This window comes from Elaeis guineensis, chromosome 1 (assembly GCF_000442705.2).
Source record: "Elaeis guineensis isolate ETL-2024a chromosome 1, EG11, whole genome shotgun sequence".
Lineage (NCBI taxonomy): Eukaryota > Viridiplantae > Streptophyta > Magnoliopsida > Arecales > Arecaceae > Elaeis > Elaeis guineensis.
In genome coordinates, this window is record NC_025993.2 from 63,767,536 (window position 1) to 63,839,624 (window position 72,089).

Genomic DNA, 72,089 nt, shown 5'->3' on the forward strand with positions numbered 1-72,089 from the left:
AATTTGAATGGCCAACCAATCATCCTTATCCATTCATATGGCACATTAAAGTGGGGCGTGGAGAGGGCTTGGTGTGAGAAAAAAATTCATGAGAAGTTCCTTCTCATGAATTCAAATGGGTGCAATAGAAGTGAGGTGGCGCATGGAGATTGGGTCAAGGTGGTTTAATTATTTAAACCAACCTAATTGAACCAAATAAGTTAGGTCCAATTAGACTAATTTAAACCCAACTTAATTTGACTTAATTAGGCTCAATAAAATCCTAATCAAATCAGGAATTGACTAAGCCCAACCCCTGATCAAATCAGGGACCAAACCATCTTGACGATTAGGTCAACTCTTAACCTAATCGGGTCAAACCCAACTGAATCCAATTCAATTGGACTTGATCCAAAAATAATTACTCAATCAAATTGAGTTAATTAACGATCAAATCACTAATTAAATCTCTCATAAATACTGAGTCCAAATCCGATGGGCAATCAGGAATCAGAATTCATCGATATGTAACCCTGATCGAAAAGTCCCAACCAGTGGGACTCTGGACCCCAGTATCCATAATGTGTGGAACTCATGATTAGAGAATCTTGATTCTCGATCACTGTGTCCCAAACATATAGGATTCTACATCAGCCATCAAATCAGATAGGAATCTCTAATGTGTGTGACCCCGCAAGTTTGAACCTAAGCCGGTAGCATAGAACCAATTCTTGTACTAATCGAAGTGACCATCTAGCAATGGTACCCGACATCCAGATAGGTCGAAGAGTCACAATCACAACACTCAAAACCTACATGAATATGGTTACTGTATAATTCATCCTTTTGACCCCTGTGTTTAGGATGAGTCAGGGTTAAACTGTCAACCCTGATCAGATCATCCGAATTATGCTCAACTCAAACAGTCCTGTGACTCCTCACAAGGACTACCCTGGCCAAGGTTTTGCTAAATTGAAACACGACTGTACACAGCTCCTAAACTGGAGTGGTCAATCCCATCTTGACACACGCATCGACAAGTCAAGTACTTGACTACACCCAGCAACCTTCCGTTACTGAATTAAAAATTCAGATAGTCTAGTGCCTAAGTGTAGTGAGTTGCTTGCAAGTCACCGTGGCGGTCTCAGGTCGGAGGGATATTTATATCCATATTCCATCAGAGCAAATCTTGACAGCAGAAATAGCTCCAGAGTCAGTCACGTTCAGTGCAGATGTACCCTTACATCTCACCTGTATGCCATACCAGTATCTCCACACTCATTGGTTAAGAGAACAACCAACCTATATGGTACACAACAACCTATGCTTGATAAATGTTGTTGTCCTTGGTAACAACGTATCATTTGGTCGCGAACAGATTTAAGGACTAAACGATAAATCCTCCTTTGTCGAGTCTAAATAGTCCTAAGGACTTCACCACAACATAGGAGTTCATTAGAAGATGAAATATTTTGTGATGAAAAATATCAAAATAATTTTTATTAATTCATAATTCATGTACAAATACAAAAATGAGCACAACCATCAACAGACTGACGATTGACTTTGGGATACTATTCCCAACATATACACCTCAAGATTTCGAATGGCTAGGAGATCGAGTTATGGTGTAGTCAAACTATAACACACTCAAGGTAAACTGTCGATGCACCTCAGGTCAAAGAACTAGACGCACAGCTGCAGCATCGAGCTAGTCATCGACGAGAAGATAGACTTTCTTATGACTGCTCGAGGTGGTCACGCTCAATACTCTCATTCTCAACGAATACCTGTACTCTCACTCTGGTGTCTCCACACCGTAGACTCAAGACTTATCTATCCTAAGGAAGCGATCGTACACCAACCTTTCGGATCGATCACCATCCTCGTGATGATTCTATGGTCAGAAGCTGTTTATGAGTTAATTATGTAAATTCATGCCTTAAATTTTCAACTCTTGAAAATATGAATTAACATTCCTACTAACTCAAAGGATGTATCACAGACATAATGTACACAGTGTGATAGTAGAATAACTTTTTTATTCATTTATAGTCAAAATTATAAATTTGTCCTTACATTTGTACAGAAATGTGTCAGCCAATCTGGCATCTAGGGCACACATCTAACAAACTCCCACTTGACCTAATGCCAATTGGCTACATATCTAAGTCCCATCTTCTCAAGGTGGGCTTCAATCTTCTACTGGCCTAATGGCTTTGTCAGTGGATCTGCCACATTATCTGTGGAGTCGACTCTCTTAACCTCGACATAATTTTTTTCGAGGTAATCACAGATAAGATGGAATCGTTGCTCGATATGCTTGGACTTCTGGTGAGACTTTGGCTCCTTAGCTAAGGCTATGGCGTCATTATTATCGCAGTAAAGAGGGATGGCATTCGATGACATCACTCCAAGCTCTGTGGCAAACTTTTTGTACCAAAATATCTTCTTCGCAGCTTTCGATGCAGCAATATACTCTGCCTCCATGGTAGAATCAGCAATCACCGTCTGCTTAGAACTCTTCCAGCTAACTACACCACCATTGCAAATGAACAGACTCCTAGATGTCGACTTTCGATCATCTATATCAGACATAAAGTCTGAGTCTGTAAATCCCTGAACCTGGAGTTTTCCATTCCCAAAGACTAGAAACATATCTTTAGTCCTTCTCAAGTACTTAAGGATACATTTCACAGAAGTCCAATGCTCTTCGTCTGGATTTGATTGATATCTGCTTGTGACACTCACAGCATAGGCTATATCAGGTCGTGTACATAGCATGACATACATGAGGCTTCCTATTACCGAAACATAAGAGATCTTGCTCATGCATTCAATCTCCTCAGGTGTGCTAGGGCACATCTTCTTGGAGAGATGAATGCCATGTCTAAAAGGTACTAAACCTCTTTTGGAGTTTCTCATGCTAAATCTTTTTAGCACCTCCTCTATGTACATCTTCTGTGAAAGTTCCAGCATCCTATTTGGTCTATCTCTATAGACCTTAATACCTAGTATAAAGGATGTCTCTCCTAGATCTTTCATAGAGAACTCTTTAGACAACCATATTTTGACTGAGGTCAACATGAAAATATCATTTTCAATTAAGAGGATGTCATCAACATACAGTATAAAGAAGACAACTGTGCTCCTACTGACCTTCTTGAATACACATGGTTCCTCCTCATTCTTGATGAAACCAAACATTTTGATCACATCATTGAAACGAGTATTCCAGCTCTGAGATGCTTGCTTAAGTCCATAAATGGACCTTTACAGCTTGCAGATCTTGTGATCATCATCACTAGATGTGAAACCAAGCGGTTGTTCCATATAGATATCTTCCTCAAGATATCCATTTAAGAAGCCGTTTTTACGTCCATCTGCCATATTTTATAATCGAAATAGGCTGCAACAGCAAGCAATGTGTGGATGAATTTTAGCATGGCTACGGATGAGAAGGTATCCTGATAGTCAATATCTTTGCGCTGACTATAACCTTTCGCTACGAGCCTAGCCTTGAATGTCTCCACATTTTCATCTGCACCTATCTTTTTCTTGAAGATCCATTTATACCTAATAGGTACAATACCTTCAGGTGAATCTACCAAGGTCCAGACTTGATTTGAGTGCATCGAGTCAATTTCTGATCTCATTGCCTCTAACCATTTCTCAGAGTCGATATCTGATATCACCTCGTCATAGATCTTGGGATCATCACCATGAGTCTCATTTTTCGTGAGAAATATTTTCTCTACTTCCTCTTGTATAGTACCTAAGTACCTTTCAGGAGGACGAAAAATCCTAGTCGATCTACGAGGTGGAAGAGATTGTGTTAGGACTGGTTTTAATTGATTTGATTCCTCAGGTTCCTTAGCTCGTTGCTCTTGGGAGACATTCTCCTTGAGTTTAATTATTCTTCCGATGCCACTATCTTGAATAAACTATTTTTCAAAAAAAATAGCATGTCGATTCATAATCACATTGTGATCTTCCGAAATATAGAAATAGTATCCTAATGACTCTTTAGGATATCCTATGAACCGAGCTCTAAAAGACCTGAACTCTAACTTGTCCGCCTGCTATCTCTTGACATGAGCCGAACAATCTCAAATTCTGAGATGACTCAGACTTGGCTTCTTACCATGCCATATCTCATACGGTGTGGTAGGAACGGTTTTAGAGAGAATCCTATTCAATACATATATTGCTGTCATGAGACAATGTCCCCAAAGAAACTCAGAAAGGTCCGTGAAGCTCATCATGGAACGGACCATATCTAATAGGGTCCGATTCCTCCATTTTGAAACTCCACTGAGTTGTAGCGTTCCAAGTGGAGTCCATTAAGAGACTATGCCATTGTCCTTAAGATAGTCTAGGAACTTTCGACTAAGGTATTCACCTCCTCGATCTGATCGAAGAATCTTAATGGGCTTTCCTGTTTGTTTTTCTACCTCATGTCTGAATTCTTTGAACTTTTCAAAGACTTCAGACTTGTGTTTCATTAGAAATACATATCCGTACATAGACATATCATCGGTAAAGGTAATGAAGTAGACATAGTTGCCTCTAGCCGGTACATCAAATGGACCGCACACATCCGTATGTACTAGGACAAGTATGTCTGTGGTCCTTTGCCCATGTCCCACAAAAGAGAGCTTGGTCATTTTGCCTTGAAGGCATGATTCACAAACTAGATATGACTCGAAAGTCAACGGACTCAATAGCCCAGATTTCTCCAATTTGTTAACCCTGTCTTCCGTTATATGACTTAGCCTTAGATGCCACAGATATCTATCATTTAGACTATCTCTAGGCCTTTTAATTTCTATAGCATTCATATTTTTCTCGATATTAAATACAGATACATCAATATGTAGCTGATAGAGATCATTAATAAAAAAATTATTTGTAACTTTATTATTTTCATAAAATATGTTACAATGGTCCTTATGAAAGCTAATCACATAGCCTTCTTGTGCTAAACATGAAACAAAAATCAAATTCCTGCTTGCTGTAGGCACATAATAATAGTCTCTAAGAACTAAATCTAATCCTAATGATAATCACAGAGGATAGGTTTCCATGACCACAGCAGTAACTCTTGCTTCGTTCCTGACGCATAGGATCATATCCCCATCCCTCAGCCTCCTACTCTCCTCAAGATCCTGCATAGAAGTGTACAAATGAGTACTAGAACCAGAGTCAAGTACCCAACTGGATGTAGAGGAAATCGTAAGATTAGAAGGACCATCCTTCTTGTTCTTCAGGGTGGCTAGGTACTGAGGACAGTTTCGTTTCCAATGACCGTCTGAATTACAGTGAAAATATTTTTCCTTTTCAGCAGTCTTCTTCTTCGGTTCCGTCTTCTTTCTTTTTCCATCCACTTTCTGCTTCTTCATAGATTTTTTCTTCTTTCCAAAAGACTTTCTCTTGGAAGAAGTCTGCTCCACAGTAAGGACTGAGCCTTTTGAACTCTTTAAAGAAAGCTCAGTCGTAACCAACATGTTCATTAACTCAGCCAAGGTACACTACATCTTATGCATATGGAAGTTCATGATGAACTTATCATATGCATCAGATAAGAATTGAAGGATTACATCAATCTGAAAATCTTTGTCTAAGATGATACCGAGCTTCTCAAGCTCCTCAAGGTCCTTGATCATTGTCAAACAATGATCTTGGACTGACTACCCATCACGCATTTTAGCCTTAAAAAGTCTTTGACAGACTTGATACTTGGCTGTGCGACTTTGTTCACCAAACAACTCTTGTAGGTGAGCCAACATTTGACGGGTAGTCATAATATTCTCATGCTGGCGCTACAAGTCATCAGACATTGCACCCAACATGTAGTATCTGGCTTTGTTATCTTCATCCGTCTACTTTTTCAGAGACGCTCTCTGTTCAGCAGTCGGACGTGCTGGCATGGCAGGTGGATCCTGGTCCAAGACATGAGTCAGTTTCTCGAAACCCAGAATAATTCTGTAGTTCCTCAACCAATCCTTGAAATTGAATCCAGTCAATCTGTGGGTGTCTGTATTTTGTTCAGGAGGTTGGATGCAGACATGTTTCTTGTAGAGAGTCAAAAGTTTCTAGTTACATTTTGTAATCAGACTTAACCAATTTGTTTAGGAGTTTTATTTTTAAACAAATTAGGCTCTCACTATTTTCTTAGATCCCTACACTCTCTAGGTAGAGATGTGAAAATCTTCGTGATTAGTGATTTCTAGTGGATGATGCGATCTCATCGACTAGCTCATCACCTCACCTAACAGTTATTGGTGATGGGTCAACCGATGAGTGAACAACTCTTATCCAATGATTCTCTAATCATGGTGCATCTAAAACTTGATCTCTAATTCATGAAGCTCACCGTGCCCGAAATATTGCTCCAATCCTTAGTTAAGTCAGACCCACCATTTGTACGAACTAGATTCCTGATTGAATCCCTCACCGTATCTAAAATATGGAGCACAACCCATCCTCTAATCCGTAGCATCCAATGCCTAATGGACATGGTTGCATCTTCTCGGTGCAATTGAACCACTGTAACCAGTCGAGAACAATCAACCCCAGGAAGGACCCGCACATCCACAATGGTGGAAGACCTTAGACTTAATATTTTCTTAGAAAAATTTAATTTAGGTCTCATTAAACTTGACTTGACATGTCATAACAATTATGACTAACCTAGTGGCATGGGTTAGCTCGAATTGTTAGTCACCTCAAATCAAAACTGGATCGACACATATGGCCAGGTAAGTGAGATCGGTGGAAGGGATATGCCATTAACTCGACAAGAATGCATTCGAATCGAGTAGCTCCCAATTAAAAACCATTCGGTCATATCTGCCCAACTTACCTTAGACATCAAATTATCAAACCAGAACCAATTGGGTTAGCCTACAATCCAGGCTCTAACCACTGAGCCAAATTAGGTCTTAACTTGATCGAGTCATATATGAATGTGATTCAACCTTGACCTAGACTTAATCTTATTAGGCTGGTCAATTATTAGCTTTCATGATCCCACCTAACCAACTTTTGATTCAATTTGATCAACCGCTAGACCTAATTGAGCTACCCAAGTCTGAACCCAATTTTATGAAAATGACTTAGATCTGAAATTCTCAATTTTAGATCTAATTTAATTTCATAAGCTTAATTCATTAATTAAGTCTTGAGTTCATAAACAAAATATGTAAAATAAATCTTAGAATTTCAAGATCTAGGATTTTGCAGAAAAGTAAGTTTGATTTCTGATTAAGATGAACGTGTAGCACCCCTACATGCCATAAGAATACCCCATTGAATGGAAAGAGAGGGTCTTAAACCCTACTTTGTTCTTATGACCGAACGATCATGAGGAACACCTTAATCAGAAATATTGATTTAACTACAAAACTAGTTAGATCTAAGTTACATATCACATATATAATTTCAGATCTAACTTATACATGCTTTGCATACATCTCATGTATTAAAATCTGATCTAATTAGCATGCTTTCAGATCTGATATATCACATGTAACATCTGAAAAATAAGATTTAAATTAAACTATTCAATATAAAATCTATTCTAGACAGTTACTAGAACAATTCTACAACTAGTCTAGGTATGCAGCAGATCAATCTTATGAATTAATTAAATTTTATTTTTTATTTTTTGATCTGAATATAACATTTATAACCTCAAAAAATTAGAGAATAAATTAGATCTAATTTATATTTTAATCATATTAAAACATAAAACTTCAAAACTATTCATAGTTTAAACTATTCCTAGTCTAGTCATGCATCTCATACATGTTAGATCTACTTAGATTTAATTTTAAATTTTTTGATTTTAGATCTAATCATATCTGATGTGATATATAAAATTTATTAATATCAGATAAATAAAAATAAAAATTAGATCTAAATTAGATCTGAAATAGAGCCATCAATCTGCCTCTGATACCAGTTAAAGGAAAAACCATATTTTTTCTTGTAGGATCTTCCAGATCTAATGAGATCTGGGGTGAAATATTTAAAAAAAAATTATGCTATGATATTTCAAATCTAAAATCTATTAGATCTGATTCTTATTATCTGATATTTAATCTAAAATTAAATCTAAAATTTGAGGATTAGAGGAATACCTCTAAGGTAACTAGATTATCCTATAGATGATCGCAGCAACGCCCGAGGTTCTAAAATAGCCACACAATCGTCTGGCCTCTATCGATATCCACTCAAGCAAGATCTGGATCATCTTCTCCTCATGAATCTTTGCTCCAAAAATCAAATCTGGATCTGATCTGAAAGATCTTCAAAAGATCTTCTGAAGCTGGAGCAGCAGCTTCTCGATAAATCTCTGTAGCCTTCTGATCAGGGAGCCACCACACCTTGGACAAGCACCAGATGGATGCCCAACTTCTTGGATGTGAAGAGGGGAGAGAGAGGACCAGAGGGGGTATAGAGAAGTGGAGGGATATCAGGTTTTTGCTAGGGATTGAGTAGATTCTCCAAACCCTAGGCGCAGATAGGATTTAAATAGACCCTGTTGTGCCATGCAGTGCCACATCATTCGACCAATCAAAAAATTTTAATTAATTCTGAAAAAATTTTGATTGATGGGATGATATCATCTAATCATATCAGATAAAAATCCCACCAAATTCTCCTACTGTTAATGCCAACACTGGATAAACACAGTGAGATTGGTGCCCAACAGTTTGAGTCGATCAAGGCATAGAGTCCTCATCTCATGGGACTCTATCCTTATCCACTTGGGGCACATGCCCAATCTGATTTTGGCACCCACTTTGAGGCTTAATTTAGCAGGTGGATACTCCACAAAAGCTCTCCAATGACCTCTTGCCAAGTGGCCTTCAGTTCAAGATCCATAAGTCAATATTTGACCGATGTCCTAAAACGGAAATGGCAGGTGACAAGAATTAGCAGATGCTGTCTTAAATTCATCTCATGAATTAAGATAAAATTTTTTTGAGCTAGACTGACTCTAGTCAGATTGAGATAAACCTTCTCAAGGTTCTCTGGGTGAGTCAAATCACATTTGGCTCAATCGAGAAAGAAAAGATTACACGAGAAGAAAGTTAGGCTCAATCGTGTGCTAGTATGATTTTCTTGAACCTAATTGGATCTAATCCAAATCAATCAAACTGGACTAGCTCAATTGATGACATCCAGACCCTAACTCTTATTTGTGTGATCCAGTTAGGTTCATTTCCATATGGTAATGAGACATATCGTGATCTCATCATCGACATCATCGAAACTCCTTTCGATGGATCAAAACTCTTCTGATTCAGATAATTTAGAATGATCAATCATCAATATCATTCTAATTGCTCCCAAAATCCATCAGTGATACCTAGCAGTATATGGTGGCAACCCATCAGAAATGAAGACGAACCTCTTGGTGCACTATCTATGTGATTGAGTTCTTCTATCATGAGTCCCGACTGAATTAGGGTTAAGGTGAATTCGTCAAACCCAACATCAGTCATATGAATCAATCAATCGATCTGAGTCCGATGTGAAATCCCAATAAAAAACTCTTTTCTATTATTTCACTCTGCCATGGCCATGGGTTTAAGGACTCGATCTTTCGATCATCATAGGACTACTCCTCTCATCTATCGAGGTTGATAGATCCCATCTTGGTGCAATCTGGTTCCTACAATGAATATGCTACAACCAACATACACCTCAGAGTTTTGAATGGCTAGAAGATCGAGTTATGGTGTAGTCAAACTATAACACACTCAAGGTAAATTGTCGATGCACCTCAGGTCAAAGAACTAGACACACAGCTGCAGCATCGAGCTAGTCATCGATGAGAAGGTAGACTTCCTTATGACTGCTCGAGGTGATCACGCTCAGTACTCTCATTCTCAACGAATACCTGTACTCTTACTCCGGTGTCTCCACACCGTAGACTCAAGACTCATCTATCCTAAGGAAGCGATCGTACACCAACCTTCTGGATCGATCATCATCCTCGTGATAATCCTATGGCCGGAGCTGTTTATGAATTAGTTATGTAAATTCATACCTTAAATTTTTAACCCTTGAAAATATGAATTAACATTCCTACTAACTCAAAGGATGTATCACAGACATAATGTACACAGTGTGATAGTAGAATAATCATTTTATTCATTTATAGTCAAAATTATAAATTTGCCCTTATATTTGTACAGGAATATGTCAGCCAATCTGGTATCTAAGACACACATCTAACAACTGCACCACCTTAGTGCTAGACTGATCCAAAGCCCCCTTTGGGCTCTCTTCCTCTCCTATAAGAAGTAGATACACACTTATTAATTATGGTACCACATGATACATGAGGATGAAGATACATACTTTGCTTTTTTGCTTAGTTTATAGCCTTTTCCATCTTTCACTTTACTTCTATGCTATTTACTTTACCTAGAGTTAGCTGATTTTCAATATAACTTGAGAATTCCAACAATTCAATCCATATCTCCCTTCCATGACTCCTTTTATATTCAGTCAATTCTAACTTAAACCTCTTTTTCTGAAATAATTCAGATAAATTTCAAGGAAACTAGTAATAGCTTTTACTTCTTAATTTTTAATCCAGAAATCTCATAATTTAAATCATCTAAACCTTATATCAGTTAGAAATCATTAAAGGTCTAGTGTAAACTCAGTTTAGGAAATCAAAATCCTCACCTCAGATGACCAAATCCCTGCTACTATCCACACAGATTTCTTCTTTTTCTCCCAACAGCAAATTTTTCTCTTTCGAACCAGTTTTCAATAAAACCTTCATTTCTATCTGAATTTCCTTCAAATTTTGCTTGAGAATTTCCTCCTCTTCCGGCTCCCTTCCCACACTAATATTTTTATTTTAGCTAGGAGACAAATTCAGCAACAAAAGAATTGATGACTAAGCTTTAGGATGAGAATAAACTAAAGTTTAGTTTGCTAGGTGTCAACCCTAGGAAAAGCCACTCAATTATAGACTTATTGATGTGGTGCTAAGGAAATTTTTAGTCCTTTATTTATGGAATGAAGCCGGTCAGTCATTTTCCCATAGTTTGGTTTTTAATTTGGAACCTAAAATATCTAGAATTTTAACCTCGTCTGACTATTTTCCGACCGTCGAGTGGACTCCACTGAAATCTGAGTCGACTCGAACCCCTATTTCAGCCAAAAGTATTGATTTAACTCCTTAATCTTTTCTCGATCATTCCTCGATCATGTTCTTCTTAATTAATGACTAAATCTAGGCTTTGTTACTACTAATTAGCTATTAGCTAAAATATAAATACTCAAGCATATCATGAATGACATGCTATGCCACATACCAAGATGAATGCTAGTGTACATACAAGTTCCTAACTACCATAGTCTCGACTCGGGGTGTTACAATTTCCATCTTTGAAAAAGTATCATAAAATAAGACATAGGTAGAGCTTTCATTGTCGATTAGGATGCAACATACATCATAGTTTGTAATATTTAATATTACAACAACCACGTCATTGTGCGACAACTGGATTCCTTGGGTATCCTCTTAGGTGAAGGCTATCAGCTCTCCAGTTCTTTGCCTCTTCATTACCTCCTCATCTCTGCCAAGTCCTCCAGCTCCATGCCCCCTAGTAATAGTGTTGATCACATCGGCTGGGGTTGATCTTCCTGCAGCCCTACTTTGTCATGGCTGCTCTACTGGCTAAGGAGATCTCCGCCGCCTTCTTTCGAGCCGCTCCAACTCCCAACTTTGGAGGATAAATAGATCAAGATGGCCATGCCTGATGAACTCCTCGATCTCATCCTGGAGCTGGATGCACTCCTCTATATCATGACCGTAGTCACGGTGATACAAATAGTACTTATATGGGTTCTTTCTATTTGAAAATATCCGAAGCTTCCTCAGCTCTGGGAGTTGTCCCTTTATTTCCACTAGCACCTAAGTCCTCGATGCATTCAACGGAGTATAGTTTGTAAATCTCCTTAGTGGTGAGGTTCGTCGATCCCTTCTCTGAGGGCTTTGAGGTCGGCGATTTCGAGGAGGGGTCCCATTCCTCTACTTTTGAAATGGAGATCTGGAGTGCTGATAGATTCTTTCCTTCTACCTTAGAGAGCGCTCCTTATATTGCCCCTTGCCATAACAAAATCGATAGGGGTACTGTCTTCGACGAAGACCTTCTTGGTGCGAGCATACTTCTCCGCCCAGTCTTTATTAATGACTTCTTAAGGTCGTTCTTTAGAAGTTCACTCATCATCGTGAACATCACGATCAACTGATCTAGGTCGCGGACCTCCAAGGTTACCGCATTGAAACGACTAACAAAGGCTCGGATCGACTCCCCTTCTCTTTGCTTAATGGTATGAAGGTAGTCGGATCGCTTCTGTTATCGCTGGCTATTGATGAAGTGGCCGATGAAGGACGGGCTTAGCTCTTCGAAAGAATGGATCGAGATTGGTTTCAGGTTGGAATATCAGTGCCGAACTACCCCTTTTAAAGTAGTGGGGAAAGCTTGACAAAGGATGGCGTTAGTTGCTCCATGGAGGAGCATCACCGTCCTAAAAATCTCGAGATGATCGATGGGGTCGGTAGTCCCGTCATAGGTCTCGAACTGCAGAGCCTTGAAATGTCGAGGAAGCGATTCTTACAAAATCCTCAGAGCGAAGGGTGGTTCACTGTTGAACCCGTTATAGGGAACTGAGGGGGTATTTTGGATCGCATCGATCCACTTATTGATCTCTCGGAACCGCCTCTTAATAGCAAAGTCTCGAATGGTGCAGGCCTTAGAATATTGAAGAGAATCGGGAATAGGGGTCGAATCGTGCCTTGATCAAGGACTCGAAGATCGCCGCTTTCCTGGCTCCTGAGTCTTGAACCTGCTAGAAGAGCAGGTTTAATTGATTCATCGTGACCAATGCTAGCTGAGCTAGCGGAGGAGTTTTTGTCACCGATGGCTGCACCTGGTTGTTAGCTTGACTCTTTGCCAGTCGAGAGGCAGTGACGTTGGTGTGACGGGATGAGACTCTCTTTGATGGCATGATGATTTCTGCTCTCGATCTGCGCTCCTCCCAATGGGTCAAAAAAAGTTCTTCCTTTAGCGCCAATCTGTTGGTGCGAGAATTCACTCGATGTCGAGATACTGGAGTCAGCGACAAAGTGGACCTCCCAGGAGGTATGATTTGCAAAAAAGTTCCTAATCGGAGATGGCTCCGACGAAGACCCTTCGATACTTAGGTCAGAACTCTCGTTCAACTGAAAGAGGAGCATATGAGATAGAGTAATGGCATATCTTTTTTGGGGATCCTCTTTGAGTTTTTCTTATAGTGAAGAGATATAACTTCAGTTGGCAAGTAGTTGGTGCGATCTTGTATGTTTAGGATGTAATTCGTGGGGCATAAGATTGTCGCTCGAGATATTCGAGATGCGGTGATTGTGGCTACTTTATCAGTTCAGTGACAGTTGTTGCCTGATGGGTTTTATATTTCGAATAAAATTATCAATCGAGCATCGTCGGGATAAGGATTGATCGGTAACGACTAGGGGTCGATCGCCTCAAGGTGTCACCAGATAGTGATATATCGGACCAAGATCTGCCTATTGGTGCGAGGCTGGTCAGCCAAATATGATCGACCCAAGAGGATATGTCGGTAATAGCACACTACCGAACTATGGTCGGCTGTGATCTATCTGTTTAGAATGTGAGACATCAATCAATTGGTTGTAGAGTCGTGACTGATCATGAGTCGACAGTGGACTTTGATAGGCGGATCTATTGTGCTTAGTCACCTTGGGCTCTAGGTCTTTTAATGTAATCAGTCTGTACAAAATTCCTCCCAACATTAAGCATTTAAGAAAACCTACAATACTCTCAAATACATCAATAATAAATATAATTTTATACTTAAATTTTTTTGATATTATTAAAATTAATTTTAGGATTAATACCTTAATTCATGTCCCATTGCAAACTTGGAAAAAACTCCAAAAGATATTTAGGTGAATAACTGTAATGCTTAGTGAATTGTTTTTTGAGTAAATAAATATTGGGTTATAACTCATGGTCATGGTGGGGAAAAAAATTCTGAATAAAATAATTTTATACTTCCTTATCGTTACGTTGCTACCCTCTTCCACAACAAAAGATGTGCATCACGAGACGGGATTAATCATTACTTTTGAAATTCCAACCCCCACCCCAAGCCACCAACCCCAACCAAACCCAACCAGCCACCAACCCCAACCAAACCCAACCTTTCTAGGGTTAATCACGTCAACCCACAAATAAAACCCTCAAAAGAAAAATCTTCTTTTTGTACCCAAAAAAAAAAAAGAAAAATCTTCTTTCACATTATCTTCCTCCCTCATTCTGGTTGTGGTTCTCCATCGTCCTCCCATCCCGCCCCATCTCCCCTATCCCATCGTGCACAGGATCAATGTACATACATCCATACCAGTAGAAACCAAGCGGATAAAGAGCACGGGAAACAAATAGAAACCCCACGTCTCCAGTCTCCACCCAATCCTAACACCGCCCACCTTATCTCCCCACTGTTTCATTACGGCTGGGGCATGTGCCTTTCTCCTTTGGCCCTAGAGATTCGAATCCCTTTACGCCATGGACTCCAAGGCCCCTGTCCCCATTTCCGCGGCACTTGGAACCCCCTCCCCTTCTCCCTCGGCGCCGATATCTCTCTTGGGCTCCCTTCCTCCCATCCGCGCCCCGCTCTCCTCCGAAGAGAACGACACAGACTCCTCCCTCTCCTCCGACGCCGCCGAGGACGACGAATACGCCACCGCCTCCGATCCCGACGAGGGGGCCGCCGATCCCACCGCCGCACCGGCTGCAGCCGTGTATAAAGGCGCCACCTTGACGAGGACGGCGTCGATGCCGGTCGCTCAGCTCACCGCCGATGATGACGCCGAGGAGGAGGTGTTCGAGGAGGGCGTCGGCGATGAAGAGGAGGACGCGGACGGGTCCTCCGCCGCCGCTAGGGTTTTTCCTCCCGATCAAAACCCTGGCTTGGCCGATGAAGATGCTGTCGTAACTGGCGAGGGGGATAAGCCGCTATTTAAGACCCAAGGAAACCCTAAGCCGGCGGAGAGTTCTAAAGGCGGGGTTTTGGGTGTTGAGAGGAAACATGCTTTACCTGAAAACCAGCTGGAAAACCCGATCAAGTATGGAGATTTTGCGGCTGAACTCAAGTATGGAGATTTTGCGGCTGAACCCACCGGTTCCTTTGGTTCGGATCAGCAAGATGAGAAACTGGAAACAGGGCTGGAAGAAGTCTCAAGCCCGTCTATCGAAGAAGCAGTGCGGTCGAAGCCTGCCGAGGCTCAGCCAGATGTTGCTATGGTAGAGAAGGATGGAGTGATCGATACTGCTGGTGCGAAAGAAAACCTTGAAAGGGCAGAAGAATTGAAGCCTGAAGCACCCGAACCTGATGCTGAGGAGGTGAAAATCAGTACTGCTGATGGCGCCGGTTCCAAGCAAAATCCTGAAAGGGTAAGTCGTCCTCCTGCCAAACCCCTTGAGCATGAGTCATCTGAGTCCAGCGTCGGTGTCGATGATGACGAGAAGAGGGAGGATTTGAACGGGGGCTCTGTCGCTGTGAATTCTGAGTTAGCTCAGGCTTCTGCGGAGAAGGTTGATGGCGGGAATCATCGTGATGCTATTGCTGCTGTTGGCAAGGTTGAGAAATATGATGTTTTGGATAAAAGCTCCGAACCTATGCATCCTAAGGTAGCTGAGGACTCTGATGCTAAGCTCAGTACCGAGAATGATGGTGAGGCTGTCAGCAAAAGTGCTTATCTGAATGATGAAACCGCGGATGAGAATGTGGTCACAGAATCGAAACAAGCTGCAAATGATTCTGAGTTAGAACCCAATGAGCCTGGGCCACAATTGGCCGCAGATTCTGGTGATTTGATAGCAGCAGACGAGGTGAATACATTGCCTATCCTTGCTGAAGATTCTATCAGCAGGGAGAAAACTGGTGAAAGCCTCTTATCAAGTTCAGTTTCGGACCAAGAAGTGAAACCTAGTGCTGATGGCTCTCAAGTGGCAGATGGCAAAGAATACATGGAACAGAATGAAGAGGAGGAAGAAGAGGAAAGCATGGTTTCTGATGGACCAGCAAGGGTTGCAATCCTGGAAAGCTCTGAAACTGCGAAACAGATCATAAGAGAATTGGAGGAAGGTTCTTCAAGCAGTAGTATCCAATCTGCTTTTGACAGTTCAAGGGATTACTCGTGTAACATAGATAGACCGGTTGCCTCAAATTCTGATGAGGAAGTGGACACTGATGAGGAGGGTGATGGGAAGGAAATTTTTGATTCTGCTGCCTTAGCTGCACTTCTCAAAGCAGCTACTGGTTCTTCAACGGATGAAAGCGCCATTATTTCTCAAGATGCAGGTAGGAACTTCTCAGTTGACAGACCAGCAGGTTTGGGTTCCTCGGTTTCTTCTCTTAGACCTGCTCCTCCCCATTCTTCCCGCACAAGTATATTCAGTCCTTCAGAACTAGCAGTAGCAGCTGAACCTGATAATGATATGACTGAAGAAGAGAAGAAGTTGCATGAGAAGGTTGAGCTGATAAGGGTGAAGTTCCTCCGCCTTGTTCAAAGACTGGGACATTCTCCTGAAGATGCGGTGGCTGCACAAGTGCTTTACCGTCTAACCCTTGCAGAGGGAATTAGACGTGGAAGGCAAACAAGCCAAGCTTTTAGCCTTGAGAATGCAAGAAAGAAGGCTATGCAGCTTGAAGCTGAGGGGAAAGAGGATCTGGACTTCTCTTGTAACATTCTAGTAATTGGGAAGACTGGAGTGGGCAAGAGTGCCACCATAAATTCTATTTTTGGTGTAGAGAAGTCACAAACCAATGCATTTGAACCGGCAACAGCTTTTGTAAAGGAGATTGTTGGAACTGTTGATGGGGTTAAAATTCGTATTATAGACACTCCAGGGCTCAGAGCTTCTGTCATGGACCAATCATCAAATAGAAGGATCCTTTCATCCATAAAGAAGCACACAAAGAAATGTCCACCTGATATTGTTTTATATGTAGATCGCATGGATACCCAAACACGGGATCTTAATGATTTGCCTCTGTTGAGAACCACTACTAGCATTTTCGGTTCATCCATATGGTTTAATGCTATTGTTGCTCTCACACATGCAGCTTCTGCTCCTCCAGATGGGCCTAATGGCTCTCCCTTGAGCTACGAGGTGTTCATAGCTCAGAGATCACATGTTATTCAACAATCCATCCGGCAAGCAGCAGGGGATATGCGCCTGATGAATCCAGTGGCTCTTGTTGAGAACCACCCATCTTGCAGAAGGAACAGAGAGGGGCAAAGGGTGCTTCCCAATGGCCTAAGTTGGAGGCCTCAGATGCTGCTCTTGTGTTACTCCTCAAAGATCCTATCTGAAGCTAATTCTCTTTTGAAGCTTCAAGATCCTTCTCCTGGAAAGCTATTTGGATTCCGGTTTCGTTCACCACCACTTCCTTACTTGTTATCTTCACTCTTGCAGTCTAGAGCACACCCAAAGCTATCCACTGATCAGGGGGGTGACAATGGAGATTCTGATGTTGACTTGGATGACTTGTCAGATGCCGATCAAGATGAAGAAGAAGATGAATATGATCAGCTCCCACCGTTTAAACCCCTTAGGAAATCTCAGATTGCAAAGCTCACCAAGGAGCAAAAGAGGGCCTATTTTGATGAGTATGATTACCGAGTCAAGCTTCTTCAAAAGAAACAATGGAATGAGGAGCTTAGAAGATTGAAGGAGTTGAAGAAGAGAGGGAAGGTTGGTCAGGATGCTTTTGGTTATGGTGAGATGGTTGAAGAATATGATCAAGAAAATGCTCCTGCATCTGTACCAGTTCCATTGCCTGATATGGTATTGCCACCTTCTTTTGACTGTGATAGTCCTACTTACAGATACCGCTTCCTGGAGCCAACTTCACAGCTTTTGGCTAGGCCTGTTTTGGATATGCATGGTTGGGATCATGATTGTGGCTATGATGGTGTTAGCCTTGAAGAGAGCCTAGCTGTTGCTGGTAAATTTCCTGCTGCAGTATCTGTTCAAGTCACCAAGGATAAGAAGGAGTTCAGCATCCATTTGGATTCATCAATTTCAGCCAAGCATGGGGAGAATTGTTCCACACTTGCTGGGTTTGACATCCAGACTGTTGGGAAACAGCTCGCCTACATTCTCCGTGGTGAAACCAAATTCAAGAATTTGAAGAAGAACAAGACTGCTGCAGGAATGTCCATTACTTTCCTGGGGGAAACTGTAGCAACTGGTGTGAAGATCGAGGATCAGCTTTCTATTGGGAAGAGGGTTAGTCTGGTTGCAAGCACTGGTGCTATCCATTCACAAGGTGACATGGCATATGGAGCCAATTTGGAGGCACGCCTCAGGGACAAAGACTATCCAATTGGCCAAGTGCTTTCAACCTTGGGATTGTCGCTCATCAGATGGCGTAGTGACTTGGCTTTGGGAGCAAATTTGCAGTCTCAGTTCTCAGTTGGGAGGAATTCAAAGATGGCAGTTCGTGTTGGCCTGAATAACAAGTTGAGTGGGCAGATCACAGTCAGGACAACCACCTCAGAGCAACTTCAGATTGCACTACTTGGTATCCTTCCTGTTGCTGTCTCTATTCTTAGGAGTTTGCGACCTGGTGAGTCATATGCTTATTAGTTGGATCAAGAGAGTGAAACCATTTCAGTGATTTTTTTGAGCATAACTCCAGAGATGGTTTTTGCACTATATGCGGAATAATTATTTATTTCAATATTTAAGTTTTGTTTTTGCTGTTACTTCTCTGATTTGTAGTTTTTAACAGTGAACAAAGTTGTTTGGATTCTCGAATTGGGAGCAGAGCAATGATTATTGATGTCTTATGAGTTTTGTATCATATGTCTGCACAATTATTTTGTATTTTCTCATTGAAGATGGAGCCTTTCATTCTAGTATACTTTTATGGAACTCAATTATGTTCTTGTTAGCATGTTTTATCTTCTAATGTTATATTATATTAATTCAATATGTTCCAGTGCTTTAACCTTCGGTGCATCAAATTTGGCTCTTTTTGCTCCCTTGAGAAATGAAAATACTTTTCAAAAGATAACTAAACCTGTAAAAATGGAACATTCCAGACAGTGTTCTACAGTCTCATGGCATTGGAACAGTATTCAAGGGTAGGCATGCAGAGATTGATCATCCAATTCTGTTATCATATGATTGTCTCTGGATATCTTAAAAACATAATTAACTGACTATCTGGTACTATCAGCCTAAAAAGCATTGATGATTCTTTATATGTTCTGTTTACATCATTTACTTGGTCAGTGAAACAATCTGTATACTAAAGCAGTATCTAGAGGCCTATCAGGGTAACCATCACATTTCTTAAACATTTTCTGATCTATAGACAGATGATGATAGTGATACAATTTTTATAGAGCATGTGCCATTGAAATGCTTTGTAACTTGGCAAAAATTCTCTCTAGCGTCTCCTTTCTCTATGGATGTCTTATGTTTCCAAACATAAGACAGAAAATAACCAAACAAAGAGGAGCCAATAATATGTAGCAGCCTCGGAAGCTGCACTATCATTTAAGTGAAGGAACAACCTGCAGTTCTACCACAAGTTGAATCTGTATATCGTTAGCAAAAAAATAATCAAATCTTTTGCTTCAGATATTACAGTGATATGGTTGTTTACAATGCTATAACATATATCACATTTATCTGCTTTCCATTTATTAGTCTAATAAATAGCCATATTATAGTCTTTGTTTCTCGCATGTAAAACTCTTTTTCTTTTGTGTGTATATTTCTGGTCTGTGAGAATCATGGTGTTAATTATGTTGCTATGTTTTCAATGAGATATGCAAATTTCTTTCTCCCCCCTTTTTCCTTGTTAACATCTTAGTTGCATAAGATATTACTTTATCACACCTATCTTCAGCTTCAGATATTTTTTAAATTCATTCTACAGTCTTATCAAGAATACAGATGTCAAGGTCACAGCTCTACCCTATTACACAGAACTAACATATTGTGTTCGGCTCTACCCTATTACCCTTCTACTAAATAGCTATATTAAAACTTCTGTTTATCACATGCAAGACTTGGTCTTTTTACGTGTCTGTCCTGTTAACGAGAATTATGGTGCTGATTGTGTCGCAATGTTTTTTAATGAGATCTGTCAAGTTTTCTTCTCCCCCTTATTTTTTATTTTTTTTACTAACAAGCTTCTTAGTCTTATAATGTATTAGTTTTATCACCCGTCTTCAGCTTTAGATTTTTGAGTTTCATTTCCAAAGTCTTTTCATGACTTCTATTGTCAAGGTCACACTTCTACCTTTCTTTTCTTGCCTCAGGCCTCTGCTGTGTATTCAATTTGTCAAATAGAAGTTTCCATTACTATTATTTTCATTTCAATCTTTAGCTCTCGGTTTCTTTCCTTAAGAACTCCATATTAATTGTGTGAAAATAATCATTAGGCTTTCCCATTAAGTAGACTATATAAGGTTGTCGCCGTAGACTTGTATCCAGCACTTCCATCTTCCCGATTATTCGGCCTATTCTGTTATCATTTCTGAACCCAATGATAGTTTCACATCTATTACTTAGAGATCTTTTTAAAATTTTATGTTGACAAGATACTCTCTGATTTTATGAAGAATTTCAAATTATATTTAGATATATCACATTCCAACCAAGAGGTATACGGAGGATATAAGCTACTAAACAAATTAATCTCCTTGTATAGTCTATCAAAAGTAAGCCTCCATGACAGGTTGCTCCATCAAACCTTTGACTCTCAAACACCGAAACCTCCTGTTGCTGCGATTTCTTGACTTGGAGGTTGGTGTGGCTAGAGTGGGCGGCGACGGTAGGATGACGGCGGTCGGATTTACAAAAGAAGTCCTTGGCCGGAATTAGATTTGGTAGGGATCCTCTGACGCTCAAGTTAGAAATTCACAGATAGATGGAAAGAAGCATGCGAGAGAGAGAGATTGCATACCCAGGGATCCTTTGTTTGCCTCTTTTTATAGACAGAGTTGAGTGCCGTGTAAGAAGAGAGGCGTAGGAGGCTGTCCTGACCATTTCGGGTGTGTTATCCCAAGATTTCTAGCTTGACCTTTCGAGATTTGATGGTTGTCATTGTCTTATATGCTTTGTCGCTAGCTATTCCTAAGGGCTATATGATTTGAAAACTGTGCGGGATTTTTAGGTCAACGTTTCCTGATGTATCATTCAAGATTGACTGAAGTACCTTAGGTCGGTAGAGAAAAGGGTCGGCTGGATCTGGATCGGCAAGGTCTAGATTGTCAGCTATTGAGGCTTGTTCACATCTTTAGCTTAGAGACTAGATTTTTTTATCCATATCACGTGCCTCTCTATTCCCAAGTCCAAGCTGTGATTGGGTTGGATGGAGTATGCCAGGTTTGCTTCTCTGATGAAACTGAGGGCACATGTCATGTCTGTTCCTTTGGATGATCGAAGCATTTACATCTCTTGATTTAGACGAAGTGTCATGTCAGAGATCGACATGGTAGATGAAAGGCCATCAGGCGGTGCTTGAAAAAGGGGCGTGTCAGACTTGAAGCATTATGCACGTCCTTTGAGATGTGCTCATAGCTGTGTCATATGGAGATATGGGTTTGGCCTGTCCCGTGATGCCATGTGGTGGCCATTTAACGGCCCTAGGTGAACTGATGTGGGATTAGGGCTATTCGAAGTATTTATAAATAAGAGCCCATCTTTCTTCCTTCATTCTTCTTTTTATTGCTTTCTTCTCCCCTTGGGCATACTCAACACCATTAAAGCTTCTATTACGGCTTATGAGGTCGGCTTTAAGAAGTGTAAGGTCTTGGTCAAGCGACTCTTTTCCGAAGTCGATGTTGGTCTTCTTGAGGTCCCTTTACTGAGTGAATCAGGGGTACCAGAGGCCAAAGATATCGAAGACAAGGCACCTGTGATCCAAGATGCACCGGATCCGGCCGTCGAAGATCATTCTTGGATGGAGGGTGGTCCCACCTTAGAGTCTTAATGGTTGATCATATATATATACACAGACACACACATACATATATACATACATATATACATATATACATACATATATACATGCATATATATACATATATACATATATACATACATATATATACATATATACATATATACATACATACATACATACATATAGATATACATATATACATATATACATACATACATATATACATACATATATATAGATATACATACATATATATATATATATATATACATACATATATATATATATATATATATATATATACATACATATATATATATATATATACATACATATATATAGATATATATACATACATAGATATATATACATACATACATATATATAGACACACACACACACACACACACACACACACACACACACACATATATATATATATATATATATATATATATATATATATATATATTGGCGCCCACCATGGGGCGAGCATTGTAATCAGTCGATTCGTCTTTTGAAATTTAATTAAACAATTTGTTGAAATGCAGTGTTGATGTTGACCTCCCCATATCTTTCTGGTGCTATCCTGGTGTAATATTTTAGACAGTAAATTTGTTTCGACCGCTATTGCTTCCGCCGTCTGAGGTCAGCAAAAATTCTTTAGGCTCTCGTTGTCACGTAGTCAGTGATAGTTTTTAGGTTTGCTGTTTGCCTTTGGACATTCAAGGCTTTTCAACCTGAGGGTGAGTGTGAGTGCTTCGAGGGTCCTTCATGATTTATCCTTCTTGGCTGCTGAGGCCTTCGGTTTGGATGATTTGTGTTTGTGGGCTTCGAGGGTTCTTCGTGGTTAACCTTCATTTCTCATATGATCAAGATTTTTTTCATTAGCTGAGCTCGTTTTAGAAATGAGGGGCCTTCGAGGGTCCTTTAGGTTAGTCCTCTCTTCTTGGTTGCCGAGGTCTTCAACCTGGATGACTTGGATTTATCTTCGCTTTTTAGTTGCTGAGGTCTTCGGCCCAGATTACTTAGATTTGTGGGCTTCGAGAGTCCTTTGTGGTTAGCTTTCGCTTATCATACAATCAAGATTTTTTCATTGGCTAAGCTTGTTTTGAAAAATGAGGGACCTCCGAGGGTCCTTCAGGTTAGCCCTAGTTTCTTGGTCATCAAGGTTTTTGACTCAGGTATTATCACAAGAAGGGCAAGGTCTATGATTATCTGCAAAACTTGTGAATGAGAAAGAAAAGACTATTTTTTTTATTGAAAGAGTGTTTGTTATATTTATTGGCAATACATCCGTACATTGTCTGAATTTCAGAGTCGTTGCAGTGGTGTTCCGTCTAGTTATTTCAAACGATAGGTTTCGGATCTAATGATCTTGTCAGAGAGCTTTCCTCGTTTACTTGATTGGGATACCTCAGCTTGGCGCAGCGCCAGATTGCCAATCCTGAACATTTTACCTTGGATTCGAGAGTTGTAGTATTGCATGACCTTGTGTTGTTAGGTTGCCATCCTTGGGCTCTTTTTCGGACCTCTTCAAGCAGATCCAAGTTCGCTCGGAGTCATTTAGGATTATTTTGTTTGTCATAGTTCTTGAACCATAATAAGGAAATCCTAATTTCAATTGGGATGACCGCCTCTGTCCTGAAGGCAAGGTTGAAGGGGGTCTCATTGATGGGGATCCTCTGTGTAGTTCAATCGGTCCAGAGCACGTGATGAAGTTTATCAGCCCATGATCTCTTAGAGCAATCCAACCTAGATTTCAAGCCTCACAGAAGAGTCCAATTAGTTGCATTGGCTTTCCTGTTAGCTTGGGGATGGCCCATCGATGTAACATGGTGTGACATTGTCAAGTCTCGATAAAATTTGGCAGATCAGACATCGATGAATTGACGGTCGTTGTCTGTGATCATTACTTGAGGGAGGCCGAATCGGCATATGGACTTTCAGATAAAGTCTTTTATTTTGGCTTCAGTGATGCGGGCCAACGGTTTGACCTTTATTCATTTGATGAAATAGTCAATGGTGATCAGTAGGAATTTTCGTTGGTCCGATGCTTGAGAGAAAGGTCCAAGGATATCTATTCTCCATTATGCGAAGGGCTAGGGCGCATTAATGGGTTTAGTGGCGTGGCAAGTCGGCATTGGATATTCGCATTTTGCTAGTATCGATCGCATTGCTTGATCAGATCGACCACATCCTGCTACATGGTGGGTTTGTAGTATCTTTGCCAAAGTATCTTGTAGATTAGCGATCTATCCTCATTCACCTCTCATAGAGTGTAATCAGCTTTGAAGGGGCATAGACATTTGCGGAGCGGCAGGAAGAATGATCTCTTGTATAACTTATCTTCATAGAGGACATAGCGGGATGCTTGATTCCTTAGTATGCGTTTGGTTAGCCATTAAAAAAGTATTTTTTATTTTTTGATTTTTAAAAAGTAAAAATCAAAAAACAATGTTTGGTAACACCATGAAAAGCAAAAAGCAAAAATCAAAAAAATCAAAATAATTGCTTTATATGTAAAGCAAAAATTTTTTGCTTTTTACAACTTACTTTTCTGCTTTTTTTGCTTCCCTACATCTAAAATACCAAACCAAAAAGTAAAGAATCTGAATCCTTCTCCCTTGTTGAGCTCTTCACTTCCCCACCCCCCTCTCCCTCCCTTCTCGAACCCTTCTCCCTCGTCGAACTTTTCACCTGCCGTCCCCAAATGTTGCCTTTTGCTTTATAGCAACGTAGTTACCAAACATACTTTTTGCTTTTACTCAATAGCAAAAATAAAAAAAAATAAAAAGTGCTTTTTAAAAATAAAAAATCAAAAATCAAAAATCAAAAATCAAAAAGTATAACCAAACACACCCTTAGTTTTTGAGCTTCCTTTGGATCCATTGGTAGCATTCTATCTCTGAGGTAGTGGATCAACGGGTCTATCCAGCTTGGTTTATTGTCAATCTGCATGACTGAGATGGGTTCCTCGGTTCACAATCTTGAAAAAGATTTTCTTGGATCGATCTTTGAGTGCTGAGGTTGCCAGTTTGGATGGTAGATCGGCTCAGGAGTTTTTTGTTTTCGGTACCTGTCAAATATCAAAATTAGTGGATTCAGAGATCAGATCTCGTACCTTTTGCAGGTGTCTTTTCATATTTTCCTCTTGAACTTCATAGTCTTCTCAGACTTGATCGATTACTAGTTAAGAGCCGCTGCAGACTTTCAGGTTTAGCACCTCCAGCTCCTTCGCTATTCTAAGCCCAGCGATGAGGGCTTCGTACTTTGTTTCGTTATTGGTATCTAAAAATTAGAAGAATAAGGCATATTCTGGGGTGATTTCCTCTGGTTCGATAAGGATCATACCCTCTCCTGACTTGGCGGTGCTTGATGATCCATCTACATGCATGACCCACAATCCTCGGACTTCTTGTCGGGTAGATCCCCTTTCGAATGCTCAGTCTTCTCTGGACTTTCCTTGGGAATTATACATTTCAGGACAAAATTGGCTAATATTTGTCTTGATGGAAGGTCGAGGTCGAAGCTTCACATCGAACTTTGTGAGTTCGATTGCCCATTTTGCTATCTGAACCGACGTGTTTGGTCGATGCAAGACAGACTTCAAAGGCTAATCAATCAAGTGGACTATGGTGTAGGCTAGAAAATAAGATCGGAGCTTTCGGATCGAGACGGTGAGGGTGAAGATTAGCTTCTTAAGTCTTGTATACCTGATCTTTATGTCGCGAAGAATTTTGCTAATATAATAGATTGGCCTTTGAACCTTATCTTCTTTGCAGACAAGTATCGAACTTATTGTGGCTGGCGAGACTGTCAGGTAAACATACAACTCATCTAGCTCTAGCTGGCTAAAGAGGGGTGTTGAACCAAGATAACTCTTCAGTTTTTTAAACATCCGTTGGTCCACTCGAAGTTTTTTGGATGCTTCAGAATTTTGAAGAAGGGGAGACAATGCTCGATCGATCTAGAGATAAATCGGTTGAGGGCGGCCACCCTGCTTGTGAGCTGTTGGATCTCTTTTATAGATTTCGGAGGATTCATTTTTGCACAATCTTGATCTTCTTAAAGTTAGCTTCGATGTCTCCATTCGAGACCATAAATCTGAGGAACTTTTCTGAGATGGTCCCAAAAGCACATTTCGTCAGGTTCAACATCATTTGGTATTTGTATAGAGTGGCAAAGGTTTTCTGGAGATCAACAATGTGGCTTTCTGAAGTTTGATTTTTAACCAGCATATCATTCACGTACATTATATTTTGATCGATCTGCTCCTCGAAGAGTTTATTTACCAGTCGCTGGTAGGTGGCATTTGTATTCTTTAAGTCAAAGATATAATCTTGTAATAGAAGAAATCCTGGTCAGTAACAAAGGCAGTCTTCTCGTCTTTGGGTGCCATTTGGATTTGGTTGTAGTCAGAAAAGGCATCCATAAAGATGACGAGTCATGGTCTGATGTAGCAGCCACTAGCTGATCGATCTGAGGTGGCGATAGCTATCTTTTGGGCAAGCATTATTCAAGTCGGTAAAGTCTATATAGATCTACCATTTTTCGTTCATTTTTTTTTATGAGGACCACATTTGCGAGCTAGTCTGGATAGGTCATTTCTCTGATGAAACAAGCATTAATTAATTTGTCTACTTCTTCGGTAATCGCCTTTTATCATTTAGGGGCAAAGTTTTGTTTCTTCTGCTCGATTGGTTGGTAGGCTAGGTTCGTGTTTAGTTGATATATCATGACTTGTTGTCTGATATCTGGTATGTCGGTGGATGACCAAGTAAAAACATCAACATTTTCTTGCAAAAAAAAAGTGAGGTAATTTCTAGTTACCTCATCTAGATTTGACTTGATCCAAACCGTGTGCTCATTCCCATCTTCCAAGGGAACTACGATAAGGTCCTCCGTAGGCTTTCCACATTCTTTCGTCAATTCATCACGGGTATCCAGCCTTTTGATAGAAAGAACGCTGGGTAACTTTGCTCCCTAAAGGATAATTGTGTAACATTACCGAGCTAGTGCTTGATCTCTTTGGACCTCTCTGACCCTTTGTTTCGTCGGGAACTTCATTAGCAAACGATAAGTTGACACCACAGCTCCAAGAATGTTTAACCCCGAATGTCCAAGGATGACATTGTATGCGGAAGGTGCTCTAGCCATCAGAAAGTTGATTTGCATAGTAGACTGTCAGGGTGCTCGACCAGTAATGATCGGAAGGGTTACGACCCCTTGGACGAGTATGACATCACTAGTGAATCCTACAAGTGGAAAATCTCGCCTATCCAATCGATTCGAAGAAATGTCCATCTTAAAGAATGCATCATAAAATAAGATGTCAGTCAAGCTTTCATTATCTACCAAGAGACGGCGTACATCATAATTTGTGATATTTGAGAATACAACAATGCATCATCGTGCGAAAACTGGACCCCCTGTGCATCTTCCTTAGAGAAGGTGATGGCTTTCTCAAACCTTGCCTCTTGATTGACTCTCCGGACTCTAATCCACTGCTATGTCCCTCGACGATGGCATTGATTACTCCAATTGCTCGGCGATTCTCTACTAGCTTTTCTTGTTGAGGTGGTTCTTGTTGCCGAGGCAACCTCGGTAGGTCCTCGTGCTGCTCTCTCCATCGTTGAATGAAATGGTCCAGTCAGCCTCTTCAAATGAATTTCTTGATCTCGTCTTGGAGATAGATGTATTCTTCATTGTTGTGGCTATAGTTGCAGTGGTAGAGACAGTACTTGTTTGGATTACATTTATCTAGTTGGGATCGCATTTTCTCCACCTTGGGAAGCTGTTCTTTGATCTCCATGAGCACTTGAGTCCTAGACACATTTAGAGGAATATAATTCATGAACCTCCTTTGTAGCGACGGGCACCTCCTTGACGGTGATGGGTGCTGTTGTCCTCTCGGGCTTCTAGGCTGTCAGTTCTGAGAAGTTCTAGATCATCGGCGTTGGGATGGAGTCTTGGATCGCTGCCAACTTTTTGGAGGATCCTCTCGAATCGGCTAGAGCTTCTGATCTTTTTTCTTCTCCTTGATCATAGTATTGATCGAGGTTCCATGCATTTTGAAGGCTTCTTCGGTTTGGACATACTTCTCAGCTTGATTTAGTATCTCGGTGAAGTCCTTCGGATATTTCTTCTCCAGTGAGAAGAGGAGAGAGTTCTTTTAAAGTCCATCTTTCAGGACGGTCATTGTGATCGATTGATCTAGGTTGCATACCTTTAGGATGGCTGCATTGAAACGGCTCACATAAGCTCAGAGGAATTCTCCTTCCTTTTGCTTCATTTTTACCAAAGAATCGGATGTCTAGTGTTGCCTCTTGCTGCTGAAGTAGTGGACCACAAACAACTGATTAAGCTAATCGAATGAATGGATGGAATCTATCGTTTGCTTCATGAAGGAGTATAAGAGTCTTGAAGCTCTCTAGATGATTCACTAGGTCGGTCAACCTGTTATAAATTTCTAGTTGTGGCATTTTGAAGTTAATTAGCGAGCATCAGCTCCTACATGATCCTGTTGCTGAAAAGTGGATCGATGTGAAAATCGGCCCCATTGTTTCGATCTGAGGCTTGGTGTTGTAACGCCTTGATTCGCTCGTTCATCTCTTGGAGCTTGCAGTTGATGTTCGCATCACGGACTATATAGATCTCTGTGTAGCGTGACGAAGATTAGTTCGGAGTAGATTCTTTGCCGGAGTGAGGGGTGAGAGAGCACGTCCATTCAAGACTCCTAGGTCGGCTTAGTTGCATTTGCCTTCTTTTCTTCGGACTGCGCAGGGGAGGTTGTGGTGGTTCTGGCTGGGATGCCTATAGAGTGGGGCTTGGTTGCTACATGGCACGGATCGCCGTGGTCAATGCCTATACTTGATCAACTAGTGCATTGAACTGATCCGAGTTCACCCCAACAGTCAGTTGGGACGGTTGCGAAGGGGCCTCTAGTTGCTAAACTAGAGCGTGGTTTTTAATCGACCGGGTTGCCATGGCATTGGAATGTCGTGAGGATGTTCTGCATGGCGGTATTATTTTTGATCTCGTATTTTTTTTTGAAAGTAGGTTTGGATCTTTCCTCTAGCGCCAATTTGATGCTGCGATTTTTTGACTTGAAGGTCGGTGCGGTTGTAGTGGGCGGCGATGGTAGGATGACGGCAATCGGATCTACAAAAAAAATCCCTAGCCGGAGTTGGCATGGGTAGAGATCCTCTGATGCTTAAGTTAGAAATTGCAAATAGATTAGGAGTGCAAGAGAGAGAGAGAGATTGCATACCTAGGGTTCCCTATTTGCCTCTATTTATAGACAGAGATTGGTGTTGTGTGAGAAGAGAGGCATAGGAGGCTGTCCAAGCCATTGCGGGCACGTTATCTCGAGATTTCTGGCCCGATCTTCTGGATTTGATGGTTGTCATTGTCTTATCTGCTCTGTTGCTAATTGTTCCCAGCAGCTACATGATTTGAAAAACTGCGCCGGATCTCTGGTTCAACCTTTCTAAATGTATCATTCAAGGCCAATTGAAGTACCTTAGGTCAATAGAGGAAAGGGTTGGCTTGATCTGGATCGGTGAGGTCTGGGTTGGCAAGCTCTAGGTTGGCAGCTATCGAGGAAGAGATTCAAATCATAAATAAAAAAATCAAAATAGATATTCACATTAAATGACAAGCTACATGCCTAGAAAATTTCCATGTCCTCAGTTTTCCATTTTTCTCCAAGATTTCACTTTGTCTGTGCATCCTTTTAGGTTATGAGGAATCTATTTTCTTTCCTTAATTCCATATTGATTTCTTCATTTTCACCCAATTGATCCTTGGTACCTCCAAATGCAAAGAAAATTGCATACAAATTCATTCTCTCTCTTTTCTCAGTATCTCATGTGTTTGATATTTATCCCTTAATTCATTATGTAATGTTAGACAAGGAAAGAGAAGAAACAAAAGTGTGAAGGAAAGAAAAGAAAATTGCATAAAAATTCATTATTTATCTATCTTTTCTCAGTATCTCATGTGTTTGATATTTATTCCTTAATTCATTATGTAATGGTAGACAAGGAAAGAGAAGAAATAAGAGTGTGAAGAAAGGGGAAGGGCTGGGGCATGGTGGCTGAGAAATTTCTAAATCTGAAACATCATAAGGAATCCTATTAATAAAGTCCACTTCATCAATATAAAAACATTTTCATCAAGATAAAAGAAACAAAAGTAGCACTTTTTATTGCCTATTCCATCTTAGATAAATATTATCCCATAGAACTCTTAGAGAGCAAAATTTGTAAAGGAAAGCGGTTTGTATCTTTCATGTGAAAGAAGATTCATCTTCCTTCCTGTGAATCCACCATTCGGTCATGCAATGGTCACTTTGAGATCTGTTCAGGTGGTGAAAGATGGATTTTGGATTACTTTGAGATTGATGCGGAGCATGATCCAGTGGTCCAGATCACAAAAAAAAGATCAATCATTCTTTCACGTGAAAGATACAACCTGAACCAATTTGCAAGAGGGTCTTTCTTGTGGATATCTAGTCCAACAACAACCTTTCTTAGCCTTCTTAATTTCACAGTTCAAAGATTTTTGAAACACCATATCAAGGTAGAAAGCTGAAAGTCAACCTTCAATTTTATATTGATCTCTTCCATCTGAGTTTTAATGCCTTTGATTTACGGATAAAGTTTTTGTAGTCCTAAGCTTTATCAATTAGTGACCACAATTCTTGTGCCTGTGGAAATTTAACGGCCAAAATTTATATTAATCTACCAAAATGATGTAATTTGAACAAAAGAATTCATGAATAAAGAAAAAATGAAGGCATAGGAAGTAAGACTGAGCTGTGAAGAATTAATGCTCCCAATCGGATGCAAGAATTCCTTTAAAATATCCTCAAACTCGTATCTGATTGCTGCCAAGACCTGAAGATGGTTTCTTGACATCATCATCATGGAGATAAGAGACTGAACATCAGTTCTTGATAGGAATGAAATATATGGGAGGCAAGAACTGAAGAGGGAGAAACAAAGGTACAAAGGGGAGAGAGTAACATAGTTTTCAATCAATGTTTTATCAGATAATGAGTTCTTCCATTACAAATCCAGACCTTTATAGGGCCTTGTTTATTAGGAAACTATACGTCACACTTGTACAATCCTAGCAACAAAAGAGTAATCTACTTAAAATAACTTCATCTACTAAGAATCCAAAGGATAACCTTAACTTTCATATCAATTATTTATTATTGTCTTACTAGCCAGTAAAATTTATAGGTCTTTGTTTGAGTACCTTCACAACAAGTCATCAGCTCGGGCTTTTCATTTTATTTGATAAATTTTCCTCAATTATCTGAGTAACATTGATTATATAGCGAACCTGACACCTAAGATGTGTTGACCATTGTGTTATGGTTCTACTTTTAAATGGCGGCAATCCTTTCCAACAAAGCATGACATAAGCCCTAGAAGGCCCAGTCCTGCTGCCATCCACGTAACCATCCTTGGAACCAGCCAACTACACTCTCCACTGTGGATTTTGACTATTGGAAGACTGTTGTCACTGTACTTCTATTCAGCATCTTTTAATAATTTTTTCCTGCCGCTATGTTGAGTCGCTGTATGACCAGAAGATTACATTATCGACAACTTTCCTCGTTGATATCCAATTGACATTATCAAGTCCTCTGTATTCATGCATCACATAATTACACAGAAAGGTTCTGGTCTAATTTCAGTTGGTTAATGTTGCATAAATTTTTGATTGAGTTAATAGATGAGAAACTTAATTTTCTAGATCTTAGTTATTAGAAACTGGGCAAGGTAATTTAGATAGCATTCTAGGGTATAACTTTCTGCTATACAGAATTAATAGTTTTCAGAAATGTGTACGGAAGGGAACATGCGGTCGAATTTTTATACTGATGTTGTGAGCAAATTGCAGTTATTTTTTGGTACCAGTGTCAGTGCGGTTAGAAGGCCACCGGACCATCTTTTCATCGTCTATTGCAGCACCATTTTTTCAGGTTGAATTTGGGTAGTGAGAGTAAGCATAGAAAAGATCGGTAACTGCTTATATTCCTTTTAACTTGAAGTGGTCTTCCCAAAAGTTTGCAATGTGAAATATTATAGATGCATTAGGAAAGAAAATGAACCATTGTTAAATTGCGGTAAATCTTATTTTGTTTGGTTGGTCTGGTTTATGATTCTTGTTGACTTAATGTGGGTAGGGGAAGATAAGCGATCAAGCCCCTTATTTATTTATTTATTTTTGTTGAGGAGAATTAATAGAAAAGGGAGAAGATGAGAAGCAGAAGATATAAAGAGCAAGGATTGCTTTTCCAAAGAAAGAAAAATATGTAGACAAAATCTCAAATTTATCTCAAAGGTCTGAAAATAAGATTGGGGCTATCCCATGGGCGTTACACTTGCCAACAAAGAAAATGCATTACATTCACTGTTGTAAATTTTCTAACAGTGCATTGATTGACAAAGATAAATATAGACATTCAATTTAAACCTTCTTTTAGATTTCATCAATATTTTGATGGTAGAGGAACTAAGCTTCGGTTTTTAATTGCTTCAAATCCCTGTTGGATTAAATGCGGCCTTAACCTGTTTCAATTTCGACTCATCCCAAAAAAATATTTCCTTTTTGACAGATTTGCATCATGAAAATGTATACCAACGTGGACTTTAGGTACTATTTTTGGGATAATTGCCTAGATTTCTACTAAGAGCATACTTAAGTTGTGCTGATATTTTATATTTCATCAACTGCCATACTCTGTGTGGCATGACTCAATAATCAGCAGCAAATCCTCAATTAGTTTGGTCTTGTACCATGTCTAACAGTTGTTAAATCTTATTTTCAGATGGAAAGTCAATGATTTTATGAAGTCCTGGAACACAAATGGTAGAACTGAGATCGAATTCGGACAGGTTGCAAAACTACTTATTGAAATGCATGGCACCTTAACTAAAGGTAAGAAATAGGAGATGGTTTCATCATATATCAAGAGCTGATCACGGTTGTCCTCAGCTCTTACGAGTCTGAGTTGGTCTTCTTAGATTGGGAGGTAACCCAACATTGATAAATATTAAGCTTGTAAAAGATGGAAGAAACAAAATAATTTCCGAAGGATGCTCTGTCTAATTGGAAGTGCCCCAGCAACAAATTATGGAGAGATGATCCTATGCACGGGATGCGATTTTTTGTTAAAAAAATATTTTATTTTATTTATCTGTTAATATCTATTCTATATGCATTTAAAAAATAATTAAACAAATGAAAAATTATATTTGGGGCATAGTGTGGATTATAAGCTAGTTTTTTTCTCTAAATTTAGGGTTTTCCAGCCTTGTTTCTTTTCCCGACCTTTATTTTGTCATAGACAATAGATGTTATTTCTTATTAATTTTTTTAAAATATATATATATATATATATATTATTATTGAAAAGTTAGAAAAATACTCTAATTCAATTAATTTGTGTTGGATTCATTTAGATTCAAATCCATTTATTCTTGCTTTTCTTTCTATTTATTTTTTTCTTAAAAAACAAGTATATCAATGATAGTCGATTTATTTGTTTAGTTAGCGCATGTGCATAATTTTTTCATATGAAATTAGTCCAAGTTTTTAAAAAAATTTTATGGCTGATATTTCATGAAAATGAAAATAAAATCGGTAATGTAACATGATGTTCATCATATTAACGTATTAATTTTAATTATTATTATAAAAGATCATAATATATTTATCTATAGTCCTATCAAATTTGATAAGTTCAAATTTTTTTTTAGTCTAAAGGTAACATTTTCTGGTTCTAATTCATAACTTATTAATATTGGTTTTAAAAGAAAAAAATTATAATATTTGATGTTAATAAATAACAGTAAATGTTAATGCTTTGTTAAAGGCATGTATGCATGCTCTTTTGAATTTTTTTCTATCCAAAAAAGTTTCTATATATAATTAAATGTTATATATGGTAGATGAGAGACTTGGCCCACTTTTCTTCTTAGGAAGTTCTAACGATGTCAGCATTTGATTATAGCTAAAAATAATTTATGCTATTTATGATTTTAACATTAATGGAATAGTATTTAAGTTAGTATTAATTTTCTTTCTATTATATATTCCTCTATATAAAGCTAATAGATAAGGGGCATATGCTATATTAGGAAACTAAAAAAAAAGTGCCATGATAATTTTATGAAAAACTGTCATGATTATAAGCACTTATTTACCTTTTTTTGAAACTAATTACCTATACTAATGAATGCATAGCCTATGTGGATGGCAAAAGTAGAGTTTACCAATACAAAGCCTTCATTTTAATATAGAAACTAGCTTAGAACCTTGTGCGATGTACAGTATATATTTATTTTTTTAAATAATATTTTTATAAATTAAAAATCTAATATAATATAAAAGACATCATAGATGATATCAAATATTTTAAATAAAAATATAAACTCAAAATATCTAAATAACATAATAATAAGAAGTAACATAATCATTTCTGTCTTTTGCTGATAGAGAAATCATTTCTTGAATTAATATTTTCAGTATCAATTATTTTAGAATCCTCATCATTAAGCATGACCACCTATTTGCATCCCACGTCCATCTCTTTTCTTCATAGTCATTTCAATAACAAAAATTTCATCCTCATTTACTTCAATCTGCAAAAAGAGATTTAGTTATCAATTATTAGAATAAAATATATAAATATAATCATCCATATGTAAAAGAATAAAAATACATCATTCACAATGAATTTTTCTTGATTTCTCTTGTCTTTCGATTTATTGCATGCATCATTTGAAACTATTTTAAGAATAATATAACTTATTTCTTCTTGTTTGAGATTATATTCATCAACTTTAATTTGGATGGTATAACTTTTTCTTATAACTTTTTTGATTTCTAAGAGAATAATAGAATAATCATCTTTCTGCATGAAGAGAAATACACGATTCGATATCGTCAAGTAATTTATTGGATAAATAAAATATGAAATATATATTGCATGTACCTTATCTATGCATAATTCTTTAGCTGTTTTACCTATTAACTATTGAGCAACTTTATCAAAAAAGACAAACGATGCAAATCTAGTATAATCATCTATATGAAATTGTAATCGGTATCTAAAGAACCAAAAAGAATAGAATCAAATTAAAATTTGTTATAACTAATAAATAAAAAATTGTAATGGACATGAGCAAGAGATACGATATTAAAATATCTAATATATAAATTTTTAATTTTTATATGATTTAAAGTATATATTTATCTTTTATCAATAAATTTTAAATACTAAATACGAAATAAACTTTGACATTGGATATTTAGGTTCCATATTGTATCGATTACATCAGAATTCAATATCAGTGTATCTTATTTTTTTCTGATAAATTTGGCATGTTGTATAGCACCATCCATATCTTGTTTCGACATCGTTAATTAGAACCTCACAATTAAAGATAGTCTTCTATAAATCAAATAGTTTAATATTTAATTATGATTATATATCTTCAAATATAAATATCAAATTTAAAAAAAATTCATGATATATGAATGAAGTTTTAGTATTACATAATTTCAATCACCTATCCATCACAATCCTACTCGATAGATTTTATCTCTTGAATTGTCATCATTTTAATAGACAATGGATCAACAGAAAAAATTTGTGATTGGCTTTGAGATATAATCCCTTGAACATCATTTATACATGATAAATTTTTACTGAAAAAATTACTAAATTTAGTTAGTAGCTTGTCATATACAAAATAATTTAATAGTAAGATAATGAATAAATAAATAATATCTATAATTAAAATTTTTAACTTTAGGTATATTCAAGTTGATATAAATTTTTGTTGCACTGATAGAGGAAAGATAATACTCGCTTATAATATAAATATCCTATTAAGAATAAAATTATAATATCAAAAAAAATTAAAAATATTTTTTAAATATCTCGAAATATTTTAACTATTGTTGATGTTACAATTAGAACTGGATGAGTGAAATTCAGCAAAATTTCAACTTCATCTATGTAATTAGTAGCATTATCCCGGAGAGTTACTTTTATCTTCAGTCCACTACAATAACATGAGATTGAATTAGAAAGATAAATAATATATTTCTATATAAATTATATAGTACATGTTAAGCAAAATGCATACTCAAACATCAATAGCTTCAAATTTTTTCTTTTAACATTAGAGTTCTGAGTATGAATATTCTCCAAAGATCTAATGGTAATCAATTTTCTAATAACATTTGTAAAATATAGACATAAAAAATATTTATTAGTTTAATAAAATAATCAGAAGATTAAGTATAATATATGTGTAATTTTTATTCTTACTACTAAGATAGATATGATTATCAACTCGATTCACCATTTCATCATAATTTATGAAATAGAATTCGTATAGAAGTGGACATATATTATCTTTCAATTTTTTCTTCAATTTTATGGTCCATAGAAAAAAGATCTTCTTATCATTCTTTATTTGGATGATACATTCCATCGGTGTGTATAACTTTGAGATTAGTAATCAGATACATATGACCTTCTTCAATAAGCATATGAAATTTTTGTACAATATTTTTTCTGATTATAGCATGCATATGGTTATCCTAACAAACTAACAAATCAAAAAAATAAAATATTAATAATTATTGCAAGAAAAATATTAATGAATGCAAGAGTAGAAAATATTTGAAAATAGGAAGAAAGGTATCTCTTCGTCAATAATGAGCATGTCTAAACTTATAAGATCATTATTCTTTATGTTAACTAAATCCCATATTCTATCAATTCTAACTTTTATCTTTCAGTTGTCTCTCTCATTTGTTAAATCGCTTAATAAATTACACTGCATCTTATAGTTGATCAAGAACCTATAATAAATATATTTAATATTCATAGAATAATTAGAATAAATATGAAATCGAGATAGAAATATTAATATATAATTACAAACCTTGTATATTAAGAGAAGTAGGTAGATTTGAAAAATCTCTTTATAAACAATATTCTTCGTTGAATAATAATCATTGGAATGCTCAACATTATTTATCAATACCTTTAAATCATCTTTTCTAGTTACTTTAGATAGTGCAACGTATAGCTGTCCATGAGTAAATACAGGTCTTGGTAAATATATTCCAACTTATTTTAATGATTATCCTTAACTCTTATTAATAGTCATAGCGAAACACATAGAAAGAGAGAACTATCTTCGCTTTAATATGAAAGGCCATTTAGATTCAGTTGGAGATAAGATCACTCACGGAATAAACACATGATCATCAATATTGCTTCTGCTGATAACTTCAGCTTCTACAATCTTAAAAAATAATCTTATAATTACTAATCTAGTTATCAATAATAAAATAATAAAATTATTTATCATAAAATGCATGAGTTACTAACCTAATCACTTCAAATATCATATAAAATTAAGATTTAGAAGCAGTCTACATCAGTAATTTCACGTGTCACATTAAGAATGTTTTGGTAAGTCCATCGGTCTGCCCAGCCCCCAAAAAAATTCAAATACCATAGAGAACACATCCAGTCCGATAAAGTTGTCTCCATCCTTCCCTTATCATCGCTCTCTCCAATAGACTCAGTAAAATCAAGCTTACCAAGCTCTTGTCGGATTTAAAATAAAAAATAGTTAAATAACAATTAGCTATCAAGCCCAATGGAAAGCCTTTTGTAAACCCTCTTCGTGCTCACCCAATGGCCCGACCTCCCTCCTCAAAGTCTACTGGCGAGGAGGAGAACACCTCCCAACCTGACTGTCCGATGGAGGGGGCATGATGATGTGGCTCGTGGTCCTACTCCAAGACGTCGTTCATGACCAAGGGGGCCTCGTCCTTGGCTCCCTCTCCTCCTGCGCCCTCTTCTACATCCTCTAGTGCTACCTTAAGCACAAGAACCGCTCCTCCCCCTCCTCTGCCACCAACATCTCCAATTTCCCCGTCGACATTCCCTGGACCCCCTTCTGGGGTCTCCTTTCTTCAAAACCTCTACCTTCTTTTTTTTTTGTGGGATATAATGGAGTCTCGACCAGAAAATAGAAGAAAAAAAAATAAAAAATAGAGGAGGAAGAAAGAAGAAAAGAATGTCATCGGTAGTTAAATCCAAATAGTCAGAAACGAAGAAAAATGTCATCGGTGGCTAAATACGGCCATCAAAAGTCATGTGAGGTTTGGGAAAGAGAGGACATACCTTAGATTTGGTGAACGTGGCTTGCCGGAAAAGCTCATGGAAAGCCTTCTAATCTCATGCTTTCACCGATGATTGGTTGAAGGATTTAAGGGAGATGATCGGAGGCTAGGTGGCTCATCGAAAAAGCTCATGGAAAGCCCTCTAATCTCATGTTTTCACCGACAATAGGTTGGAGGATTTGAGGGAGATGACCGAAGGCTTTATAGCCTCGAGTCTAGAATCATTATCGAAGTTCGATTGGGATTGAAATCCCTCTCCTAATCGAACACGGAGAAGAAGACACTCCATCGGGAGTTCGCCTCTTCCGTACATGAGATTTTTATTATTATTATTATTTTTCTCATATGCTAGAATACGTGGTTTTTTCTCTTTTTCCTAATACTCTACATGTCACATGGAGGCTGCTCCATTGAGAGGCCTCTATTTTATATTATATATATTAGATATATTAAATTAGTCCCATTGTGTTCTTAAAATAATTTTTTTATAATTAAAAAATAGGCAAATTTGTGATTTCAAGCTTTTCAAGCATTAAAAATAAAAATTAATTATGTGTACACATGGATCAAGGTTAAATCTACATTAGAGTGTTAAATACCATCATTAAGAAGGATGGTCCCATAATCCAAGCATAATAATTTTAAAAGGAAAGTGACAATTAATGCTTTCAAATTATCAAGAATCGACTTGATTAAAATTTTAATTATTAATAATTAATAAAAGGCCTGAGAATATGAGGATTAAGAGAGATAGCTAGGCTAGCTAAACAAACAATGCACAAATGGAATAGACATTAATAGAATAGTATTTAAGCTATTATCAATCAAAATTATTTCTTAGCATTTAAGATGAGGCCATTTTTAAAAGATGAGATTAATGAAATAAGCATTAATAGCATAATATTTAAACTAATATTAATCTAATATATATATATATATATATATATATATATATATATATATATATATATATATATATATAAATTAAAATAGAGGCTTCTCTGTTGAAAAGCCTCTATTTGACACTTAAGGTCTTGAAAGAGTGGGAGAGAGCCATGTGGCAAAACTAATTTTATTCAATGCACTTCTGAAGGGTGGAGGAGGAAATAACAGGCCACGAGATCCCATGTTAGACGAGGAAGAAGTCTTGCTAAACGTTGGTGATGGTGGTGGTGGCTGAGAGGGTGAGGAGGAGGGTGGCTGTGGCACAAGCGAGGGTGAGGCTGAGGGAGGCATCAGCGAATCCTACCGATGATGGTGGTGGCAGTCGAGAGGGTGAGGAGGAGGGCAGCTGTGGCACAGGTGAGGGTGAGGGCGGTGTCCGTGAGGGAGGGGAAGGAGAGGTGGTGGTGTTGGAGGAGGTGAAGGAAGGATCGGGGAGGAGATGGAGGGGGGAGGAGGTGGAGAGGAGGGGGGAGGGAGGGGACGGTGATGAGGAGGTAGGAGAGAGGAAGGAGGAAGAGGATGGTGATGGTGAGGAAATGGTGGGAGTGGGCAGCGATGACACACTTCGACTACAAGATTACGTCGGCGAGCATGTTCGGCCACGACAAGTCTTCTGTCGCCGCATCTCCTCCACCACCATCCGCATAAGACCCATGAGGTAGTGTGGATTTACTGGTTTATTGGGTTTTGATGCTTCTTTTGGTGGGAGAGGTGTGGAAAGATTCCATCTTTTTGAGGTTTTTAGTGGGGTTTCTGGGTTCTTGGGACACAACGATAGGGTAAGGTCTTGGATTTTGGGGTGAGGTGGGATTTTTCTGGATGTTTACTTACAATATTGTGTGCTATCTATGGTTGGTTGTGTGCTCAATTGCATGTTCCTCTTGCAACATACATCTACAATCAGTTGTTTATTGCTGTTCTATTGGAGCGTCAATCTAGCCATTACTGCTTTTCAATCTATTCCTAGTTGTGGTATTTATAATCAAGATACCAATGATCGAGTCATGGAATCATGTTAAAATGGGATTCAGAATCAGATCCACAATCGAACATGGAGCGAAACCTGTTACCACTCTATTTATATTTTGCCTCCTACATGGCTTCGATGTCTTTCTCCAGAAAGCTAGAGACCTTTATTCCATTTAAATTTTTCAAGGCTTAGTTTATTCAAAATCCATTTAAGTAGGGAGTAGAAGGAATGTAAGTAGATATTTTTATTATTTTAAGATCACCAGCTACTAAATTTAAAAATTATAAGATAATTCATGATTTATTTTATATTATCTTTTAATATTTTTATTTAATAGCCATCTCCTACCATCTCCACTGTCACCTTCCTCCCTATCATCACCAGCATCCCCCTCCAATCTCCTTTAGATTGGATCTTCACAAGATAAATAAAATTAAATATTATTTAAAAATCACATCCCATGCATTGCATGGGGTTATAATCTAGTTAAAATTATTGCTTAGCATTTAAGATGGGCCTCTTTTTTTCTTGATAAATAAATATAATAATTTTGAAGATATTTTTGGAGAAATTCTCCACTTCGACCAAAAAAGGGAAAGGATAGAAATCCTTTTGAAGTAAATTGATACAATTTGATTTTTATTTCTTGAAAATATACCAAAACAAGATTGATTAATATTAAATTCATAAAAAAGAAGAAAAAAAAATCAATGATCATAATGTAAAATAGAAGTCTATGACAATTATCAAAAATCCTAATCCTGTTCTCTCTTCTCTCATTTAAAATATCAATGTGGACTTTCTATTTGTTAGATGTATATCCTAGAAGTCAATCGGACCGATACATTAATTCTTTTTAGGACATAATTTTGTACTTGATCTATTAATTAGGATAGTTAATTTCATTCATGTAGTATATGTATCTATGAATTATCCAAAAAATTAATAGATGATGACATATATTCTTAAGAGTTGAGAATTTAAGGCATGTCTCATTGATGGTTAATTTCTAAATTACTTTTGATGGAAAGATCATTATAGGGATGGTGATTGATTTGATAAGATTGGTGCACGAATTACTTTTCTTAAGGTAGATAAGTCTCAAGTCTTCAGTGTGGGGACATTAGAGTGAGAGTATAGGTGGTTGTTCGAGAACAACAGTACCGAACGTGATCAATACGAGAAGTTACTTGGATGTCTACTCACTCATTAGCGACTTTCTCGATGTTGTAGTAGTAGACCAGTTCTTAGATCTGTGGTACCTCGACTGTTTATAATAAGATTGCTATAGTTTGACTGCACCATAACTCGATCTCCTAGCCATGTGGAGCTTTGAGGTATATATTAGTTACAGTCGGTTCATTGTAGGAATAGGATGTGCACCTAAATAAAATTTATCGATCTTAGTAGTAAAGGAGTAATCCTATGTGATTTATGAGATTGAGTTCAGAAGATCTTGATCAAAACAGTGTAAATGATGAAAAGGAGTGTTCATCAAGTTTCATAAATGAATTCAAGCCGAATAAATCTTATATATGATAGACGATGGGGTTTGATGAGTTTTTCATGACCTCCGACTTGTCGGAACTCATGATAGAAAAACTAAATCACATGGCAACTATACCTAAAGACTCATCCTTCTGTTCTACTAGGTTACCACTATATGCTGTTAGACGTCACTAATAGATTGTGGGACCAATAAGAATTATTTTGGTGGTCAATAATTCTCGATTAGAGAGTTGAAATTATTTCAATCCATTAAAAAAAGTTTCAATGATATTTTGATGGAGATCAAAATATTTTTTACTACTAGATAGAATAGAATCTATGGATCACATATAAAGAGGCCTTGATTGATCGAAAAGAGTCCCACTAGACTTTAGAGTCCCACTGGATTGGGAGTCTGTCAAATCACAAGTGGTCTCAATTATCAATTTGATTGATGATATTCGACTTAAATGTAAAAGTTACATAAAAGGACTTGCTAAGAGTTAGTAAGTTATAGGAGGACTAAATTATAATTATTATATTTTATTGATTTGATCAAATATTATGATTGGATCTTAATCAAATTAAATCAGATTTAATTTGATTAGTTTGGCTTGAGTTTGACTCAAATTAGGTTTTATAAGTCTAATGAGATTAGACCTAATGAACATTAGACCCAAACCTATCTTGATTGGGTTTGACCTAATCTATAGCCATGTTTGATTTGGATAGGGTCTTAGTCAGTTTAAATTAGTTTTAATTTGATTAGATCTGATTTTAATTTAATTTAGATTGGATTTCATTAGTCTAATGGGATTAGACTTAACCTAACCTAAATTGGATTCCAACTAACACTTGGATATGGACTTGACCCTTGACCAAATCAAACAAAGAGAACCACAACTTAAATCCCCATGCCCCAAGTGCTTCCATGCCCTATATTTTCCACAATGAAAAGATTTCACAAGAGAAGGATGAAGGGAAGAAACACTTTTTCTCTTCGGATAGCTTAGATTGCATCTAAAAATTTTTCTATAAACCTACATGAATAAAGATCAAATCCTTACCTGATTAGCAGTGAAATCAGAGATCAAATCTTCAAAAATCTGAAATAATCTTTTATGGAGGCCTGGATGTGTAGACCCTCTACTTCGCATATACACTAGACAACGTCGGAAAGCAAGATGAACTCCGATCTTTGCAACCCAATCAAATGAGAGAAGAGATGTGCTGGTGTGACACCACACACCAGCAAGTGGGATGCCTAAGGAGGGCCCACGCTAAGGAAGAAGGGGCGGCACCAAAGGAGAGAGGCCAAGGAGAAGAAGGAAGGGCCTCTCTCTTCTCATGCCTCTCTCTCTTTTTCTCTTCTCTCAATCTGATTTGTTTGCTATATATTCATAGATAGAGACCCTCTCTATTTATAGATGAATCTCATGACCTAATAAGTATAGGACTCCTAACTCAAACATGCTTTGAATTAGTCTAATACGCATAAAAGAAGGACTCCTACATGAGATAGTATTGCCATCACATATGACAATCATATTATACCCAATCTCTCACCCAAATGGGACACCCACAATGAGAAAACTTTCAGGTGTTGATCAGCCCACAAGAGAGTAGAATCTCGATGCAAGAAGGATTTCTCATATCTCATCCAAAACGGATCCGATTCGAATCCAATTCGAAGTTGGTTCGAAATAATTTTGAAAGACTGTCAATCTCAAACTCTTTAAGACTTTTATACCAAGTCTAACTTAAATTTTGGATCCAATTAAGTCTAATTAATTTAGATCTAATCTAAAATTAATTAGTACTTAAATCTAATCTTTCACATGCTCCATGGATCATAGATCAGAAACTGTTCATCCTTGGGATTGAACCTGAACCTCATGTGTAATGCTTGCTAGACATAATCAATTCTTCAATTCTGTTTGATCCATAACTAATTCTCAATCAAGTTAGCTTATATGTTCAATCAAATCAAGTACTTTCAAATTAGACATATAAACAAAGGCCAATCCCTTCCTACGGTGTCTGACTTGTGTGTGTGACTCCATAGGTTCAAACACTAAGCCGGTAGCACAGGAATCGATTTCTGTACTAATCGAGATATTATCTAACAATAATTTTCGATGTCTAGATAGATCGAATTATCGCAAAAGAATATTGTAGAACCCATGCACATAGTTACCGCATAATTCATCCTTTTGACCCTGAATGCTCTAGGATGGTCTCAGGTTAACTGTCAATCGAGATTGCTTCATCCACATTGTATTTCAACCTTTCAAATCTATCTCATGGATTACTTTGGTTAAGGCTTTACTAAATTGAAAAATAGTGATACATCAACTCCAATAATCCAGAGGGATCAATCCCATCTTGATCCATACATAGACTTCGCAAGTACTTGACTATACCCAGTAGTCTTCTGTCACTATATTAAAAATTCAGATAGTCTGGTACCAAAATATAGTGACTTGCTTACAAGTTACTATGGTGATCTCAGATCTGAAGGACACTTATATCCATATGTTTGGCGAGCAGCTCTGTTGAAAAATATGTCCTAAAACCAATCGTGTGACGATTATGCTAACTATAATTGTATATGAATTGATAAATAATAAAAGTTCTTGGATATTTTTCATTACAAGGTTACATCTTCTAACGAACTCCTATATTGTGATGAAGTTTTTAGGACTACTTTGATCGATAAAAGAAGATTTATCGCATCATCCTTAAACTAGTTTGCGATCAAATAATACACTATTACTAGGACGATAGTAATATCAAGTATAGGTCATTGTGTGCCATATGCGTTGATTATCCTTGTAACTAAATAGTATGGAGATATTGATATGGCATGCAGGTGAGATGTAGGAGTACATTATCACTAAATGTGACCAACTGCGGAGTATTCTGCTGTCAAGGGTAGCTCGCGAAGGGTATGGGTATAAGTGTCCCTCTGATCTGAGATCACCACGGTGACTTGCATGCAACTCACTGTACTTTAGTACCAAACTAGCTAAGTTTTTAATTCAGTGATGGAAGATTTTTAGGTACAGTCAAGTACTTGTCAAGTCAGTGTGTGAGTCAAGATGGGATTGACCCCTCCGAATTAGTAGGAGATATGCATCAGTGTATTTCAATTTAGCAAAATCTAAGCCCAGATAATCCATGTGATGGATTTGAAAAAGATTGAAATACAAGATGGATGACTTATCTAGGATTGACAGTTAAATCCTTGATCATCCTCGAGCATTAGGGTCAAAGGGATGAATTATACAGTAACCATATGTCAATAGGTTTTTGAATGTTGCTTCGCCATCATTCAACCTATCCGGACGTTGGATCATCATTGCTAGATGGTTGTATTGATTGGTTTAGAAAGTTATTCCTGTACTACCGACTTAGGTTCAAACCTATGGGATCACACTCAAAAAAAATTTCTGACTGATCAACGATTGAGAATCATTCAAGTGCTTAATCGTCAATTCGATTGATGATTAATCTTATGTAAAAGTTACAATAAATTAATTTATCAAGTATTAGTAAATTAATGAAAGATTAATTAGTAATTAGATTATTAAGCAAAGAGGATTAAATAAAATCTAATTGAATTAGATTCAATTAGGTTTGACCTGATTAGGTTAGGAGATGATCTAATTGCTAAGGGAGAATTGTCTCTGATTTGATCAGGACTTTGATTCAATCAATTTTTAATTTGATTAAAATTTAATTAAAAATTTATAAATTTAATTAGATTAGATTTCATATATTTTATTTGGGCTAAACCAGATGTGATTTGGTTTGGATTCAGATAAGGAAATTAAGAGTCCTTATTGGAATAGGACTCTTCTCCCTACGCCAACCCAGATTGCATGCCATATATCTCCATACACAAAATTATTTTGTGTAAATTTTTTTTACACCAAAGAGTCCTTTTTTTTGTCTATTTTATTTTCAAATCTAATTTGATTTTGATAAAAGAAAGGTTCTGAAATTAGATTTTAAAATATTCCTTATCAGGAGAATCTGTTCTCATCCAAATCAATCTCTTCATACCAATAAATTTTTTTATCCTTATATGTATGACATTTTGAGAAGATTTTTTGTGAGAGATTAGTTAGAGAATTGGTTTATTATAAAAAAATATGGAAAGGGACATCCCATATTTTTTTGGTATGTTTTGGGATATGGAATTATAAAGGGAGGCATAATCCTATAAGAATCCAGGATCAATAGGACTCTTCACCCCACCTTTTTACATGCCTATAAAAGGGGCTTTTGTATTTTCTTTTGTGTGTGCAAGATACCAGAAGAGAGCTTTTCATATGATAGAAGTTTGGATAGGGTTCATGATGTAAAAAATAGAAAGGAGGGTCCTCTCTCTTGGGGTATGCGTAAAAATCTGAATTTCAGATTTTTGGTTCTAAAGATTTGAGAGGAGAAAATAAATTAGAAAAAAATTATTTTTTTCTTCATCTTTTTTTTACCTCTTCATCTCCTCTAAAAGTTCATCTTCAATCTCTAGAAAAGTTTCAGAGATTTAAAGAAAGGATCCAAATCAGCCAAGAAGAAAGTCTTCGTGCAAGCTAGCACTCCCGAGAAGATCGATCAGATTAGAGCTTCGAGTGAATTTTTTGTAGAGACTGGACGCATGTGCGGCTGTGAGCAATTAGTAAGGATCCTCTCCATCATGTTTTTCAGTAGTGGAGATCGTCGATCTGTGATCAGGTATGAAGTTTTGAACTCAGATTAGAAGTAAATGTGATCTACTGCTCATATGCATGCATGCTGATTTTATCTTCAGATTATTTCAGATTTTATATGCAATATGACATGTCATAGATCCTAGAGTAGGTTGATTTGATGATTAGATCATATACATATTAGATTAATTTGATTAATCTAGTTATTTTTCACTATAATTTTTTTAAAAAAAATTTGAAATACATGTATAAAATCGCCTACGCATCCCAACAGTGGTATCAGGGTCAGGTTCTATATGACATGATTTATGTACATATTAAATCTAAAATTTAATTTTATTTAGATCTGATATGTGATATTTTTATTTAAATTTAATTAATGGTTCATCACACAAACTGACATAAGGTTGTCCTGTTGTAGGGTTTATCCCTTACAGTGAAAAGATTGTCCTAGATTATGCTGATCGTTGATAAAATCTAATTTTATGTCATGCATATGATATTTACGATCTGATTTAGATGTGATCTAAGATTGTAATCAGATCTGATATAATTTAGATTAGATCTAAATTCATGCATATATGATATGTGATTAGATTAGATGATCCGATTAGCAAGTACTTAGATTGGATCGATCACTACGCCATCCGGTCATAGGAGCAAGAAGGATTTAAAGGCCCTCTCTTTTCATTTAATGGGGTGCTCTTATGATGTGTAAAGGTGCCATGTGATTAGATCCCATGAAGAAGAACGTGAAAGGAAGAACTTACATTTCTGCAAAATCCTAGATCTTGAAACCCTAGATTTATTGTATATGATACAAAGTTGTATAAAATATAAGATATTTAATCTATATGATTAAAATTATTTTAATCATGACAAAATAAAATATCGAATCATAAAAAATTTAGATATGATCTAAAAGTATTATGATTGATTTTATTTTAGTATTATACAAGAATTTTCAGATCTAAAACTCCTTGAATTGCTCACACAATTACTGAGCTAGCCCAATTTTGAACTGAGTTGACTCAGTCTCCTTGTGTAGCTGACTCAATGTTGATTGAGTCGACTCAGTTTTAAAATAAAAAATTTTTGTATAAAATTTATTATAAATTATTTATAAAATAAAAGATTGAAATTATTTCAAACCATAACTTAAACCCATATTTATGTTGAACTTAATTGAGAATTAAATTTAGAATCGATTAGATCTAGAATTGTGAATTAAAATCTAATGTCATTTGCATAAAACATGGGGGCATGGGTTAGTTCAAATCAGATCCTCTTAATTGAGTTAAATCTAAGATTAGAATCAAAGAGTTAATGGACTAACTAGAGAAATTAATTAAATCTAACCAAATATTGAATTAGATTAAATCAGAATTTTTCTAAAACCAATACAATAGTTGTAGATGGTCAAATTCATGTATTTGATTAGACCAAATGCACCTTGATTGTGTTTTAATGGTTGAACTCAAATCATTAGGTTGGTCAAATCGAAACTAATTAATCAATTGGTGTCTAAGGTAAGTTTGGCATTTCAATCGGTGGTTTTTAATTGGGAGCGGCTTACTTGGCCATTTCGATGGTGTTTAAGGCAAACTTAGCAGACCCTCCCATCGATCTCACTTATCTGATTAATTTGATGAATTATGTCTTGATTAGACCGTTAAGTGATTCAAGTTGACCCATGCCATTAAGGTTGATCAGTGTGACTGATCTGGATGCCAGTTCAACCAGCATGATCTTAATCCAATTCAATGACTTGGTGAAGTTAGTGGGAGGATTGTGGTTTACTTGTTGATCTCTTCTCATCTTTTCTTAAAACTAATTATCAAATCTTCTAAATTATTAGGTCCATAAAATGAGCTAGTTATGAGAATAACTAGATCATAGCCTCCCATTAAGGTGAATGATAATGGGTCTATTATTTTTGATTGACATTGCAGGCACCATCTGTTTGATGTTCTCTCTAAATGATGGAATTATCATTCATCATATGATGATTCTGTTGTACTATCTGATGATGGTTGGGTTGACCGAGCCATCCTCGGATCTGATCATTCATTAATTAGAAACACTGAGTAGGTTCATGTTAATTATTTGATCTAATCAGAACTTTCAGTGGAGGCCCATCGTCTACTAAATAAAATTTGAGATAAAATTAATTATTAAAAATTATTTGAAGAAATAATTGATTGAAAACCTACTCATAGATATATATGGGTTGACTGAGCCATTCTCGGACTTGTATGCAGTCTGTGTGGATTCTAATACCCGTTAAGAAATTAAGATAATTCTTTAGATTGAAGTTAGAGGCTACCAATTTGACTAAAATAGTGAGAGAGCCTTTAGACTAAAGTCCAAGTCTTTAGGCTCAATCAATTCATAAATATAGAGGTCTTGTATTTTTCTTTCTGTTATGGCTAGATATCCATTGCTCCATTCATTATTTGATAGTGACTGACTTATAGGACCCAACTTCGATAATTGATATCGAAAGTTGCAAATAGTTCTAGAGTATGAATAAATCCTACATATGATTATGGATCGAGCACCTGAAGTTTTCACATCCAACACATGTGATGCGATCAAAGGTACTTACCAGAAGTGGCCACATGATCAAATCACCATGTGGTGTTTTTGAGAGTAAAAAAAAAATATGAATTTAATTGTAAATTCGATGATGCTCAGTGGGAGAAATCCTTCAAATATTGAAGGAGTTCTTTTTGCACTTCTGAAGATGTGTCTTCAGTATGGCAATAATTTTTTGAGAAAGAAAAAGAAAAAAAAGGTGCAAAAGAGTCATGCTTGGGCTAATGAGCCCTAGCTGACAAAAGAGTCTAAGATTAATCTAGTTTAGTAGAGTCCCTTGATCCGAACAGGTAAAAGAAGAGAAATCAATAAAAGATTGCTGAACAAAGTACTTATATGATAACACCTTGTGATTTCTCTATCTGTGACACTACTACCTAGATATTGGATATTGAAAGTCCATGCAAATTATTGCAACAACTTCAGATTAGTAGAAAAATTAAAAATTGCAAGAGATTTCTGAACATTGAAGATGGAAGTTATATTCCAATCCTGATTTTAGGAATCGTCGAGCCTATTTTCAATTCTAATAATATCATTTTAGTCATTATCACTATTGTCTAATAATTTTGTGATATCATTATGAATGATGTCAAAATTATGTGACAAATTGAGAAATGATATTTATAAATAGTCACAGCCTGTTAGTGTATTGTACATAATCAAACAAACTCCCTAAACTAGATAATGTCATGAAAGCCTATCTTTGGTAATTTAGGCTCGATCATATAAATAAGAATAGGATCAACAGGAGATAATTCTTGAGGTCAATGATTGTAAATCATTGTCAATCTGTCAATCCTATCTCCTTAGTAAGATAATCAAGTCACCTTTTACTGAAAAAGATGAATGAGCCAATGATGTTCTGAATCTGGTACATACTGATGTATTGGATCTATGAACATGTTTGTCATAAATTTAGATTATTTAAAATATTTAAAAAATTTTATAATAAGATAGAGAAATAAACTTGAAAGAGCATAGAAATTTTTCAGTCAGACCAAAGAGGAGAATGCATTTTAAGTAAGTTTTGACATATCTAGAAGAGAATAGGATTCTCTCCTATTGGAATCAACTTTATTAGACATAGTTCGATCCATGATGGAGTTTAAAAGTCTACCAATCTCTTTTTAAAATTATGCTCTTGAGATTACTTATTATGTTCTGAACTGGATTCTAAATTAATCAGTTGCAAAGACTCTATATGAGATATGGATTAGGCATAAGCTAATACTTTCTTACCTTAGGGTTTGAGAGTATTTATTTTATGTCAAGCATTTGTAGACAGATTAGCTTGGATCTTGGTCCTATATATATTATTTTGTAGGATAATCTCAAAGAATCTAGAGGATATAACTTCTACCATACTAAAGAACAAGAGTTATTTGGCATTCCTTTCAGAAAAAAAGTACCTTGATGAAGGTACTGATGCCTTTAATGTGAACTTATGAAGTTCGACAGGTAGAAGAACTGACACAATCTAGTGAACCCATAGAATCAAATTTGATAAGATCAAACTTGAAATCTATTGTAGAAGCACCATTAAGGAGATCTGGTAGAGTACCACATCCGTCGGATAGATACTTCAGTATCTAGTTCTGAGATGTGATCTTATTGAACTCGATAAGAATAACAAGGATTTGATCACCTATATAGATGCCATGCATAGATTCGACTTCAAATAATGGTTTGGAGTCATAAAATTCGAAATGAAGTCTATGAAGGCCAACAATGTATGGACACTCGTTGATCCACTCGAAGGGATAAAACTCATAGGGTGTAAGTGGATCTTCAATAGGATTAGAGAGCACAGACAAGAAGGTGGAGACCTACAAAGCTCATCTGGTTGTCTAAGAATATTGTCAACATTATGGTATTGATCATAATGAGATATTTTTTTCTATGACAATGCTAAATATTTTGGAGTTAGAATGTGTATTTTGATAAATGATCAAAACACATGACTTCATTGAGAACGAAAAAGATCCCTACAAATATAAATGGGTTAATAGTTCTGTGAGTGTATTTCTTATTTTATATATGAATGAAATTCTCTTAATTGAATATAACATTCTTTACATTACAGAGAATAAAGATTTTACTATTATCATAATTTTTCATAAAATACTTAAAAAAAGCATCTCTCATCTTAGGGATGAAGATTTATAGAGATAGATTTAAGAAGTTGCTTGGGTTTGTTTAGTCCAACATACATAGGGTGTTTATGAGTAAAATTTATTCTATCATGTACATCATGTATGAGATCGGATATGGTATACTCACTAGGATAGTGAGTGGATACTTGCAAGATCTAAGTTAGAATCACTAAAAGGTTATCCTTAAGTATTTAAGAAATACTAAGGATCGGTGACTCGATTATGGAGAATCTGCCTTAAAACTTATAGAATTTGGTTCTAATTTTTAGTTGGACATAATAATAGTAAGAACGTGTTGGAATACATCCTTACCTTAAATAATGAAGTAATTTGCTGAAAAGATTTTAAGCAAAAAAATACAGCCAAATTCAAATTATGAGGCAGAATGTATTACAGTATTTGATGCTTGAAAAGAAGCTATGCAATTGTATAGGTTCATTGGCAAGCTAGGAGTGGCACCCTCCGATGATGGTCCTACTGTGTTGTACAGCACCAGAGCCATAGCTCATGCTAAGAGCCGAAATCCCATTAGCTTACCAAGCATTCTGCATTGCTACCACCTTATTCAAGAAATCTGTTAAGCTAATGTCAATCTTTAGATGATCGATGGAAATGAGAACTTGACCAACCCATTTACTAAAGTCTTAGTATCTAGGAGTTTTGAGATGATAAATTGAAGATGGGTAAATGATACTATACTGATTGACTTTAGTCCAAGTGAGAGTTGTTGAAAAATATGTCCTAAAGCCAATCGTGTGACGATTGTGCTAACTATAATTGTATATAAATTGATAAATAATAAAAATTATTTGATATTTTTTATCACAAGATTATATTTTCTAACAAACTTTTATATTGTGATGAAGTTCTTAGGACTACTTTGATCAATAAAGGAGGATTTATAGTATAGTCTTTAAACTGGTTTGTGACCAAATGATACGCTATTACTAGGACAATAGCGATATCAGATGTAGGTCATTGTGTACCATATACGTTGGTTATCTTTGTAATTAAATAGTATTGAGATACTGGTATGGCATGCAGATGAGATATAAGAGTACATCGTCACTGAATATGACCAACTGCGGAGTACTCTGTTGTCAAGGGTAGCTCGCGAAGGGTATGGGTATAAGTGTCCCTCCGACCTGAGATCACCACGGTAACTTGCAAGTAATTCACTATACTTTAGTGTCAAACTAACTATATTTTTAATTCAGTGATAGAAGATTTTTGGGTACAGTCAAGTACTTATTAAGTCAGTGTGTGAGTCAAGATGAGATTGACCCCTCCGAATTAGTAGGAGATATGCATCAGTGTATTTCAATTTAGCAAAATCTGAGCCCAGATAATCCATGTGATGGATTTGAAAAAGATAAAATATAATGTGGATGACTTATCTAGGATTGATAATTAAATTCTAGGTCATCATCAAGTATTAGGATCAAAGAGATGAATTATACGATAACCATACGTCAATAGGTTCTTGAATGTTACTTCGCTATCATTCGACCTATCCGGATGTCGGATCATCATTGCTAGATGGTTACATCAATTGGTTCAGAAAGTTATTTTTGTGCTACCAGCTTAGGTTTGAACCTATGGGGTCACACTCAAAAGATGTTTCTGACTGATCATGTGGCTGATCAACGATTGAGAATCGTTCAAGGGCTTAATCGTTAATTCAATTGATGATTAACCTTATGCAAAAGTTGTAATAAATTAATTCATCAAGTGTTAGTGAATTAATGAAGAATAAATTAGTAATTAAATTTTTAAGCAAAGAGGATTAAATAAAATCTAATTGAATTGGATTCAATTAGGTTTGACCCAATTAGGTTATGAGATGATCTAATTGCTTAGGAAAAATTATCCCTGATTTGATCAGAATTTTAGTTCAATCAATTCTTAATTTGATTAAAATTTGATTAAAAATTTATAAATCTAATTAGATTGAGTTTTATATATTTTATTTGGGCTAAACCAATTGTGATTTGGTTTGGATTCAAATAAGAAAATTAAGAGTCCTTATTGGAATAAGACTCTTCTCCCTGCACCAACCTAGATTGCACGCCATATATCTCCATACATAAAATCATTTTGTGTGAGAGTTTTTCACACCAAAGAGTTTCTTCTCTTATCTATCTCACATCAAAATTTAATATGGTTTTGATAAAAGAAAGATTCTGAAATTAGATTTTAAAATATTTCTTATTAGGAGAATCTATTCTCATCCAGATCAATCTCTCCACGCTAATAAATTTTTTTCTCCTTATATGTGTAAAATTTTGAAGAGATTTTTTATGAGATATCAGTTGGAGAACTAATTTACTATAAAAAAAATATGAGAAGAGGCATCCCATATTATTTTGGTATATTTTGGGTTGTGGAATTGTGAAGGGAGGCAGAATCCTGTAAGAGTCCAGGATCATTAGGACTTCACCCTACCTCCTTACATGCCTATAAAAAGGACTTTTGTGGTTTCTTTTGTGTGTACAAGATACCAAAAGAGAGCTCTTCATGTGGTAGAAGTTTGGGCATAGTTCGTGACGTGAAAAATAGAGAGGAGGGTCCTCTCTCTTGGGGTGTGCGCAAAAATCTGAATTTTAGATTTTGATTCTAAGGGTTTGGGAGGAGGAAATAAATTAGAAAAAAATTATTTTATTCTTTATCTTTTTTGTACCTCTTCATCTCCTCCAAAAATCCATCTTCAACCTCTAAAAAGATTTTAGAAATTTAAAAAAAAGATCCATATCAGCCAAGAGAAGGTCTTCATGCGAGCTAGCACTCTCAAGAAGATCGATCAGATTGGAACTTTGAGTGAATTTTTCGTAGAGGCTAGATGCATATGTGGCTACAAGCAACCAGCAAGGATCCTCTCCACCATATCTCTCAGCAGTAGAGATCATCGACCCGTGATCAGGTATGGAGTTCTGAACTTAGATTAGAAGTAGATGTAATCTATTGCTCATATGCATGCACACTGATTTTATCTTCAGATTATTTCAGATTTTATATGTAACATACATAGATCCTAGAATAGGTTAATTTGATGATTAGATCATATGCATGTAACATTAATTTGATTAATCTAGTTATCTTTCACTGTAATTTTTTCAAAAAAATTTCGAAATACATGCATGAAATCGCTTCCGCATCCCAACAAGCTCTTGACAGTAGAACGCTCAGCAGGTGAGTCACCTATTCAGTGACGATGTACTCCTACATCTCACCTATATGTCATATTAGTATTACCATACTCCTTGATTAAGAGGATAACCAACCCATGTGGCACACAATGACCCGCTCGATAAACATCGTCGTCCTGTAATGACGTATCATTTGGTCACGAATATATTTAAGAACTATATGATAAATCTTTTCTTTATCATACACTAACCTAGTTCTAAAGATTTTATTACAGCATAAGAGTTTAAAGAAGATATAACTTTATAATGAAGAATATCAGAATAATTATTATTCATTTATCAATAATTCATATGCAAAGATGAACTCAATCATCACATGATTGATTTTAGAACATAATTTCCAACAACTCCCACTTGGACTAAAGTCAATCGAGATAGTATCTTATATCCATCTTCCATTTAAAGTCTTTGAACTCTTTAATCTCGGAGCTTTAGTAAAGGGGTCGGCTAGGTTCTCCTTTCCGTTGATCTTCTGAAGCTTGACGTTATCTTGATTCATAATTTCTCGTACCAGGTGATAGTGGCACAGAATATGCTTGATATGATGGTGCGACTTTGGTTCTTTCACCTGAGCTATGGCACGGAGCTATCACAGTACAGTAGGATAGGGTCATTAATAGAAGGTGTAACTCCCAGCTTGGTGTGAACTTCTACAACCACACTGCCTCCTTTGCAGCATCCGACACAGCATTATATTCTGCTTCGCATACAGAATCGACCACAGTATGTTGTTTTGGAATTCTTCTAGCAAACAGCTCCTCCATTTAGAGTAAATACATAGCCCGACACATTTCTTCTGTTATCATAATCTGACTGAAAACTGAAATCAGTATATCCCATAAGTTTTAGATCAGTGTCTCTACAGATAAGTCATTGATTTTTAGTATTTCTCAAATACTTAAGAATTGCTTTCGCAATCTTTCAGTGCTTCTTATCCAGATCAGGCTGGTACTTACTCACTATCTCTAGTGAATAGGCCACATCCGACCTCATATATGTCATAGCGTACATGATAGATCTCACTGTCAAAGCATATGATATTCTACTTATACGCTCTCTCTTCTCAGGAGTTGTTAGACAATCCTTCTTGAAAAGAGTAATTTCATGGCCTATTAAAAGATAGCCTTTCTTAAAATTATATATGTTGAACTGCTTTAACAAGATATTGATGTACATGGATTGGGACAATCCAAGCAACCTTCTAAATCTATCCTTATAGATCTTCATCTCTAGGATGTAGGATGCTTCTCCCAAATCCTTTATGGAGAACTATGATGATAACAACAGCTTCACACTTTGCAAAGTCAGAATGTTATTTCCTAATAACAGTATGTCATCCACATACAGTATAAAAAAAATGACTACAGAATCGAAAGTCCACTTGTAGACGCAAGGCTCTTCTTCGTTCCTAATGAAGCCATACGTTTTGATTACCTTATCAAAATATATGTTTCAACTCCTAGATGCTTACTTAAGTCCATAAATAGACCTATTTAGCTTGCACACTTCTGACTCATCTATGAATGTGAACCCTTCAGGTTGTATCATATACACCTCTTCTTTCAGCTCCCTATTAAGGAAAGCAGTTTTGACATCCATCTGTCAGATCTCATAATCTAAGTGTGCAGCAATAGCAAGCATAATCTGAATGGACTTGAGCATTGTCACAGGAGAGAACGTCTTGTTATAGTCAATACCATAATGTTGACGGTAACCCTTGGCAACTAGATGGGCTTTATAGGTCTCTACCTTCCTATCCACTCCTCTTTTTCTCTTGAAAATCTATGTACACTCTATGAATTTTATCCCTTTGGATGGATCAACTAGTGCCCATACATCATTGATCTTCATGGACTCTATTTTGGACTTCATGGCCTTAAGGTATTTCTAAGAGTCGGGCCTTTGCATGGCCTCTATATAGGTGATCGGATCTTCATCATTCTCATCAAGTTCAATGGGATCACCGTCGTGGATCAAGAAATCGTAGTATCTGTCTGGCTGATATGGTACTTTATCAGATCTCCTTAATGGTGCCTCTACTGGCTCTGGATTCGATTCTCCAATCAAATTCAATGCTATATGTGTCGGTCCTTCCATCTCATGAACTTCATCAAGTTTAATTTTATAGGTATTAGCTTCTTCACTAAGAAACTCTTTTTTCAAAAAAATTATCCGACTGCTGACGAACACCTTTTATTCTGCAACGAGATAGAAATAGTACTCTTTAATTTTTTTTTGGATACTCTACGAACAAGCATCTATCGGATTTAGTTCCAAGCTTATCTATCTTTAAATGCTTAACATAAGCTGGACACCCCTAGACCCTAAGATGTGAGAGCACTGACTTACGCCTAGTCCATATCTCATATGGAGTTTTATCGACAGACTTGCTCGATATCTTATTCAAAATATAGCAGGCAGTTTCTAGAGCATATCCCTTAAAGAAGATTGATAGACACAGCCCATCATAGATCGGACCATGTCTAACAAGATTCGATTCCTCCTCTTAAACACTCCGTTATGTTGTGGTGTTCCAGGAGAGATCCACTGAGAGAGAATCTCATTCTCTTCTAGATATATTAGAAACTCACTAGTGAGATATTTACTATCTTGATCTGATCGAAAGATCTCAATACTCTTCTCAGTCTGTTTTTCTACTTCAGTATGGAATCGTTTGAACATTTCAAATGATTCTGACTTATGCTTCACAAGATAGACATACCCATATCTCGATAGATCATTTATAAATATAATGAAGTAGTAGTATCCTCCTCTGGCACTTATGTTCATAGATCCGCATACATCAATATGTATTAGACCTAGAACATCACTGACTCTTTTATCTTTTTTCTTAAAAGGTGACTTAGTCATCTTACCAAGTAAACATGATTTGTAGGTTGGTAATGATTCACAATCATCTATCTCAAAGACACATTCCTTAATTAACCTATCAATCCTATTCTTATTCACATGACCAATCCTATAATGCCATAGATAGAATTCACTGATATTATCTAATTTAGGTTGTTTGCTGGCTGTGTACATTACACTAACAGACCATGATATTATGTATATGTCATATTTTAATTATCCACACATAATTGTAGTATCATTCACAATGATATCACAAAAATCATCCTTTATTATAAACTTGACCAAAAGATCTACAGAGATGACATTCATCAAAAAAGAGGGATAATAATAAAAATCATCTAACATGATACTACTAGACTCGAAGACAAGCTGCAAAGTTTTTGAGATCAGAATTGGAACAAGACTTCCATCTCCAACGTTAGGGAATCGCTCACCCTCTCGAAACTTTCTATTTATCTATAGTCCCTGCAATGAATTGCATATATTAATAGAACTTTCGGTATCCAATACCCAGATAATAGTACACAAACAGAAAAATTACAAGGAGTTATTATATAAGTACCTTGTGAAGCAACCGCTTGCTTCTTTCTCTTATTTTTAGACCTGTTTGGGTCAAGGATGGCTATATAAGCAAGATAATTTCTCTTTCAATGATTCAGCTTCTTACAGAAGAAGCACTCTATCTGGCTCTTGTTAACTTTTGATGATTTGCTATGCTTAGGATCAGCAGCACAGAATTTTTGCACCTTCTTCTTCTTTTCTCTCTTAGAGGATCGACACCCTGCAGATGAACCTTCCACTAAATTCACTGACTCCTTTTGGAGCTGGTGATCCTTCTCAAAAGACTGCTGTAACCCTAGCAAACTATGGTAGTTCATTGCAGGCTTCGTCATTCTATAATGACTGAGAAAGGGTCGGTAGCGAGTTGAGGATAGCATCCTTGCTAACTGTTTATGCAATGAAAAATCAAGTTTGCTAAGACGTTCAATCTACTCAATCATGTACAGTACATGATCGGTGACTGAAGCTCCCTCTCACATACGGGCATTGAATATTGCACAGGAGGTTTTGTGTCTCTTCACATCCTCTAAGATATCGAAGGACTCATTCAATATTTGAATGATTTTCTCTGACTGCGCATCCTCAAACTTATGGCTAAGTTTCTCATTCATGGCTACCCTCATCACACAATGTACAGTCGTTCGGTCATTATGCTACTTCATGTAAGTGTCTCTCGCGGCACGAGGAGCATTGGCAGTAGGATCTTTAGGTGCCTCATCCATAAAGATGTATAAAATCTTCTTGTGCTTTAAGACGATTTTCAACTTTTGATACCAGCTATCAAAGTTTGGTCTAGTGAGCTTGTCGCTGTCCAACATCATACGGAGGGATAGTGTATTGGCCATAACTAAAAGGAAGATATAAGCCTATTGGTATATGAATTATTTTTAATCCCAAAGATATGGACTTTAGTCTAAAGGTTCTTCCATTATTTTTAACGAATTGATAGCCTCTACCTCCAACTTGAAGAATTACACTAATTCTTTAGCAGATACTAGAATTCACATAGACTGGATTCAGGCCTGAGTGTGGCTCGACCAACCCTAGTGCATCCATGGGTAGGTTCATAACCAATTATTTCTCCAAATAACTTCTAGCAATTAGATTTTACCCCAAATGTCCCTTCAGCAGGCATGTGGCACCTCCACTGAAAATCCTGGTTAGGTCCAAACATTAACATGACAACACCAAGTGCATCCAACAAATGGATGTCCAGGCCTGAGTTTGGCTCGACCAATCTGAGCATTGATCTGAAGGTACATCATGATAGTTATATGATGAATGATAATTCCAATACGTAATAGACACCAGATGTGTGGCACCTCTAATGCCTATTTAGAATGTTGGACTCATTATCACACACCTTAATGGAAGGCTATGATCAAATTATCTCATAACTCTATTATTTTATAGACCTAATAATTTAGAAGATTTGATTTAATTAATCTGAGAATAAGAGAAGAAGATGACCTGCAAGCTACAAATCCTCCCACTGATTTCACCAAGTCATGTAGGGGATTAGACACAAGCTGGTCTAAAGATACCTAAATCAGTCATACTGATTCACCTTAATGGTATTGATTTGCACGAATCGACTAGTGACCTAATCAAAATATAATTTACCATGTTAGTCAGGTAAGTGAGATCAGTGGGAGGGATGTGCTCTTAACTTACCATAGATACATCTAGGTGAATAGCTTTCAATTAAAAATCACTTAATCAAATCTGTCAAACTTACCTTAGACACCAACTGGTTAATCAGTTTTGATTTGATCCATCAAAAGATTTAGGCTCAACCATAGAGCCATGATCATGGTCCATTTATTAGGATCAAACATATGGACTTGATCAAACTTCAACTATTGAGATTGATTTAAAGAAATTCTGATCTAATCTAATTAACACTTGATTAGATTTAGTCAATTTCTTTACTTGGTCCATATGTGTTTCTAACTCTAGGTCTAACCCATTAGAAGGACCTGATTTAAGCTAACCCTTTGCCCATCAATTTATGTGGTGTCTTAATGATCTTCAATTCTCAAATCTAGATCATTCAAAATTTAATTCAAAATTAAGTATGTGAAACGTATATTTCAGTCTGTAGAATTATTCTATCAAAATTTCAGGTGAAGCATATTATATGTTCAATTCATGAAAATAAATTTCATAATATGTTTAACAATTAAACATACATAGGTATGATCTAAACTTCATACATACATCTCATGCATCATGATAACTTTTAGATCTATACAAATTACATCATATGTAATATACTATTTAGATTTAAAATAATTTTATATCTAAATTTTATCTTATTATAATGAATCATAGATCACTTTAGATCTAATCTAAATATATTTATGATCAAAATAATTCATAAAAATCTGTTTGCTTTTTTTTTTCATAAAATTGGATCATAATGACGCCCTTACACGTCATAAGAGAACCCGTTAAATAGACAAAAGAGAGATTAATCTCTTTAATCTTCTATGATCGGATGGTCTGATGATCTCATAAATTTGAGTACTAGGCTACTAAGATTTGAAATCTAATTTTATATGTAATCACATCAATATATAATTATTGATAAAATTATTTTATGTCATGAATATATCCTTGATCTTATCAATCATATTTTTTATCTAATCCAATTAGATTTGATGCATCATATATATCATATCAGATCTGAAACACATCTTATATTGATTATAAAATATCAATTTCAAATTTGATATCATATAGAAAATTAATTAGATGCAAATATGAATGTATGAGGATTAAATTTTTGATAAAATCTATTTTCATATAGTGCTAAATTCTAATAGGATTCAGATCTAAATATCTATCGAAACGGATCCAATTCAGATCTGAAATAAGCTCAACTTCTTAATAAAAATAATAATATTAAAATTTTATTAAAATAAATTTAAAATAAATTTTAATTTATATTATTATTTCATAAAAAATTTAGCAACAATAAAATTCTATTATAACAAACTTATAACAACCTTGATCAACAATTGATTAGGCTCATCTAATCCAATCAAAATTAGATCAAAAATTTTATATAAATAGATTTAAATTAGATTTAATATCTAACATTAAATTTTAATTACATACAATATGTAATTGATTAAGAAAAATTTAGTTATGCATGTATGAATTAAATGCCTGCTTTGATACTAATTGAAGAGAAAAGAAACTGTTTCTCTCCATATAGTCTAGGTTGTATCTAAAATTTTTTTTATTAATTATATGAATAAGGATCAAATTCTTACCTGATTAGTAGTAAAATCAGAGATGAAATCTTCAAAAATTTGAACAATCCTTCGTGGAGGTCTAGATCTGCAGATCCTCTACTTCGCATACATGCCAGACAACGCAGGAAAGTAGGATGAACTCTGATCTTCACAACCCAATCAAATGAGGGAGGTGATGTGCTAGTGTGACACCACATCCCAGTAAGGGGGACGCCCAAGGAGGGCCCACGCCAAGGGAGAAGGGGCAACACCAAAGGGGAGAGGCCAAGGAGAAGAAGGGCCTCTCTTTTCTCACGCCTCTCTCTCTTTCTCTCTTCTCTCAATCTGATTTGTTTGCTATATATCCATAGGTAGAGACCCTCTCTATTTATAGATGAATCTCATAACTCAATAAGTATAGGACTCATAACTCAAACATGCTTTAAATCAGTCCAATACTTATGAAAGAAGGACTCCTACATGAGATAATATTGCCATCACATATGACAACCATATTGTACCCAATCCCTCACCCACATGGGATGCCCACAATGAGAAAACTTTCAGGTATTGGTCGGCCCACAAGAGAGAAAAATCCCAATGCAAGAATAATTTCTCATATCTCATCCAAAATAGATTCAATTCAAATCCAATTCAAAGCTGGTTCAAAATAATTTCAAACAGCTGTCAATCCCAAACTCTTTAAGATTTTTGTATTATATCTAACTTAGATTTTGGATACAATTAAATCTAATTAATTTAGATCTAATCTAAAATTAATCAGTACTTAAATTCAATCTTTCATATGCTCCATGGATCATAGATCAGAAACTGTTCATCCTCGGGATCGAACTTGAATCTCATGTGTAGTGCTAGCTAGACATAGTCAACTCTTCAATCTCATTTGATCCATAACTTAATTCTCAATCAAGTTAGCTTATATGTTCAATCAAGTCAAGTACTTTCAAATTGGACATATAAACATAGGTCAATACTTTTCTACGGTGTCTGACTTATGTGTGTGATTCCATAGGTTCAAATACTAAGTCAATAGTATAAGAATCGATTTCTACACTAATCGAGATACCATCTAGCAATAATTTTTGACGTCCAGATAGGTCGAATTATCATAAAAAAATATTTCAGAACCTATGCATATGGTTACCGTATAATTTATCCTTTGATCCTAAATACTCTAAGATGGCCTCAAGTTAATTGTCTACCGAGATTGCTTCATCCACATTGTATTTCAATCTTTCAAATCCATCTCATGGATTACTCTGGTTAAGATTTTACTAAATTGAAATACAGCGATACATCAACTCTAATAATCTAGAGGGGTCAATCCCATCTTGACCACACAAAGATTTCGTAAGTACTTGACTGTACCCAGTTATCTTTTGTTACTGTATTAAAAATTTAGATAGTCTGACACCAAAGCATAGTGAGTTGCTTGCAAGTCACTATGGTAATCTCAGGTCTGAAGGATACTTATATCCATGTGCTTCACGAGCAGCTCTTGATAGCAGAATGCTCAGCAGGTGAGTCACTTGTTCAGTGATGATGTACTCCTACATCTCACTTGTATGTCATACCAGTATTACCACACTCTTTGGTTAAGAGGATAACTAATCCATATGGCACACAATGACCTCTACTCAATAAATGTTATAGTCCTGTAATGACGTATTATTTGATCACAAACATGTTTAAGAACTATATGATAAATCCTCTCTTTATCATATACTAACATAGTTCTAAGGACTTCATGATAGTATAAGAGTTCAAGAAAGATATAACTTTATGATGAAAAATATCAGAATAATTATTATTCATTTATCAATAATTCATATACAAAGATGAACTCAATCGTCACACGATTGATTTTAGGACATAATTTTCAATAGAGGATTTATGGTGTGGGGAGAAAATAGGGAGGAGGGGCGCACAAGGGTGGGCGGCCAACTAAGATAAAGAGAGTCTTTTTCCACTAGAACTTTATCCCTAACCCTAAGCCTTTTGAGTTTAAATAGTGGGGATTAGTTGGGACTCCCACTTGAAGATAAGATCAACTTGTGGGACACCCAAGAGGGAGATTGGTGTGGAGAAAAATGGGACGCCCAAGATTTGTTGTGTGGAAGTGTTCAACATGAGAAAAGGGGGGTGCCTACCTATTTTTTCTTTCTTACAACTAAAGGTTGGTTGTTAGAGGTTACTTCTTCTCTCTCTCACTTATCCAAGAGTTGGATATATCTCCTTTCTCTCTCCCAAACATGTCCAAAAGTTGGACATGTCCCAAACATGCCACGGATTTGTTTCACATGCATGATATTAAGATCTGAAAATCAGATCTTTAGATCTAATAAATTAGATTAGATCTAATTTTAAACTTACATGAGATGTACATGACTAGATCTAGATTATAAATGAGTTGTATATGCATATGTAATATGTATAAATCTGAAAATTAAATCTTTAGATCTAAAAATCAGATTTAGTAAATTAGATTAGATCTAATTTAAATACATGTGATGTATTGGAGATGATATGGATATGTAATATGTGTAGATATAATTATGTATGAGATACATAATCTGTTTATGCATGAGATGCATGTTAATAGATTTGAATATTGCATGAGATACATGTTTTTTAGATCTAAAAGTTACGTGAGATGTACACGATTAGATCTTATTTATACATGAGATGTATAATTGATAAAACCTATTTTAGATTAGATTTAAATTGGTTGGGTTAATCAAAATCATCTTGACATAAGGTTGCCCTGGCATAATAGAGAATATGCTGAATGGTTGTCCTAGGATGATGTGAGATGAGATCCTTTTAATTTAAAACCCTAGATTCATGTATGAGATACATAATTAATATTTAGATATGAAAGTAGTTTTGACATCTAAACTACCTCATGTTCATAATGTACTTAATTAAGGATCTGAGAGAATTTAAGATCTTAATCTTAAGCATAAAATATGAGGGTTTGAGCTTGGTAGTCAAATTAGGTCTAGTAATTCGACTACTTTTAGATAATCGAATTGTACATGGTAGGGCTCAATTGAGATGAGCGGTTAACCCAATCCAATCAAAAATTGATTAAGATTAGGTCAAGAGTACTTGAGATCAATCCAATAGTTGTAGATTGATCATATCGATTAGCAGTCTCATATTAGATCAATTAACTCAAAGATCTAATTTGACTCAGTGGCTCGAGCCTAAGTTACATAAGCTAATCTATTTGAAATTGATTGATCCATTGGTATCTAAGAAAAGTGATTTAAATAAATATGGTTATTTAATTAATTTTATTTGCTGATCTGACCAATTTATTGGTATCTAAGAAAAGCAACGGAGGGATCTCCATCGATCTTACACTTTTTTAGTCAATTTGGTTGATTAATCTTGATGTGGTTGCTTGATAATTTGAGCTAGCCCATGCTCTTGGGGTTAGTCATAATAGTTATGACTAATTAGGATTAAAGAGACTTAAATTAAAAATCTCCTTATTAATATTAAGTCGTAGGTTCGTCCACTATTGTAGTGTGTCACGCCCTCTCCTATGTTGATTGTTCTTGACAGGATACAGTGGTTCAGTTGCATTAAAGAAAAAACAACCACTCTATTGGCATGAGATGCTGTAGGGTGGAGATGAGGTTGGATCCAATAACTGTCAGGTGAGGATTCCAATAATGGCTTCACTCATGCTCAATGATGGGTCTGACTTAACTAAAGAATGAGATCAATAACTATCAGGTGAGGTTTCAGGATCTAGAGATCAAGTCTGCTATAATTTACTTGAGAAGAATTAGACAAGAGTTGTCCACCTATTGGTTAACACATTTATCAATAACTTTCAGGTAAGGTAGCGTGCCAATCGGTGGGACCATAGTACATACTAGGAATCCTAACTTGCGAAGGGGTTTTCACTTCCCAACTTGAGGAATGTTGGGATCTAAAAAATTAGTGGGAGCATATTTGTTTTAAAAATTTCTAGAATAAATATAAAATCAAGTATGAAAATCTAATTAGAATCTCTACACTCTAAAAAATAAAAATCAATTTTCAATCCTCACAAACTTAGAACCAATTGACTAACTGATCAAGTTATAAAGACTGGCTCGAAAACCTAAAATGGTTTTAAGTTTCAAAAAATTATGCTAACCAGGATATTCCTAAGTCACCAAACTATTCGTTATTGATCAAAGGGCAATCAGATCATGATCATTGTCTGACAATGATTAAGGATTTAGATGAGCTTGAGAAGCTCAGTATGTTCAAGCACAGAAAATTATGAATGGATTTGATCCTGTAATTCCTTACTAGTTCATACAGATAGTTTATAGTAAACTACTATATGAATAAAATTGATTGCATTGCGGTTGAGTTAGTGACTACTAATGGGAGCTTGAAGAGTTCAAGGCAAAGGATTCCTGTATACCTAGTGAACCTAGAGAAAAGAATAAGGGACATACCTTCAGAAGGCATGAGCAAAGAGTGAGTACTGTAGGATCTGAGAGATCCAGTGATGAGACAAACCTAGTATATGTGATACCTCAGGCTTGACCATATTGGAGAGGATGGAATAAATAAATTAAAAAAATATGAGCTCTTAAGCTTATCGATTCTCGAATCATTTCTAATTTATGAATTGTGCTTTCAAGGATAGATGACCAAACTAACCCTTTGTGGGATATGGGGTGAGGACCACTAATATACTTGCTCTAATAGATACTGATGTATATAGCCCATTTGATGGCTGGTTAGGGTTGATTCTCTTTACTTCATTACTCATGTTGGTGACTATGGGTATATGTGTGAGACACAAATCTGAAAGTTTTAAAAAATTTAAAAAATTTGGATATAAAGTAAAAAAATAAATTGAAAACTCTTAAGGTTCTTCGATGAGATTGAAGAGGTGTATACCTTAGTGAAAGTTTCTAACCTATCTCAAGAAAATGACATAGTCTCACAATAGATTCTTCTTGATGCACCTCAACTTGATGGGATGTCGAGAGTAAGAATTAGACTCTATTTGATATAGTCCGATCTATGATGAGCTTTACTAATCTTTTTTTATTTTCTTTAGGAATAAGCTTTACTTAATGAATAGAGTTTCCTCTAAGTTCTTCCTATCATGCCGTATGAGATGTGGCATGTTAAGGAAGTCTGGCCCATGTCAAGTGTTGGCATATGGATCAAGTTAGAGGTTAGATCTATGAGACTCATTTAAAAGTATCCTAAAAAGTTTTAAGAATACTAATTTTTTCTTGAGGATCACAATGTGATTGTAGCTTGATATGCTATGTTCTTGAAGAAATAGTTTATTCAAGATAGAACAGTGAGAGAAAAATTGAGCTCAAAGAGAAAGTCTCTTAAAGAGCAACGAGTCATAGAATCTATAGAACCTATTCATATTGAGCCAATATATGTAGTCCCTTCATCTCATAATCTCCTTTCCTACTCAAAGATACTTAGGTATTTTGATAGAGGACATAGAGAAAGAGTTTCTTGAAAAAGATAAGGAATATGAATTTGATGTGATTAAATATTCTATAGAAAATATCTGTTTATGAGAAGGTCAGTGGGAGTATTGTCGTGATCCTCACATTGTACATGGATGACATCTTCCAGATTAGGAAAGTTATTTCTATGCTGACATTAGTTTAAATTTGGTTATCTAGATAAATTCTCCATGAAAGACCTTGAGAAGCATCCAATAAAGATTTATAAGATAGATCTAGATCTATGAGATAGACCTAAGGGGATGCTAAATATTTTATAGAAAATATGCATAGAGGAGGTGCTGAAAGGCTTCAATATGGATAACTCTTAGAAGAATTTCTATCCTTTAGATATAAGATTGATATCTCCAAGAAGATGTGCTCTGACACATTTAAGAAGATTCAATATATGAGCTAGATCCCTTATGCTTCGGTTAAAGGGAGCCATATATATGTCTTGCTATGCATATAATTCGATATAGTTCTTGCTATGAGTGTCACGAGTAAATATTGATTAAATCTAGACTAAGAGTACTGGATAGCTGTGAAGAATATTTTTAAGTTCTTGAGAAGTACTTAGGATATATTCATGGTCTTAGGGAGGAGAACAAAAATTGAGGATAAAAGGATTCATAATTTAGACTTTAAGTCTGATATTGATAGTAGAGAGTCTACATCAAAATATATTTTCTTATGTAATGTGATTCAGTAAATAGAAAAAGTTCCAAACAATCGATCATTGTAGATTTTAGAAGTCAAGTATGCCACTGCTAATAAGGTAGCTAAGGAGGCATTCTGATTTGTTGCAGAACTACGTATAATATTATGAGATGATATAACACTGTTCTTCAGCAATGATGGCATCATAGCTCTAGCTAAGGAGCCAAGGTCTCACCAAAATTCTTAGCACATAAGAGCGATGATTTGTGACTATTCTGAGAAATAAGACTTCGAGGATTAGAGTAGATCCCACAAAAATGTAGTGGGCCCACTGACTAAATGATTTAGCTATCCAGGATTAAGACACATCTTGAGAAGATAGGGCTTTGATTTGTGGCAGATTGACTTTAGTGTAAATAAAAGATTGTTAGATGTATGCCCTAGAAGCCAATTGAGCCGGTACATTAATTATTTCTAGGATATAATTTTGTATTTGATCTAATTAATTAGGATAGTTAATTTTATTCACGTAGTGTATGTGTCCATGAATCATTCAAAGAATTAATAGATGATGATATACATATATATTTCAAGAGTTGAGAATTTGAGACATGTGTCATTGATGGTTAATTCTTAAATTGCTCCCGATCGAAGGATCATCATGGAGATAGTGATTGATCTGGTAAGATTGATGCATGGATTACTTTCCTTAGGATAGATGAGTCTTGAGTCTACAGTGTGAAGATACTGAAGTGGGAGTATAGGTGATTGTTAGAGAATAATGATACTGAATATGATCAATACCAGAAGTTACTTAGATGTCTACTCACTCATCAGTGACTTTCTAGATGTTGTAGTAGTGTGACTAGTTCTTAGACCTACGGTGCTTCGGCTATTCATAATGAGGTTGCTGTAGTTTGACCATACTATAACTTGATCTCCTAGCTATATGGAGCCTTGAGGTATATGGCTACAGTTGGTTCATTGTAGAAATAAGATGTACACTTGGATGTGATTTATGAGATTGAGTTTAAAAAATTTTGATTAGGATAATGTGAATGATGGAAAGGAGTTTCTATCAGATTTCATAAATGAACTCAAGTCGAATAAATCTTATATATGACAAACGATGGAGTTTGATAAGTTTTTCATGACCTCTATTTTATTAGGACTCATGATAGAAGAATTGAATCACATGGTAACTACATCTAGAGGTTCATCTTTGTGTTCTACTGGATTGCCACTCATGTTGCTAGACGTCACTAGTAAATTGTGGGACTAATGAGAATTATTTTGATAGTTAATAATTTTTGATTGGAGAGTTAAAATTATTCTAATCTATTGAAAGGAGTTTCAATGATATTTTGATAGAGATTAAAATATTTCTCACAACCAGACAGAATAGAACCTATGGGGTCATGCATAAAGAGGTCTTGATTGATCGAAAAGAGTTCTATTGGACTGAGACTCTAGAGTCCCACTAGACTGGAACTCTATCAAATTACAAGTGATCTCAATTGTCAATTTGATTGATGATTGGACTTAAATGTAAAAGTTACATAAAAAGACTTGCTAAGAGTTAGTAAGTTATAGGAAGACTTAATTGTAATTATTGTATATTATTTGATTTGATTAAATATTAGGATTGAGTCTTAATTAAATTAAATTAGATTTAATTTGATTAATTTTGGCTTGAGTTTGACTCAAATTAGGTTTCATAAGTCTAATGAGATAATACCTAATGAATACTAGACCCAAACCTATTTAGATTGGATTTGACCTAATCTATAGCCATGTTTGATTTGGATAGGGTCTTAATCATTGAAATCAGATTTAATTTGATTAGATCTGATTTTAATTTGATTTGGATTGGATTTTATTAGTTTAATGGAATTGGACTTAACCTAACCTAAATTGGGTTCCAACTAACACTTGGATACGGACTTGACCCTTGATCAAATCAAACAATAAGAACCACAACTTAAATCCCCACACCCCAAGGGCTTCCATGCCCTATGTTTTCCATAGTGAAAAGGTTTCACAAGAGAAGGATTTGTGGTGTGGAGAGAAAATAGGGAGAAGGGGTGCACTAGGGTGGGCGGCCAACTAAGATAAGAAGAGAGTCTTTTTCCACTAGAACTCTATTCCGAACCCTAAGCCTTTTGAGTTTAAATAGTGGGGATTAGTTGGGATGCCCACTTGAAAATAAGATCAACTTGTGGGATGCCCAAGAGGGAGATTGGTGTGGGGAAAAAGGGGATGCCCAAGATTTGTTGCGTGGAAGTGTTCAACATGAGAAAAGGGGGGTGCCTACCTATCTCTTCTTTCTTACAACCAAAGGTTGGTTGTTAGAGGTGACTTCTTCTCTCTCTCCCTTATCTAAGAGTTGGACATATCTCCTTCCTCTCTTTCAAGCATGTCCAAGAGTTGGACATGATTAAATTAGGTTTGATCTGATTTAATTTTTTTGATTCATAAGATGACAGGTCTCTCTCTTCCTCTCTTACAAACATATTCAAGAGTTGGACATGATTAAAAATCAAATTTGATTTGATTTTTATTCTCTTCCTCTTGATCCATGAGATGAAAAAAAGGTTCTCCTCTATCTTTTCTAGATCTAGTCTAAGGGTTGGACAAGAAAGGATGAAGAAAGAGATTAGATCTCTTGTCTTCTTTCATAGATCTTCATATTTTTTCTTGTGAAGAGAAAAAAAAAAAAATCAAATGTAATCTGATTTTGTCCTCCTCTTTTAGATCTATTTGATTCTCTTGAGAAGAAAATCAAAAGATCAAGTCAATTCGATAATCCAGAAAGTAATCTCTGTAAGGAAGCTAGCACCTCGGTGAGATTGAGTCCTTTTGATCAGATCAGTCTCGATGGATATCCGTAGAGGTTGGATGCATGTGCTGTTCTGTAGGAACCTCATCAGATTATCACAGACCATCAGATCATGGTAAAAATCTACTCGCACAAAGGTAAAGGTCTAAATTTAAATTTGATTTTATTTTTCAGTATTTTAATTTCAACATGTAGATTAGATCTATATTTTATGCATGTTAGATCTAAAATTATTTAAATCTAGATCAGTTTCAATTTCTACTATATTAATAATTTTTAAAAGTTAAAAATATGTATATTCTGATCTTTACATGCATATGCTGGATGTGCGACATCCTTCACTACTATCTCTTTTTTACTCTTAAAATTTTGCCAATAATTTTTTGAAGAAAAATTAGAAAAATTCGAATTCCATGAGATTTTCTACAAAGATTCGATGGCAGTGATTTGTTCGCAGAACAAATCATGGTCTTTTCTAATTTGAGATCTCAATGTTTTCATTTTGAACAATAAAACCCCAATCTACTACCTTCACAAAAAAACTGCTACCTCTCTCCTCCTTTGTTGTCTCTCCACCTTTATCTTTGTCTTTCTCTTCTTTGCCTTGCTAGAGGCATTGTTGACCATTGATGGCCTCGTCTATTTGCCCTCATATTGGCCATCTACTCCGATGATCGGCATCCTTGATGCTTGCTCGGCTCCGACCAGGGCCCTTATAGTTGGCTTGGCATCACCTGCCTTGACGGTCGCATTACCGCTCTTTCCCTCTCAACCATTCCCTTAAGGGATACTGTTGGAATTTTATGTAGGGGCATGCATACATGTTTCAAAATTTTTTTTTTCTAAACAACATAGTGAAATTAAAGATTAAAATATTTTTTAATCTAAATCATGCATGCATAAAATATAGAATATAAGGATCTACTTCATATGCTGCAATTGAACACATATTGAATTTTTATTGAAATTAAATATGTGATCAAATTACATACCTATTTTGCATTTCTTTCTTTGAATCTGGATCTGGAAGAAGGTAGGTGTAGGAATCAGATCTAAGGTTTCAGGGTTAGATCTTGAAACCTTTTAAAGATCAGGTAGCGGAAGACTAAAATAAATCAAAATTTATTTTTTAAAATCAGAAAATCTCTAGATCTAAGATCCTATTACATGATTATTACATAACATTAAATCAAAAATTAAAATATATAGAGCATGAACTACATGTTGATCATATCAACATGTTTCTATACTACATCTAATGTATGTATTAAACAATAGATCAGATCTATTACCTTGCAAGTTAGACGTTCTAACCTTGCTGATCCAGGCTTGAGGATGATGTTGCAAATCACACATACATCCGGTCTCTAGGAGTCATCCACACGAGCCCATGAATCTCGATCAGAAGTCCTGCTCTAGAAAATCAGCACAGTATGCTAGTACTGTGCTGATCCTTCTTCGATGGTTGATCAAGTGCCTCCTTCTTCTTGATTTGGACTCTTCCAAAGATGAGAAGTAGGAGGAGGAGTTTCAGATCTGAGACATTCTTAGAAAACTCAAGATGGAGAAAGAAAAGAGATGAAACTAACAACCCTAGAAGAAGATCCTCTTCTTCTTCTTTTTACTCTCTCCTAGACACCCTATCTTGTGTCTATTATATCTCGATGACCCAAAGGTATTTCTCTCTGATTTTTGGATGCCCCAAAGGTCTCTCAGATCTCTATGTTCTTTGAAAATTTTATGAAGAATTTATTTTATAGAGAAAGATATGATAGAGTCCTTATCTAGGTCAAATACCTGGTCAAGGCTTATCCAAACATGGCAAGATAAGGAGCGCCCAACTCTTGGGATCCTCCTCCTTATTTTCATGCATGGACTACCAGAAAAGGGTGCACAATATGTACCCTAAAAGCCATAAAAAGTTCAAAAAAATTTTGAATAAATTCGGTGCAAAAAAGAAAGAGTTTTGGATTTCTAAAACTCTATCTTATAGAATTTGAAATCCAAACTTATTTTTACTTTGATTTGATCCACAACCACTTTCC

The 72,089-nt window shown here is 36.1% G+C and overlaps 1 protein-coding gene across 1 annotated transcript; it reads left to right on the forward strand.

Annotated features, from left to right (window-relative positions):
- The first annotated feature begins 14,349 nt into the window (after nucleotides 1-14,349).
- LOC105035939 (translocase of chloroplast 101, chloroplastic) lies at nucleotides 14,350-18,988 on the forward strand. The gene has a single exon (XM_010911655.4). The coding sequence runs from the start codon at nucleotides 14,604-14,606 to the stop codon at nucleotides 18,693-18,695; it is 4,092 nt and encodes a 1,363-aa protein (XP_010909957.1). The 5' UTR covers nucleotides 14,350-14,603; the 3' UTR covers nucleotides 18,696-18,988.
- Nucleotides 18,989-72,089: the final 53,101 nt, after the last annotated feature.

Bases quoted from the DNA above. Each gene is read 5' to 3' on its own strand.
- LOC105035939 (XM_010911655.4), top strand. From the start codon at position 14,604: ATGGACTCCAAGGCCCCTGTCCCCATTTCCGCGGCACTTGGAACCCCC.